Source organism: Zootoca vivipara, chromosome 2 (assembly GCF_963506605.1).
Source record: "Zootoca vivipara chromosome 2, rZooViv1.1, whole genome shotgun sequence".
Lineage (NCBI taxonomy): Eukaryota > Metazoa > Chordata > Lepidosauria > Squamata > Lacertidae > Zootoca > Zootoca vivipara.
The window spans coordinates 35843758-35907396 of NC_083277.1; the positions used below are offsets into that span (position 1 = coordinate 35843758).

The following is a 63639-nucleotide window of genomic DNA, read 5'->3' on the forward strand; positions in this document are numbered from 1 at the left end:
GCATCCAGTGATCTACTGGTAGATCACGATCTACCTGTTGGACGTGCCTGGTTTAGATCAATGTCTAATTCATTTCTGCCAAAGGGAGCCTGACACTCTCCTAGTTAAAGGAATTTTCACAGGTGATGAATAAAGTCAAAAAGGCACTTTTAACCACCCAGAAAGGCACTTTCGAGCTGTCATTAAAAAATACAAACAAAACAATACTATAATTATAATAAATGTGATTTAACATTGAATGTGATTTAGGCTACCTCCAGACAGGGATTCAGCATTGAAATCTACTTGCTCGACTATCTCAAACAGATTGTTGGAAACAGGTTTGTTCTTCAAGTTAGAAAAGGTAAATCCTGGTTAAATGGGGGAAATAGGGCCTGGTATTTTGATGCCAACAATGTCATGTAGATGCTGCTAAAAGAAATGCACAAAGAGCACCCTGTTCGCAGTGGTGGCTGGTACCCATTGGGAGCCCGACAGTAGGTGGCGCTAGCGGCAACGGCTGGCAGAGTTAATGGATTCTAGCTGTCTCCGCCCTTCTGAGTTCAACTAGTGCAATACTGAGGCTAACAGGGTTGCCATACGTCTGGAATTTCCCAGACATTTTCTGGGAAAATCCAGGTGTGTGGCAGCCCATGTCAGCAGTGCCATTTCCCCATAAAAATAGCTCAAAAACTGCAGTTCTTTTGTGATTTTGCTATTAAAAGCTCAACAACCTTGCCCAAAAGGCTCAACAACTTTTCTGTCCAGATTTTCACTGTTTGAAAGATGGTGGAGTGGGAACACTGTAGGAGAGGACACTTGCCCACCTACAACGCTTTGGCCCACCAAGGGTTAAGAGATAAGGATCTGGCCTTCTGGGGTCTGCCTCTGGGGAGGTGGGCTCAGGTTGGTGGGCTCAGGTTGGTGGGCTCAGGAGGTGGGCTCAGTGCCTCCTCGTGGCCCTCTTCAGCCCACCTCTCCCCTCACTCAGCTATCCTTGTGCGGCGGCAGGGCAACAGGGAAGGGGTGTCAGCTTACTTGGGTGTCTCTTCTCTCTTCCCGGGGTGGCGGCGAGGTGGTGGCGGTGGCAGCAGCGAGGTCGGGGTTGGGGTTCTTCTCTCTCCTCCAAGGGCCCCCTCCTCTCCCTTGAGGCGGGGGCGATGGGGACGGCAACGGAGCGACCAGACTCCTGTTCTCCTTTGCCTTGTTTTTCCTTCTTTTCTCTCTCCTTTCCACGTGGGCTGCAGCAACGGCAGTGGGGCCGGGGCTTCCTTTTTCCTCCTCCGGTCTCCAGAGTGCCTAAGGCCATCCATCAGGTTTATGGGGTGGGGGTGGGGTCCGGCAGCTCCCCAGTTGCTGGCCCCCAGTGCCCGGGCAGTGGCAGTGGCGGTTTCGGTGGCTCAGGAGCCCATCCAGAAGCTCCTGCAGCGCCGTTCACTTTCAGGAGCTCCGCGGCTCCGTGCTGACCGCCATCTTGCCTCACCGGAAGTCCACAAGGCCCCCAGAGATGCGTCGCCTGCGGCATCCCACCACCAGCCGGAAGTGAGGTCTCGGCATGCAGCCGCGTGTCACCGAAAATGGCTATGCGTGTCAGTGCTGACACGCATGTCATAGGTTCGCCATCAATGCCTAGTCTACAGTTCAGTTTCTCCACCCTTTCCCATGTAGGCATAATGTGGACAAAGCAAGTGATCTGTAAATCTGCATGAATCAGTCCAAGAAAAAGTGTTCCCTGTCTGGTATGTTTCAGTTATACCTGTGGGTGCTCAAGCAACATTTGGTTTCAGTTTGGGATCATCTTCTCTTCGTTAAGGCAGGCTTATTCTGCTAAGACACGAGAAACCAAAAAATTATGTGCAAGAGTCAATAAATTAAACCCAACCACCACACAAGAATTTATAAAAAGTTGTGGAAATTAGAACTCTAAACTGGCTTGCTAATGGCAGTAAATTTAAACTGGCAAAAGGAGATGCAATTTCTCATGCTGAAATTGCACCAGGAAAATCACAACAGCCTCCAGCGCACGCAGAGCATTTCAGTAAATAACAGCATCTGGTGCTCGTTGCAGTAGCACTTTGCAGCAGCGTAGCCTAAACTATTCATCACTATTAATATGCATGACTAATATAGTGCTCACAGGGGAGTGATTTGACACTACAATTCATTTTGGTGTTTAGCAGATACGAGTCATGAAACGCCCCCCCCCCCCGCCTCCCCGTAAATTCTCCCCTACAGAACTGTGATTAACATCTGTTGGAGAAAATTATATAAAATTGGCACACTTTGGAGCTATGCATTAAAATGATTTGGCACTCTGGTTATAGATCCTACACTTGCTTGCTGTTGCAACGAAAAGTCACCACCTGGGTGTGCTGCTTTGAGTAGGTTGTGCAGAAATGTTGTAAGGGCTCAGGTGTGGGCAATTTGAGTCTGTCTGTTGGACAGAGTGAGTCTGCGCGGCGTCATGGAACCTGACAAAAAGAAAGCAGTTTTTCACACAGCACATAGTTCATCTACGGTATTTGCTTCTGCAGTTGAAGATGATTGAATTTATGGAACTGGCCGAGCTGACCGGGAGACTTCGTGACCAGAGGGAAGAGTCGGTGGAAGAAGATTGGAAGAAATTTAAAATTTATTTAAGAAATAACTGTAATATTAGAAATGTTTAAGATAAGATTTGGAAGTTTAGGGAGGCTGTAGAGGTAGTTTTGTAGAGGTAGAGTAGAATATTAAGATTCAGATATAAAGGTATAATAAGTCTTGTTGTTAAATAATTAATATGAAAAAATAGACGAATGAAGTATAATATAGAAACTTGTTAGTTAAGGTAATAATAAGATAATTGAAGCATGATATAGAAATTACTAAGGATGATATATAATGAAAATCAGAAAGGAGGGACTTGAGGAAGTCAACAATGTTAAGAAATATGAGTAATTTAATATGGTTCTTTTTTCTTTTTGTAAGGTGCATCTTGTATTTTTATGATTTGTGATTTATGTGATTCTTTATTGTATTTTTATATTTTTGTGTTCTTTATGTTTGCTTTTTTCTTGTTTCAGTTGTATAAAATTAATAAATATATTTGAGAGAGGAAAAAGAGGTAACGATGGGCACCATGTTGGGTGGCCTTAAAAGAGGTTTAGACAAATTCATGGAGGATAAGGCCTTGAAGGGCTACTAACCATGGCTAGTGTTCCGATGAAGTGTGCATGCACATGAAAGCTCATACCAAAATAAAAACTTAGTTGGTCTTTAAGGTGCTACTGAAGGAATTTTTTTATTTTGTTTTGACTCAGACCAACACGGCTACCTACCTGTAACTATAACCATGGCTAGGTTCTGCTTCCACTGTTGAAGGTAGTATGCTTCTGAATACAGTTGAACTTCTGTTTTTGAGCGTCTCGGAAGCCGGACATTTCGGTTTTTGAACGCTGAAAACCCACAATTAATTGTTTCCGTTTTTGAACGTACCTCAGAAGTCAAACAGCTTCTGAGGCATGTTTCTAAATTTTTTCCATTGACATTGCCAACCACCCATTGCGCCTCGGTTGTCAGACGTTTCGGAAGTTGCCCGGTCTTCCAGAACGGATTATGTTCGACAACTGAGGTTCCACTGTACCAGTTGTTGCAAACTGCAGGAGGGGTGTCTGTTGTGCTCGTTGTGCTCATTGTGTTGTGCTTGCAGGCTTTCCCCAAACATCTGGTTGGCCACTGTGAGAACAGGGGGGCCAGATTAGATGGGCCCTTGGTCTCATCCTGCAGGTTCTCCCTAGATTCTTATTCCAAATTGTTAGCTTGTTCATAGAGCTTTCTAGTAGTAATGCCTATCGTCTCAGTTGCACCGTCCTTTCAAATCCTGACTACCCAGTTATGCTCACATCCTTAAATGCGTACTAATAATGTCATATACACAGAACAAAACAGCCTGTAATACTCTGATAACATTGTTATCAATTTATCAGAGCCCAAGGGGGAAGAACATATTACAATATTTAATACTTGCAAAGGGAAACACTACAGTTGCACAAAAAATAACATAGCAAAAAATAAAAAATAGCTAGGGAAAGAACCCTGCGTCTTGGAAACATTGGATTGAGAGCTTTATCAAGACAGTGTTGCAATATTTCCTTCTGGAGTGAACTGAGATAACAGTGACAAATGACAGGCTTGGTACCAGTAAATGGTCTGGTATATATGATTGTTGTTTGTACACGTTGTTTTGATATATGGACTGCATGTCTAAAGTTTTCGAGTCATGAGGTTCAGGTAAAATGATGCCCCAACAGTTTTTATTATGTCTTTTGTGTTCTCATTTTGTATTTTTATGTTGTGAGCCACCCTCTGATCTTTGCAGTAAGCAAATATAATAACAATAACAATAACAATATCATTCCTGTTGGTTGATGAAGTTGTTTATGTCCATTACTTCCATTTAGAACTGTGTCCTGCCTGTTACATAAGCCAATTCCAACTACAATGTCGAGAGAATATCATTGTTTGTGATCTACTGACCTTTAACATTGGCAGTCATCCATTATACCTGTCTACTACTTTTAACTACTTATCTTATGCAGGAGCAGTTCTAGCGACCCAAAATCTTGTTAAGAGACTTCTTATTGTTCTAAACTCTCATATGTAAGGCTTGGTCTGCTCAGTGACGTAAGTACAATGCCCCAAGGAGCTGTTCGTTTTCTGTAATTTTGCTCAAGCAAAATTCCTTGTGGAACTTGGCATCTGGCATTGGAGCTTGGTTTTCAAGTTTCAATTTCAGCATGTTTACCTCTTATGACTGTGTGTGTGTGCGTGTGTGTGTGCGCGCGCATGCATGTATACCAGTATACCAGCCTGAGCTTATTTACTCATCGTAGGGTCATAGTACAGCCAATTATTTGCATCACCACAGCTACAATATTATTCTGCCCCTCCTAATGCAACTTCCCACTTCTGCATCCATTTCTCCCTGTCGACCTTTGCTGGAAAAGCAGCTGAGGAGTCCTATGTAGTTTACACAAGTAATTTGTGATCCAGCTTCATTCCTGTCCCTGAAGTCTGGTACACTTATTCACAGTGTGGTACCACTGTGACAGGACACAACGATGCTGCAGAACTGACTAGTGACCTTTATTTGTTTAAGACAGGATTAAGTGGTCCTAGGGCAAGGCAGGACTCCGAAGTATTTCATCGGCACTGGTATTTATTATCAAATCCCATTGAGCTACAATTAAATAAACACATTTTTTTATTTTGGTCTGGCTTCTATGCCATTAACAGATTAAGAAATTAAGCAGGCAGAACTTTTATTTATGTTATTTATTACAAATATATATACATATATATACATATACTGCCTCTGACAGAAACTATTCAAAGGCAACTCAACAAGTTAACATGGTAATTGCAAATAAGACAAAACAGTGAAATTATTAAAATAGCAGCAGTTAAAAACATGGTAAGAGAGGTGGTAGAGTGCACACTTTGCATGCAAAAAGTCCCGGGTTCAGTTCCTGGCGTCTCCAGGTAGGGCTACGAAAGACTCCTGTCTGGCATCCTGGCCATCAGGGAAGAGACAATATGGAGCTAAAAGCATCAATGGCTGGCCTGAATGGGCTTTCTATGAGATCAGATGTCACGTTATTTAACTCACAGACAATCTGGATGGCTCTAGGTGATTATGTAAGCTAATTTAAAAACAGCAAAAAAAAAACCAAAGGGCTGCTTAAATGTATTCCACCACTTGAGACATGTTCTTAAATTTAAAAAAGTTTCACAATGAGAGAATTAACTCATCCTGCAGACTCACACTAATTCTTCTCTGGGGTGATCCTGATATTTCTTCAGGTAGAATTACATAATATTGTAGATGCTAGTTGCCTTAATACTGGTACTTAAACCTGTTGAGCACCAGGTACTGGGGTATTGGTCACAGCTTAAACTCAGTTTTCAAAACATTTTCTCGTTGAATTCTTTGAATAATAATAATAATAATAATAAATTATTATTATTATTATTATTATTTATACCCCTCCCATCTGGCTGGGTTCCAACAAAACATTAAAATACAGAAATCCATCAAACATTAAAAGCTTCCCTAAACAGGGTTGCCTGTTCTAAAGGTCTGGTAATTGTTGTTCTCTTTGACCTCTGGTGGGAGGGCGTTCCACAGGGTGGGTGCCACTACCGAGAAGGCCCTCTGCCTGATTCCCTGTAACTTGGCTTCTCGTAGTGAGGGAACCGCCAGAAGGCCCTCAGCACTGGACCTCGGTGTCCGGGTAGAACAATGGGGGTGGAGACGCTCCTTTAGGTATACTGGACCGAGGCCGTTTAGAGCTTTAAAGGTCAGCACCAACACTTTGAATTGTCCTCAGAAACTTACTGGGAGCCAATGTAGGTCTTTCAGGACCGGTGTTATGTGGTCTCGGCGGCCGCTCCCAGTCACCAGTCTAGCAGCCGCATTCTGGATTAATTGTAGTTTCCGGGTTACCTTCAAAGGTAGCCCAACATAGAGTGCATTGCAGTAGTCCAAGCGAGAGATAACTAGAGCATGCACCACTCTGGCGAGACAGTCCTCGGGCAGGTAGGGTCTCAGCCTGCGTACCAGATGAAGCTGATAAACAGCTGCCCTGGACACAGAATTGACCTTTGCCTCCATGGATGGCTGTGAGTCCAAAATGACTCCCAGGCTGCGCACCTGGTCCTTCAGGGGCACAGTTACCCCATTCAGGACCAGGGAGTCCTCCACACCTGCCCACCTCCTGTCCCCCACAAACAGTACTTCTGTCTTGTCAGGATTCAATCTCAATCTGTTAGCCGCCATCCAACCGCCTCCAGACACTCACACAGGACCTTCACCGCCTTCACTGGTTCTGATTTAAAAGAGAGGTAGAGCTGGGTATCATCCACATACTGATGACCGCATACTGACCGCACCCAGCCCAAACCCCCTGATGATCTCTCCCAGCGGCTGCATGTAGATGTTAAAAAGCATGGGGGAGAGGACAGAACCCTGAGGCACCCCACAAGTGAGAGCCCAGGGGTCTGAACACTCATCCCCCACCACCACTTTCTGAACATGGTCCAGGAGGAAGGGTGAAACCACTGTATGACAGTGCCCCCAGCTCCCAAGCCCTCTAGACGGTCCAGAAGGATGTCATGGTCGATGGCGTCAAAAGCCGCTGAGAGATCCAGCAGAACAAGGAAACAATAACATCAGAGCAAGCTTTATGGCGGCTACAGCTATGATCCTTCAGATCAGGCATGAAGAATCTGTGGTCCTTGAGGAGCTTGTGGACCACCCCAAAGCAAGCAATGGCCAATGGTAAGGGATAATGGGAGTTGTAATCTAGAAATGCCTGGTGGGCCATAGCTTCTCTGACCTTGCTATAGATGAAAGCTGCTAAATGTGGCACTTGTACAATCAGATGCTGAAATGGCAAGGGAGAGGGGATCTGTTCTAGTATAGGAGACATATGAAAAATCTGTCCATCAACCCCTCACTTACCTTACCTTCTCACTTAAGAGGAGGAATGCAAATCACTGCAGAGATTCGTACAATATTATGCCCAGTGTTGGAATATATTTCATCCTGAACTGCTTATACTTCCAAAAGAAGTTTACAGGATACTTAGTTTGATGTATCCTAATGCACAACCACAAGAAAGCAAATGCATTGAATCCTCTTTGGTATAATGTCTCAAGGAGCATTAGAGCAAATAGTTTCCTTCATCTCCCTAATTGAAAAGCACAGCCAATGCAGCCATGTATTAGAGACAAACGTCCGGTGTACAGGAATAGCACCCACAAACAACTTCGACCGTGCTGAACTATGGCTGAATCCCTAAATACCATACAGAAAATGTCCTTCAGCAAATAAAAGATTTAAAAAATCTGCAAGTTGCCGTGAAGAACAAATAACAGGGAGCAGCTGTGTTGCTGAATTCCGCCAAAACTGACCTCGTGTCACATGATGGAGCAGCAGCACTTTGCTGGATAATCTTTGGTATATACTTTATTCTCATTGCCAAAGATGTAGAAGGAATAGACTCTCTCTTTCCATTCATAGTCAACCTTTGTGAGTGGCACCAACTCAACTGTTTGTTTCTGGAAAAAAAGAGACATAGAATTTACTCAAATACCTGTTCCAAAGAAGAAACAGGACCGGCCCTACCATTAAACTCCCTCAGGTGGCAGTGGTGGTAGCAGCCCTGTGGCTGCTCCTTCTAAGCACCCCTGTACACCAGACATTCCCCTGTGTTGGAAGCCACAGCTTTGTATGCCACATGGCCTGTTCTCAGCCTCCTAAATTAGCTTGCTACTTCAAATGATGTGGAAGATGCCATCCCATTTCTGGTTTTGTAGTAAGATTCAGCTGCCAGTACAATTGGCTTCAACACATTGAATAGGGAGAATGTTCCATCTTCTCCTTTGCTTCAGGCAGCAAAATGTCTTTGCCAGACCTGAGCTCAACTCAGTTTCTATAGAAGAACTTTTATGCCCTTCCTTTCTGTCTTTAAAGAAGAGCTCCCACAAGGCACCAATGTGCTGACCCACAAATAGTTCCCCTTTGTTAGCTAAAGGAAGAAAATACTTGATCTCTCTTGTGCCAGGTAAGAGATTACTCATCTGGTTCACTTTAGCATCCTGTATCTCAAAATACATGTAGCCAAGAGTTGAGCATTCCACTCAGACACCAAAACCCATGGTGAACTATCTGATATTCAGCTCCTGTGTTCGATTCAGTTTGGAGGGTCATTATTTGTGTAACACTGTAATACCCATAGTTCCAGTATGCTGTGGAATAGTTACTGAATGACTCCATTGTTCATCCCCCAACTTGTGGTGATGAGTTAAAACTCATATGACTTCACATGAAATTACATTCACTGACAAGCCCATTGTGCAACAGTTCATGGCCGTGACAATTTTGATCTTATTGACACATGCATCACAAGGAAGGAATTTCAGAAAAGCATTATGTGAAAAACTATTTCCTTTTGTTTTGGAACATCTGCCTATTGGTTCTCACAGGTCCCTTCCCCCTTTTTGTTTTACAAAGGCAGAGGATTAAAAAAAACGAAAACACTTCCCTGTTTGCGGTCACCATACAATTCGCCAGCATACAACTTCCCTTTTAACTTTCCTAAAAAGTATTGGGCCCTGGTATAGCCAGCAAAAATATTGTTGAGAGGCTGCCTCTCTAAGAAGTTACCTCACATCTCTCCCTCAGAAGTTCAGTGAGGGTGTGTGACCTGGGAGAGGGCATTCTGTGTGACAGCTCCTAGGTTGTGGAATTCCCTCCTCACAGAGGTGTATCTCACACCTTCATTGCATAGCTTCTGATACATGCTGAATATGCTCCTCTTCACCCTGGCCTTTGACACGTGATACATGTGTTTTCAAGACCCACTCTATTCCTACGACTGTAATTTATTTTAACCATTTCTTATTCTGATTTTTAAATTGTTGTATCCCCTCCCTGGGACCTGCTGGTGAAGGGTGGGTAAGATATTTAATAAATAATAATGACATGGTAGAAGAAAAAGAATAAGATGGAGTTACATCAAGTTATTGACAAGAAACAAACCCTAATCCTTTATTACAGGTATCCATTGATTCCATTTTCCACCTACCTGCCTCAGGACTCTGTGCAATCCTTCTGAGATAAACTGCATATTGTGTTGCGCAATGAATGCTCGGGAATAGTCCTCAACTAGTGGCTCTGGGAAATCAACTATGGGAAATACCTAGAGAACAAAAAAATACACTGCTATTTTCACATTTGCAAAATATTGTTAAACTCCCGAGAGCAACCCAAAAGTGGTGGCGTTGTTGTTTTGGGACAGAGATGGGGAACCTCGGGTCCAGGGGTCAAAAGTCAGCCCTCAGGGCCTCCACGTCTGACCCATGGGGCTCTTCCCAGTGCCACACCCCTCACAGGCCCTGCTTTGCACCTTCCTTGAATTTTTATGATTGGCCCAAGTATGTCCTTGGGCTCTTCAATGCTCCTTGCTTGCCTGCATGAAATACAGTATAGAAGCAGGGTGGATTTAGGGCTGTGCTAGCAGTACACAGACACTGGGTGCTGAGCTGAGAGGGCACTATCTCAAAGCCCGAGTCACTTGGCTTTGGGAAGGTGGTGTTGGGCTCTGATAGGGTCCTAGAATCTTCCTGTCTCCTTCCCAGGAGCCTAGTTAGTGCTTTCCCAGCTTTGGGAAGGAGTTAGGAGGGCTCTAGGACCCAGCCAAACCCTCATGCTTCCTTCTCAAAGCCCAGTGACTTGTTTCCCTGCCTTTGGGAAGGCAGCCCGAGAATGGAGGGGGACAAATTTCGGTGTTGTACAGGGCTCCTTGATCACTGCAGATGGTGACAGCAGTCACGAAATTAAAAGACGCCTGCTTCTTGGGAGAAAAGCAATGACAAACCTAGACAGCATCTTAAAAAGCAGAGACATCACTTTGACGACAAAGGTCCGTATAGTTAAAGCTATGGTTTTCCCAGTAGTGATGTATGGAAGTGAGAGCTGGACCATAAAGAAGGCTGATCGCCGAAGAATTGATGCTTTTGAATTATGGTGCTGGAGGAGACTCTTGAGAGTCCCATGGACTGCTAGAAGATCAAACCTATCCATTCTTAAGGAAATCAGCCCTGAGTGCTCCCTGGAAGGACAGATCGTGAAGCTGAGGCTCCAATACTTTGGCCACCTCATGAGAAGAGAAGAATCCTTGGAAAAGACCCTGATGTTGGGAAAGATGGAGGGCACTAGGAGAAGGGGACGACAGAGGACGAGATGGTTGGACAGTGTTCTCGAAGCTACGAACATGAGTTTGACCAAACTGCGGGAGGCAGTGCAAGACAGGAGTGCCTGGCGTGCTATGGTCCATGGGGTCACGAAGAGTCGGACACGACTAAACGACTAAACAACAACAACAGGGCACCATCATACCCAAATCCACCACTGATAGAAGACAGGGTTTTTCTGCACCAAATACAATAAATGCAAATATAATTAAATTAAAAATATGAGTGGGAAATTTAACAGATGCTGTTTCTCCTGCCATTGTGAGCCAAGGAAAACGCACATTGAAAATTCCCTTTCAATATAGCACTCAAATTCACAGTCAGTTGTTCTTTCTGGCAGTATCCTGTGAATGCCTTCATCAATCTTTTTAGGCCCACTTTTGTTTGGGATAGGAGTACCATGTCATCTGCATACATGTATAGTAGAACTAAGATGGCCATGAACACCTCATTTGTTCTTTTAGAATGGCAATGGCACCCACATGAGAGGTGCCAGAATCCACCTGAGAGGTGTTGGAACTGAGTTCTGGCAAGTTTTGGCTGCAGGGGGGGGGGGGGCTGAGTATAGCAGGGGTCAGCAAACTTTTTCAGCCGTGGGCCGGTCTACCATCCCTCAGATCATGTTGTGGGCCAGACTATTTGGGGGGGGGGGTTAACAAATTCCTATGCCCCACAAATAACCCAGAGATGCATTTGAAATAAAAGCACACATTCTACTCATGTAAAAACACGCTGATTCCCGGACCATCTGCAGGCCAGATTTAGAAGCTGATTGGGCCGGATCCGGCCCCCGGGTGTTAGTTTGCCTACCTATGGTATAGGGCATATAAACACCAAAACCATCCTGAATACTCTTCCTTTGCACATGGGATAACAAAAAAATATTGACATAGGTAATTCCCATCAATATTTCCTATTAAAAACTACCTTATAGTTTTGATAAACAGACATTTAACTGCTTACCTGGAGCTTGTATTTAAGCTCTTATTTAAAGTGTTTCCTTACCTTGAATGACCTAACCTCCAAAAATTGTTTAGTATATGTATTATGTTTGGTATGGTAAAAAGATAAAGGCAAAGGACCCCTGGACGGTTAAGTCCAGTTAAAGGCGACTCCGGGGTTGCAGCACTCATCTCGCTTTCAGGCTGAGGGAGCTGGCGTTTGCCACAGACAGCTTTCTGGGTCATGTGGCCAGCATGACTAAACCGCTACTGGCACACGAAGGACCGTAACGAGTGCCAGAGCGCACAGAAACGCCATTTACCTTCTCGCCACAGCGGTACCTATTTATCTACTTGCACTGGCACGCTTTCAAACATTGCAGGGATTTAAACTGCCAACCTTCCGATCAGCAAGCCCAAGAAGCTCAGTAGGCCACAGCGCCACCCGCATCCCTATGTTTAGTATCACTATAGCACATCCATTATGTGGCTATGCACCTGCACTGCAACATTTAGAGAAGTGAAGGTTTTGAAGGAGGGCTGTGTTTTGGTTCACAGATTGTTTCAGAAAGTATGAATTAGGTAAGTTTAAATGTGAACTGAATGGAATTTGTCCCCCATCCCGAGTATATCCACACCCCACAAAAGAAAAACAGCACACATGTCCCCAGGCTATTTGATTGAATGTGGTTTACCAAGGAACCTTCATCACTAACAATTTCTTTCCCAGTCACTTCTTGCAAATGGTGAATTGGGAAGCCAGAATTCTTGTCTGCTACATGTTCTAAAACATTGTTCTTCCTGTTGAGAAAACAGAAATGAAGAAGACAAAGTTGCTTTCTTTTTCAGGCACACATTCAAGGACAAAGTAAGCTGGGCAAAGTGTAACAGTGCTGACCTCACAACATCCAGCACTGAAAAGACAAATTAATACTGCAAACCTTACCAAATTAAGCCTGACTGATTTCAGTGAAACTTAAGGTAAAGTTAAAGGTACCCCTGACCATTAGGTCCAGTCGTGGACGACTCTGGGGTTGTGGCGCTCATCTCATAGGCTGAGGGAACCGGTGTTTGTCCACAGACAGCTTCCAGGTCATGTGGCCAGCATGACTAAGCCGCTTCTGGCGAACCAGAGCAGCGCACCGAAACGCCATTTACCTACTTGCACTTTGACGTGCTTTCGAACTGCTAGGCAGGAGCTGGGACAGAACAACGGGAGCTCACCCTGTCACAGGGATTCGAACCGCCAACCTTCTGATCAGCAAGCCCTAGGCTCTGTGGTTTAGACCACAGTGCCACCCACATATAACTGCAATCTGAATGAAGGCTTCGCTTGTATCCTGATACCACAATTTCTCACATTGCTTTTGGATGACTCGGGAAATGTGTTTTGCTTAGCAAGGAATTTTGGCTCCAGTGATTTATGATGAGGTGAGATGAGAGTAGCATGGGGGAGAGAATGGTCTGTGTGTGACTTGGTTGCTCAGTCATTTGGAGGTCTAGCATTGCTATGAGAAAAAATCATGGACCACTAGAATAGCCTCGTATTTAACTATTTGTCTGGTCTCGAGACAAGAAATTAGATGCAAGTGAGCAGGGCCAATCAGAAGATGGTAACATGAGGGCCATTTTCCCTGGGCCTTAAACACAAAAAGAGCCTCAGATTTAGACCTCGCAAGACAAATGCCCTGCAAGACGAATTTTTCGCAAGACGAATGCGTCTTGCGATCTGATGGTGAGACGAATTCGTTTTGCGAAAAATTCATCTTGCAAATCACGGTTTCCCATAGGAATACAATGAAATTTAATTAATGCGTTCCTATGGGCAAAAAACGAAATTTCAATGCATTCCTATGGGAAACCGCGATTCGCAAGACGAATTTTTCGCAGAACAAATTGACTCGCGGAACGAATTAAATTTGTCTTGCGAGGCACCACTGTAGTTAATTTTTTGGTAGGGCTGCCTTACATCCAGAAATTCCCATACATCGGGGGGGGGGGAGCTCAACAATTTTGGCAACCCTGACCCTGTTTTTTAGCATTTGATGCACAACTTGTTTTTAAGAGCCTCAGACCATAATGTGGCACACTCAAAGCTCAGAGCTGCAAATATAAGCAAATATGAATTGTGATTTGGAAAAAGACAAAAAATATTAACTGATATAGATTTTGTGATATTTAAGAGCTTAATAAAATCAATTATAAAATTATTATTTTCCTTTTAGTTATTACATATATATTGCTTCTCATAGTACAAGATTTGACCACTGATAAACATGTCCCCTCAGCTCAGCTGTTTATTTGAACAAACCACAATTAAAAGCTAGTGTTTTTATTATGGTTTGGGGCAGGGTGGATTTGTTTTAAATCAAATCGATTTAAATCACTAGTCAATAAGACTTGGTTTAAGTCATTTCTTTTACAGAAAGTCTCATTCTTGCTGGTATAATCTTAATATTTACAACCAGATGAAGGTTTCGTTTTTGGAATAATAAATTTTCAGAGTAGTTTTTACAGTTATATCAAGAATTACTGATTTGGTTATACTATTAGAAATAGACAGATAACTATGAAATTATTGTGAAATTATTGGACAACTTTTCTGCTATAATAAACATTTCCTTAATAACAATTTAAACAATTTATTTAACTAAAGCAGTAACATTATAGCATATGTATCCATGTTTGTTAACTGATGTGGGGGTTTTTTAAAACAACAACAACAACAACAACAACAACAACAACTTAGACTGAGTTTTAGCACACATGAAAAACTTAAAACAAATCCTTATTTCCTGATGAATAGCCTTTGGGCTATAATGTAACTTAAATAGAAAAATATCTTTAGAAAGATTTTTCCTCCAAAAGCATTTTATTTAAAGAATCCAATTTAAATTTTAAAAAATTAAAAAAAATTAAAATCTGATTTTATTATTATTATTTTTAAAGAAAAACCATTGATTTTTATCCACCCTGCTTTGGGGCCCTGAAAGTGACCTGGGCCTCTCTGGAATTCTGACAGGGCCTGCAGATGAGTGATCTGAAGTAGGGATAGATTATCTGGACTCTCCAGCCCACTTGGTTTTAACACTGGCTGAGGATAAAGTGAAGCATCTTGCTCCATGGCCAACAAGGAAATATTGTGGGTCCTGCAGAAGACGGATGGAGCTCCCTGTTCCTCATCTACCAGCCCACTTTCCTTCCCTGCTGGTTGTAGAGGAAGACCAGTTGGGAAACCAAGTGGGCCGGTGAGCAAGCGATGGAGAGATCCATCCCTTCTATGCAAGCCCACTCGGCAATTTTAAAAAGCCTAGTAAGAGGCCAATAAAAACAAGCACAACAAAACAGTCTAGTAACTTTCTTGGATTTCATGTCCAGCAGTCTGCATGGTGAAAAAAGGAAAGAAGTGTCAATTGATGTTCTCTATTGATGTACACTGGGCATTCCTAGCATAATATAGCAAAAGCTGCAGAAATTACGGATGGGCCATGGCTCTGTGGTAGTGCAGCTGCCTTGCATGCAGAAGGCATCAGGGTCAATCTCTGGCATCTCAAGGAGAGACCTCTGTTTGAAACCCTGGAGAGCCACTGCCAGTCAATACAGACGAGACTGAACTAGATAGAGTAATTGCCAGATTCCATATAAAGCCACTGTCTAGATTCCTATTACTCAGTAATGATCTCAGCTAATACCATGCCAAGAGATCACTCGAAAATGTTCAAGGATTGTACCAAGAGCACACGGTCATGGAACTCTTCTTCCTTTGGCTTTTCAGCTTACCAAGTTATCGTAAGTTCGGTATGAAATAGCAAGACACCGCTCCCATTGCAACGGTAACACTTCAGCCAGCCATTGCCACGGCAATTGAAGCAACTGTGGAAGAGGAAGGTGGGAAGGTGGGAAAACAGACGCGGGGGAAAAATGTGAAATGTGCACATTCTTAACATTTAGAAGCAATATAATTCTTTACTCTGCACGTGGCTAGATTTTTCTAAGTTGAATAGTTTTTAACAATTTCATTGTTACTATGGACCAACGCAAAGATTTTCAGTATGGTTTTCTGGCTTCAGTGCCGCTGCTGTAAAATGGGCATGTTGATATTACAGATGATCACAGGGGAGGTGAATGAGGAAGAGAGTGCCGAGAACACTGTATGCCCCCCCCAAAAAAATCAGAACTGATGACAAATTTCCCTTGCTGAAACATCCGGGGGTGGGGGTGGGGGTGAGGGTGAGCCAACTCAATAATCTCCTGCCATGCAACTTACTACAAGTCGTGTAACTTACCACTTATTCACTTACCGATTCTTTCCTGAACCTGCGCACCATGAGCAGATATTGCTGTCCTCCTGTGAACTCTGCCCAGTCCCACCACAAGCCGAACACTTTTTCTACATTAAAGGGCAAAATAATAATAATCAGGCATGCTTGTGTGTATATCTTTGAAACTTGCTCTTTCCATTTGGAGAGTTGAGTGCACATTTGCTATGTTAAGTAGGTTGTGATTTTACCTACAAACAGAATCCAACAAGTGTGCCTGCAACCAAATGTTGCAGTGTATCCTCCAGTGAGTGCTCCTGTTCAGGGTTCCACTATCTCTAAGCTGGGCATGTTGCATAAGAAGAGCAGGCCAGTGGTCCATCTAATTCAGCATCCTGTTCTCAGAGTGGAAAACCAGATGCCTTTGGGAAGCCCAAAGCAGGACGTGAGCACAGAAAACTCTCCTTTCCCATGGTTTCCAGCAAACACATTATTCATATAATTTAAATAAAAAACAGTTCTTTTAAGTTTTGAATCGGAAGTAAATATTAATTGCAAAAAAACCCCAGAAATTTCAGAAAAGAATGTTTCCATCATACAATACCTTGCCAGTTCCTTTACAAGGCTGACACATAGTTTCACCACGTCCTTTGCAGTTTGGACAGTTCTGAAATCAAAACAAGGAATGAAGCATAACTGAACTGTTTGAAAATGATTTGGGAAACTTAGTCATTCATTCATTGAAGCTGCCCTTCATAATATGATCTCAGGGTCGTTCACAGAATAAAACACAGGATAAAATCATAAGTAAAACAAAACAGCAAAATAAAACGTCTGCAATGCAGAAGTGTGGGAAAAGCAAACAGGGAGGAGTCATCTCCCTCTATAACCATATATATATATTCTACTATCTATGAAAAAGTCTATGTTTGAATCAACCCAAAATCTTTTCTCTTTTTATGATTGTTGTTGTTTAGTCATTCAGTCATGTCCGACTCTTCATGACCCCATGGACCAGAGCACGCCAGGCACTCCTGTCTTCCACTGCCTCCCACAATTTGGTCAAACTCATTTTAGTAGCTTCGAGAACACTGTCCAACCATCTCGTCCTCTGTCGTCCCCTTCTCCTAGTGCCCTCCATCTTTCCCAACATCAGGGTCTTTTCCAGGGAGTCTTCTCTTCTCATGAGGTGGCCAAAGTATTGGAGCCTCAGCTTCAGGATCTGTCCTTCCAGTGAGCACTCAGGGCTGATTTCCTTCAGGATGGAGAGGTTTGATCTTCTTGCAGTCCATGAGACTCTTTTTATGATAGAAATCCCTAAACTACAGTCAACTTGTTCAATGTTATGATATCATTTTAGCAAGACATTCTATAGGTGACTTTCTTTAAAGGGGGGGGGGACAAATCCTTCCCCCAAAGCAGGTTGCAGTAGTCTGTTTTCACTTAAAATTGGCACTTCTGGTTCTTGATATCAACCTTTGGTTTCCACTTTCCACATTAAAAGAAATGACATGGACCACCAATGCTATAATAAAAGCAATTGTTAGGAGCAATGAGAGTGGCAGGACATGGTTCAGATTGAATCAAGTGCTCAAAGATTTCCAGTTTCCTCAGCATGGAGAAACTGGTGTCATTCACATAATGTTATTAAGCACTCACTTACTTTCCATTGAAATTAAATGGTAGATTTGCACTTCAGCACCAACTTAAGATACTGTACATTGATTTCAGTTGGACTTACAGCCCACATAGAGGATTTACCCAGAATATTGGATTTTAGCATGGAGAGACCACCTAGTTTTTTGTTTTTGTTTTTTTGCACCCGCTTTAAAAGAAACCACACACCCTGTGTAAAAAAAAATATCCATGCTTTGTTCTTCAGGGTGGATACAAATCAGTTTTTCATGGCAACTTGCCCGTTTGAAATGAAATAAACACACCAGACTATATAAACCGAAGGGGAAAAAATACTCCCTGCCAAATACCCATACGTTAAAAAACCCCCACAAAAAATACTTTCTCCACTAATATATTATCTTGCAGTAAAAACAATGCTCTCTGCCAAGAACATAAACTGCAGGAAGAAGCAATTAATACCAGGCTGGGGGACACTGTTTGTTTCAGAGTATTTAAAGTAACTAGTTTCAGAAGGGGTGCAACATGTGCTAAGTTAAGCCAAAAACACTTTGAATTTCAATAGGAGCAACAGCAACACATTGCTTCAAGATGGGATGGTGCCCTAGAGCCGGCATCCCCAACCTTTGGCCCTCCAGATGTTTTGGACTACAATTCCCATCATCCCTGACCACTGGTCCTGTTAGCTAGGGATCATGGGAGCTGTAGGCCAAAACAACTGGAGGGCCGCAGTTTGGGGATGCCTGCCCTACAGGATGCTCTTTCCTTCACATGCTGCTTAACCAAGGATAGGAACTACTCCATTCACCAAAGTGTCGTTTTGTAGAATAACCATTACCAGGACTCACTTAGATCCAAACAAACATTTGCAAACCTACTTCTCAATTCTATTCTATTTTACTTTTTTATGATATATTTTCTATGGTGCTGCTGTAATTTCAGTAAGTTCTGACCCAGTAGTGGGCTCTGACCCATCAGTTCAAGGTGAATAGACCAGGAAACCTGAGTTCAGTTCAACCACTGATTACATACACGGCTTTAGTCTTGAAGAACCAGCAAGGCAGAAAGCAGAGCCCATGAGGCAGGGTGAGGCGGCCACCTCAGGCGTCACCCCGCAAGGGGAAACCTCCCCTGTTCCACTGCTCAGCTTCGCTGCTGGTTTCCCCAGCCTCTAGGGGCAGAGAGAAGTGGTAAAGCTCTGTGGAACACCTCCCCTCCTGTCTCCTGAAGGGAGGAGCTGATGGGAAGCACCAGTGCTTGGGTGGGAGTCGGGATCTGAAAAGGATGCCCCCTGCCCAGCAGGGGAGACACTACAAGCACTCAGGGAGAATTTGCACCCTCACATCGCAGAGGCGACAGCAGGACTTTTCACCTCTGGTGCAGAAACGCCTCAGGTCTCCCCTGGTGGAATATGTCAACAAGGCCGTAATACCATGTCTTCTCCATCTTGTTCTATCTGCTGCCTGCCTTTTAGGGAGGCTCACAGAAATAAGCCCTATTGAACACAGTGGGTCTTACTTCGGAGGAAACATGCACAGGGTTGCATTGTTAAACCCTTGTTGAACTCCTGTGTAGAGCAGCCAATGGCTTGTTGTTTTCTTACCTCTACTGAGTACGAATGGGGCACTGGAATATGCATTTCACAGTCCGTATACAAAGGAGGTTCATCCACTGTTATATCCCATGGGGCAGGTGGTGTTCCAACAGCAAAGGAGTCTACAAATCCACCTGGAAGAACAGAAGCCACCATAAAATTAGTAAGAATGATGTACCCCACCTTCAATGGCAAAATGACATGTCTCAAAGTGGGTAGATATTCTGGGATTCTTCAACCAGAACAGCAGCTTCCCCTGAATCATCGGTGCTGGCTAAAAGTTTTTCAGCAGAACAATACAGTAGGACAAGTAAATATTATGGTTTTCTCCCTTGAGGGGGCCCTAGAGCAGGAGAAACCAACATGGTGCCCTCCAGATGTTGATGAACTACAATGCCAATCATCCTTGACCACTGTCAAAGCTTGCTGGGGCCAATGGATGTCATAGCTGAACAACACCTTTAAACCCATTTTTCATGTATACTAGCGTCTCCCAACCTTGTACCCTCCAGATCTTGTTGGACTCCAGTTCCTATCAACCCCAGCTAGCACAGCCGATGGTGAGGGATGATGGAAGTTGGAATCCAAAATATCTGGAGGGCAACAAAGAGGGGAAGGCTGATCTATACAGATACCATAATGGTATACAGAGGCATAAAACAAAACAAGACAGTACAATAAAACAAATACAATATAAACATATTCTGGCAAAAGCAATAGCAGAGCAGGCTAATAACCACCAGTGCAAAACATTAAAAAGCATAGGTTTTAATCTGGCACCTGAAGGATTGCAATATCGACACCAGTGGTACTCCTATGGGGAGGGTGGTACTACCACAAAAAGGCACTCTCTCTCATTGCCACATAACAAACTTCCACTGAGGAACTTCCTTCTCTGAAGAAATTAAGGCAGAGGAATTTAGCGAAGGGACTGAGTTGCCTTCAGGTATTTGAGTCAACAGCTCCAAATAAGAGAGCTATATTAAAGGTAACCCAAAAGTCCCTATTCTCTTGTCCCAATACGATTTTTTTAAAATGCTCTTTTTATTATGCATTTGATGTTTAGTGTTGACTGCTTTCACACTTGATTGGTTTTATCAGCTTTTTATAAAAAAAAATACAGTTGTTGGTCTTTATATCATATCCTTACTATCATTGTTGTAACAACACGCTGCCTATGTGTAGAAAAGCAGGATTTAAATTAAAATGATAAACAAATAATTAAATAAATATTTTGAGAAGTGTGGGAGGCCTTTGGACTGCACAGTCAGGTACGGTTTCCTTCTCTGACTTTAGAGAGCAGAGAATGGCTGAATCGGAAGGCCCGTTCTGTGGGAAACCTATGAAGAGTTCAAGAATCACCATGGGAACTAAGGAGCCTGTACTTTTCAGTCTCCTCTGAATAGCGTGAGATAGTACAATGTTAATTATTCTTCCGCTGCATTAAATAATTTGCTCCCCTCCAAAGAGGAATATGACAGGAAGGATGTCTAAATCTCTCACACCCTGAGCTCAAAGTAAGCTAATTTCATTCTAACTAGCTGTATATATGAGGAAATATGACTCCTGTCAGCAGCTGCCCACCACCTCACAACTGTTGCTGGAAATAGAAAGAAAAGAGGAACCTGCTTTCTAAATTGGGACATGTGTAGTAATTATATTAGTTTTACTTAATTGCAGACCTCCCTCTAGGAGCTCAGGACCAAAATATAAAACAACCTTCAAATTTGGACAAAAGAAATAACAATGGGCCCAAGTTCACCCAGTTCACCTACATTGCTGAGGAGAATTTGAGCACAGGTCTTTCCAGAAACTTCGATATGCTAATCACGATGCCCCTCTTTATTTGGAAGCTGGAAAGGTACACAGTAGCAAACTATCAGAGAAGGAAGCTTAATTTGGAAACTGGAAAAGTATGAGGTGCCAGTCTCTCTGAGAGAAGAGAACTCGATCTGGCCCTGTTTGGTAGCTGGAAAGATATGAGGTGGCAATCGCTCTGAGGGGAGAAAGCTTGGCCTGGATATCCTCTCTTTCATGTGCTACTCACCATCATAAAGCTCACTGGCCACGTGGGTGTCTCTCATTTCAGTGAAAGTCTCCAGACGATACTGAGGACAGGAGGGGGGAAAAAACCTATCAAAATTATAATGTAAGGGTATGTGGAAGTGGACTTGAAATGGTTATTTTTAAGAAACAAAACCTGCAAATGAGAAGTGCCGCATGGAGAGGTGGCTTCTCAATTGATCTTAGCCAGAGTTCAACAGGGTGCAGCTCTGTTTTTCATATATTTAAAGACTCAGCCTTAGAGTACGTGAAGAGATCAGACCATCTTCTGAGTTTGTGCAAATACTTTCCTTCGCCGTTAAATAACTACAACCACCCCTCACACATCTGGAATTAAGAGCAGCGGTGTAAATTATTGAGCTTTGCCTTGCCAACCCACAGCTCATCCTTTAACCACAACCATTTTGTATGAGAAGTAATTTGAAAAAGAAAAGGGAAAAAATGTTTATAGAAGCAGAATACTAATTCTGCATCGGATTCCCAGAAAACAATACTGGTAGTATGGAGAGCCTCAAATTCCTGAGTTTTCTCCAGTCTAGCACACTTCAGCTTCAAACTCTCACCTCTTCTTTTTGAATTCAAATAGCAACAAGTGTTTCTCTTCATTAGCTGAAGGGTGTCACCTTCTCAAGGCAGCATGGAGAGATTTCCAACCATGCATGAACATTAATGTTCTTTTGTTAAATTCTCTCACCACCCATTCAGTTATCTGGTTGAAAGCCCACACGCAGCAGTTCACACAGCTAAACTCGTGAGAATTTTATATTTTGGCAAAAGGGGGAAAGGTCTATAGATGGTGCTTGCCCTGCACAGTGGTACCTCAGTTTATGAACACAATTGGTTCTGGAAGTCTGTTCATAAACTGAAGCATTCATAAACTGAAGTGAACTTTCCCATTGAAAGTAATGGAAAGTGAATTAATCCGTTCCAGATGGGTCCGCGGCGTTCGTAAACCGAAAATTCGTAAACCGACATGTTCGTAAACCGAGGTTCCACTGTACTTAAATTGCACAAGTGCTCACAGCCAGAATCTATTTTCAGCACTGAGCCTAAGCCCCAGACTTTGTGAAATAACACCTCTAAGCATGCAAAGACTGAAAGAGGCCTATTGTCCACCTATTCCTAGCCCAAGCTGTCTACTTGCAGCTAGGAATGGATGAAGCTATCTATTTCTGGTACCTATCACCTTTTATCCATGATCCTCTTCTATTCCACTTCTGCATTAATTAATTAATTTATTATTATTAACATTATTATTATTAAGAATTTCCCCCAAATATGAATTTTTTTTCTCGGTATATATAGATATATTTAAATGCATACTGCATTTCAAAATAATTACCTCTTCAAAAAAAACTATGCATTTAAATAATATATTTTGATACATTTAATGCTGCAATCTTATACATCGTGACTTGCAAGTGTCTTGCAGAAGTCAGTGGGAGTTAATTCTGTATACATGCATACTAAGCTGGCAAGAATTGTGCTACAACATTTGAAGAATAGATAAGAGAAATTCCATTCCACACAAAAGGTGCAATCAGATCATATTCTATAGGGATTTGCAAATATTGAATTCTACCTGCTACTTGATTTTTTTTTTTTTTTTACTGGAGATGCCAGGGATTAATCTTGGGACCTTTTGCTGCTAAACTGTTGTCCCTCTCCAGTCCCTCCCTAGAGATAGAAATAAATGTGATCTTCTTCGGTTCTCATTTTAACACAACCTACCCAACTTCTGCACTCCCAGAAACGAAAATGGAACTATTCTTTGAAATTCTCCAACTTTTGCAATGCAGTTCTCCAACACAAAAAATGTGTACAAAAAATACATACGCTGCAAGAAAGTGTGCATTCAAATATATATATATATATATATATATGTGTGTGTGTGTGTGTGTGTGTGTGTGTGTGTGTGTGTGTGTGTGAAAATAACCTACATTTAAAAAGCATTGTTTTAGGCAAAATGGCTTACAGAAATAGGTATAATTAGGTGAAATGCTGGTGGATTTCCATGAGGGAATTCTTTTAAAAATAAATAAACTGCAAACAAATATGGGAACGCGGCAAACTGAATTTAAGTTTGGAAAAATGAGAAACGGACAGAAATAAAAACTGACAGAATTCATCCATGCCAAGTCCCATCTCAAACTGGCATGCCAAACTTGGGTCCCTACACCAGAAAGCAAACCATTAATATACTGTGCAACTGTAGCTTGTACCCACAGAATTAAGGAGAAGGGATTTCAAAAAACGTGCCTTGGCTCTCCTGAGTTGCCACTCTGACACCTCTCTAGATTTAGATACTACTTACATCAGGCTTCCCCAAACTAAGGCCCGGGGGCCGGATGCGGCCTGCGACACTCTTTTATGCGGCCCCCGACACCCCCTGCCGCCCACTGCTTCCGCCTGCTCTTAACAGCACGGCTTCCCACTTCTGGGTCGCCGGAACATCGGAAATAGCTTGTGCGCATGTACAAGCATCATTTCTGGCATGCTTCTGGGTTGGAGGAGGCCCATGTGCATGCACACAAGCTATTTCTGGTGTTCCGGTGACCCAGAAGTGCACTGGAAATCGCATGTGCACACGCGTATGGGTGCACGCTCCCGCGTGCTCCGGCCCATAGTGCAATTGGTGCTGGCGGCACCGGCCCTCGGCAACGTAAGTTTGAGGACCCCTGACTTACATCTTCGTTCTCAGAATTAGGTACAATTTCAACACAGTCAAAAGTGTGGCTCTGTTTTTTTATTTTTATTTTTAAGTAATAACCACATCTTTTGAAAATAACTCTCGCACCACCACAGACTCTTATATGCGTACTCTGGCATTTTCACAATGAAGAGTAAAGGTTTTTAAGATTGCATAAGAACATAAGAAGAGACCTGCCAGATTAGGCTAACGCCCCACCTAGTCTTGTTCTGATAATGGTGAGCCAGGTGCCTATAGGAAGCCCCCAAACAGGACCTGAGTGCAACAGCTCTCTTCTCCCCACTTGTTCCAAGGAACTGGCGTTCAGAGACAAACTGCCTCCAACAGGTAGCTAGGACCCAGTCATTGCATAGACTTCTCATGCCAGCAAATCCCTCTTTAAGAATTAACTATTGGTTCCCAACTGAAAAGATACCTGGTTTTCCCCAAGAACATTTCCTATGCCTAGTTACAGGTAGGTAGCCATGTTGGTCTGAGTCGAAACATAATAAAAAAATTCCTTCAGTAGCACCTTAAAGACCAACTAAGTTTTTATTTTGGTATGAGCTTTCGTGTGCATGCACACTTCTTCAGATACCTGTATCTGATGAAGTGTGCATGCACACCAATTTCATACCAAAATAAAAACTTAGTTGGTCTTTAAGGTGCTACTGAAGGAATTTTTTTTTATTTCCTATACCTGACAGTTATGGGGCATACTGAAAACACAAGGAAATGCAAAGTGGTGTGATGTTGGGGAACCTGATCGTTCAGTTATCTTGACCTGAGTGGCTCCTAGGGAAAAAGCCTGAGAGCAGCTGAGCTAAACCTCTGGCTCAAAGCTCACGAAGCCTGATTTTCAGGAACTGTCACTTTGCTTTATACTATTATGGTACATACTCTGTATATGTTGAGAGGAGTGAGATTCTGGACTTTCATTTGCTTTGCAGGGGCAGTGCTATAGCAACGCTTACTGGCTGCGTACTGTAGGAAGGCTTCTTTAACATCTTGCTCAGAAGCAAAGAGGACACTGGGAAAGGAAATCAAGACATGTTTCAGTTTGTAGTACTTGCTAGATAACTTTATACCCTTGGAATTTATAGCCTTAAAAACGTTGTGTGTTAACAAAATTGGGACAACTTTGAGGGCTGCTTTGGATACTTAGGATGTGTATTTTGGGGCCCACCTTATTTCTGCAATTGTAAGCTGTGTTTATAATATTGTGTTTTAATATTGTGAACCCACCCTCAGACCTTAGGGTGAAGGGGAGGTAAAAATAATAGCAACATCAAGGTGGTAACACACAGTCAACCCTTTTCAATAGTGATTGCTGTGAGGCCATTGGTCTATCTAGCTCTGTATTGTCCCTCTTGGGCTTGCCGATCAGAAGGTTGGCAGTTCGAATCCCCGTGATGGGGTGAGCTTCCATTGCTCTGTCCCAGCTCCTGCCAACCTAGCAGTTCAAAAGCACACCAGTGCAAATAGATAAATAGGTACTGCTGTAGCGGGAAGGTAAACAGCGTCTCTGTGTGCTCTGGCTTCCATCACAGTGTCCTGTTGTGCCAGAAGCAGTTTAGTCATGCTGGCCACATGACCCAGAAAGCTGTCTGTGGACAAACACTGGATCCCTCGGCCTGAAAGCGAGATAAGCGCCGCAACCCCATAGTTGCCTTTGACTGGACTTAACTGTCCAGGGGTCCTTTACACCAGAGGTGCCTTTCAGGTGTTGTTAAACTACAACTCCCATCAGCACCAATCAGTATGGGCTAATGGACAGAGTTGTAGTCCGACAAAATCTAGAAGCACCTTATTGGCTATTTCTGGTCTACACTGGTTGGCTGAAGTTCTCCAGGTCTTTTCCAGTCAAGAGTCCACCTGATAGTTTTAACAATCACTAGTAACTTTATCTTCTTGGTACAATAAAAAATAACACCCAGAAACAATGATTAAATAAATGTCTTACTTTCCCTCCCTTAGATATGGAGGCAGCCCCTCATATTCTTCACAGGACATCTGAGCAGGTATATCAGAATTGGACCTGTTTTCTGCAATGAAATAAAAAAGATATATTTGTCATGTCTGTCCTTTCCAATTAATTTGTTTCCTAGGTGCAACTTGAGGTGCTGGTTATTACCTTAAACGTTTGAAGCAGCTTGGGCCAAACTACTTCAAAGACTGTATTATTTTTTCATGAGAATTTCCCTGTCCAGTAAGATCAGTGCCTGCCAGGGCCGGCTCTAGGTAGACCCCCGGTGGCGCGGTGTGCCAGGGCGCCGGGCCAGTAGGCCGGGCGCCGCATGGCAAAGCTGTGCAGAAACCATGCTGCACCCTGCGAGGGCGGGGGCGCCAGAGCGATCTCCGCCCCTTAGCACCAGGGTGCGCGACCTGCTCGAGACTGCCCTGGTGCCTGCTCCCCAGCCTGGCATGTGCCATTGCTTTCCAAGACACAGTTGGTGGGAGTGCTTTTTCCCTGGTGGCTTCCAATAAAGCAACTTCAGGAGTAGGGTGGTGTTAAGGAGATAATGACTAAAGATGGACCACAGAACACTGGAGCAGACAGTGCCCTGAGAGGATGTCACCATCCCCTTTGTCTTCTGTCAGCAATTGTAAACAATCTTTTTAAAACCCAGCTTTTGGTTGTTTTGCTCCTAAATATATTGATTGTGAGTGCAGACCTGGTGATTTGTCAGTTCTTATTTTGTTTATTAGGCCTAGAACTTCCTCTCTCATCACCGTTATCAGCCTCAGTTCCTCAGACTCCTCTCCTGCAAAAGTTAGTTCAGACACTGGGATTTGCCCTATATCTTCCATTGTGAAAACAGGTGCAAATACTTAATTCAGCTTCTTCGCAATCTCCTTATTCTCCTTTGGCATTCATTTGATTCCCTTGCCATCCAAGGATCTAACCGTCTCCCAGATGGTTTCTTGCTACTAATATATTTAAATAATTACATTTTTGTCTGCCTTAATATTTTTTTAGCAATATAGTCCTCTTTTTTAGTATCTCTTACTATCCGCTTGCACTTTTCTTTTCTTTGGCCAAAGTTTTTGTTCCTTTTTGTTCTCTTCATTTGGACAAGACTTCCATTTTTTGAAGGAAGCCTCTAATAGCTTGGACTCATGTAAATGTCAACTCACCCGCATCTGCAGCAGTTTCCTTTTCATCCACAGGGCTGTTGTCCATCATCTCACAAGGAGGGGCAGAAGCTCCTTCCCAGAGAGATGAATTACAAGATGCACCTACAACACAGAAAGATGATACAGAACTGGGTAATTCACAGAAGGTTCCTACAGATGGGTTTCTTTTTGCAAGTGTATGCATCAACAAGATGTTGTTGTTGTTGTTATTTACTTATTTATTTATACCCTGGCTTTTTCTGTGACGGGACTCGAGCCACCTTAGAGATAAAAATAAGAACTGCCGAAAACATAGGGAAAAACCATCATTAAAACTACAGTGATACCTCTACTTATGAATTTAATGTGTTCCGAACGCACATTCATAAGTCGAAAAAAAATGTAAGTCGAATCCCATAGGAATGCATTGGGAGAAAAAAATTGTAAGTCGAAGCAACCCTACCTAAAAATCCGTAGAAAATTCGTAGAAAAAATCCTATCTAAACCACATCCAAGATGGCGGACGGAGCTCCGTTTGCAAGTAGAAACAATCGTAAGTAGAGTTATTCGTAAGTAGAGGTACCACTGTATTAAACATTGTGCACTCTCTCTCTCTCTCTCTATATATATATATATATACCGGTATATATCTCCAATACAAATAATTACAGTAAAAACAGCACGGCACCAGCCCATTCATTAAAAGCAGTCAGTTCCCAAAAGCCCGTTAGCATTTTCAGCAAGGAGGGTGCCAGTCTAGCTTCTCTGGGGAAGGTGTTCCAAAGTCTGGGTTTGTGATGGTTTGGTACTGGCCATCTCCTCCTCCTCCCCATTACATAAATGTTCTTCAGTACTTCCGCTTCATGGAGTGTGCACCAGCTTACTTTGGTTCCTTTTCAAATTGTTATTGCCATCCCGATGACATCCACATTCCTTCCTTTTATTTTCAACCATAGAGGTTAGTTGTGCTGTGATGGCATGCCACCCTGCTCTTTTGCACAGTCCACCATCGGTGGCAGGTGTGCTGTTGCTCTTCTCTCTCTTTTGCCCGCAGCAAGAAATCCAGTTTTTGATGCCTTCCTCGCTGCACCTGGCAGCTGGACAAAAATGCTGGAGGGTACGGAGGAGGGAGAGATGGAGGGAAAGATCTACCTGTTCCCCACTCCTCAGTTGTTTCTGTTCCCCCGCTAATACACACACACACACACACACACACACACACACACCCCTGCCTGCCTGCCCTTACTGCAAAACAAAACCCTGACAGGCTCAGCCAGCCACAAAGCTTCTCCTTTACGCTCCTGGTGCAAGCCAAGCATCAAAGGAGAGTAGGGATGGAGCAGCAATGTTCATCTCCCTCTTTTTTTAAAAAAATCTAAGTGTAAGCTATTTACACTAGGGCGCCATGCCAGCACCACACTATTGCTCTTGCATTTTTAATGCTCAGGCTCTGATGGCCATGCTTAACCTGTGTTCAGTTCCACCCACACACAAAAAGAGCATCAACAGGAAGTATGTGGGAATGGCTGCATCATGAAGAAGCAACTTCAGCTTGGCACGTTGCCATGAAATATTTCTGGTGTTAAACGTTTTGGGATCTTTGCTGGAAGCTACTGACCATGCGTGGATTGCTATTCATACCATGAGACTGTCCTGAAAATTTTGAAGGCAAAAATCAGCTTGACTACAGGACTGTGTGTGTGACCACCCCAATAGCATCATGAGCACAAATCACCCTGAATGCACCTGTAAAATATCATCTGTAGGGCCCAACATTTCAAGTGCATATGTTAGACCAGGCATCCCCAAACTGCGGCCCTCCAGATGTTTTGGCCTACAATTCCCATGATCCCTAACTAACAGGACCAGTGGTTGGGGAAGATGGGAATTGTAGTCCAAAACATCTGGAGGGCCGAAGTTTGGGGATGCCTGTGTTAGACAGTGCAAAGATGATTAATGCTGGCTTTGCAAGTCCAGTGTTTTCCAACAGGTGATATGTTGGACTTGGATCTCGAAAACAGACTGTCAAATCAACTAGCTACAAAAAAAAAAATCCCTTTTTATCTGTAAATTCCCAGTTTGTAAAATGGGGAAGAATAATCACCTAACTTGTGAGGATGAAAAGGTTCAGGGGGGGGGAAACCCCTATTAGAATTATTTTAAATGGACAGTGCTATTGAAATGGAACAATGAAAAAAAAATAGAGCCTGCCAAGTCAATTACTAAGCTTTATTCAACACCATAAAGGTAAAGGTAAAGGGACCCCTGACCATTAGGTCCAGCCGTGACCGACTCTGGGGTTGTGCGCTCATCTCGCATTATTGGCCGAGGGAGCCGGCGTATAGCTTCCAGGTCATGTGGCCAGCATGACAAAGCCGCTTCTGGCAAACCAGAGCAGCACATGGAAATGCCATTTACCTTCCCGCTGTAGCGGTTCCTATTTAGCTACTTGCATTTTGACGTGCTTTTGAACTGCTAGGTTGGCAGGAGCTGGGACCAAGCAACGTAAACGTTCAACACCATACACTTTCTTAAATCATGCAGTCTTGGAAAAGCCTGCAATCCCTTTGAACACCAACCACAGATAACAACAGTGCAATTTTTCAAGAAAAAGAGGTGCTGGAATTCACCATGAACACCTCCCTCGTTCTCTTAGAATGGCAATAGCACCCACCTGAAAGGTGCCAGAACTGAGTTCCTGTGAGTTCCTGCTGAAAAAAGTCCTGTGTAACAATATACTGGATTGATCCTGACTGTGAATACAGTTATTAAATTCCTGTGCTGGACAATCAAGAGATTGATAGGAAGATAGATACTGATTAGATAGTCCATAGAACACACTGGAGCAGAATGGGAGAGGCTAAAATGAAGTCAAGGGCAGTTGTTTCATTAGATGTTGTTTCATTAGTCCAAACGCCACTCATTTTTGGAAAATAATACAGTATACAGATATTGGTGTGATGTGAAGATTTTCTGTTTCAGTCAAATGGAACATACTGTCAGCTCCCTGAATCAAAGTCATCTACTTGAAATGAGCATGATTCCATTTTAGTCAGACAGCTTATGTCGAGCCCTAATTTGTTAGGCTGCAATCATATGCACACTTACTTGGCATCAAGCCCCACTGAACTGAATGGGACTTATTCCTGAGTAGACATACAGTAAAGGATTGTGTTGTTAGTAAATAAAATATCTCCCTCCCCTCTCTCACACACAGAGACAGTTTACATACAGAAACACCAGGTTTGTCTTACTTTTTCAAGGCCTCTGTAGGGTGGAGGGGGGACTTATTTGTGAACCTCAAAACATACAGAAGAAAAGGAAGCATGCTAGAGAATGTTATTCTTACTTACATAAGCTTCTGGCTGTGTTATGGAATTGATGCTTCCTTCCTTTATTTCAGTGCCTGTCTAGTTCACACCAGTTAGTACGTTCCTTTTTTGGTTTTGCACAGGCTGCTTTTGCTTGAAGGAGTGCTGAGTGAATATCCCCAGCTCTCTCGGTTTTGTTTTCGTTTCCTTACTTTGATTTCAGATGGAAGGTCCAGTCTTAATCAGTTCTGAGTCTCCCACCCTATTTGTGCAGAACCATTTACCAGCGGCACTCCAGAACAACTCTGAAAGTCTAGCTCCAGCAAGCTAGATACCACTGCTGAATTTTGCTCTAAACAATTCCTAAGGGAAAGAAGATGTTTGGATTTAAGCTCCTCTGTCTCACATACCAGGCATGCCTTTTCTGTTCCAGCTGCCTCTCAAATGCTCTGTTCTGCGCATGGAAGATTCCTCAAACAAAACTCTGTTTCCAAAGAAGCCTAAGGCATTAGCCCAGAGAGTGTGAATAGGCCAATTGCTGCCATGGCCAAAGTATTTTTCGTAGCGTCATCGAAGATGAGTAAATATTTGAGCAGCACTCCTTTTAACAGCTTTGTAAGTTACAACACTTGAGGAGAAATGTGTCAGTGGAACTTTCTGAAGGAGAACCGATTAAGTATGTGGCATTTCACAACGCACGTGGTTAGAGCATTAGAGGATGTGCTTGAGCAAATCTAGGTGGAGCTTTCTGTTCACCATCCACGGCAAACAGGGGGCATTTCTGCAATAGCACATGCATCCAAGTATTTTGTTCTGAGAGCAGACAGACAAAATGGTGAGAATCTCATTTTGAAGGTATGAATGTATTTCAACACTCAAGAGGGAATGGGGTTAAATTGTCAGTTTTTCCCAGGAAAAGTCTGTCCCGATTCACATATGACTAGAAACTATGGTTTTCTGCTGCCAGAATGTGCCGTAATGAACCTCGCCCCCCCCCCCCCCCGTGCATTAGGGAGCAAGATTGAAAAGGTATACTTTCCATTTTGAATATACTGCTGTTTCTTGTTGGCGGCATGCACACTATACATTTAAAGCAGATTTAAATCACACGCACACACCCCAAAAATATTGAGAACTGTAGTTTGTTAAGAGTGCTAAGAGTTTTAGCTCCATGAGGGGCAAACTACATTTTCTAGGATCCTTGAGGTCATGTATTTTAAATGTATGGTGTATATTCACGCATTATATCCTAACTCAGAAAAGCGTAGCATATTCTAGCTGTAGTTAGTCCAACAAACAAACCAAGTTGCACTAATATGCTCAGCGCATATGGTAGTATATGGATTCAATGTTTTTGTATTCTTAGAAAATAATATTTGGCAGCAACAGTACAAAAAAAAAGAAGCAAAATCTAATTAAGAAATATTGGAGCTTTTGTGTTTGTTGGGGTGCCATTTCTATCACTGATATTTTGTGACGGTCTGTGGATGAGGAAAACAAAATCTAGGAGAGAGGCATAGAAATCAATTGGGGGGGGGAATGCTGGAAGGAGGAAGTTGTTCTGAAAAGTGCCGACTAACATTATAGAACAATCATGTTAAAAATATATAATGGAGCTACTGAGATATAAATGAATTTAATACAGTGGTACCTCGGTTTATCAACACAATTGGTTCCGGAAGTCTGTTCATAAACTGAAGTGTTCATAAACTGAAGCGAACTTTCCCATTGAAAGTAATGGAAAGTGGATTAATCTGTTACAGACGGGTCCGTGGAGTACTCAACCTGAAGCGTATTTAACCCGAAGCATGGGTGTAATTGGTTCCGGAAGTCTGTTCATAAACTGAAGCGTTCATAAACTGAAGCGAACTTTCCCATTGAAAGTAATGGAAAGTGGATTAATCCGTTCCAGATGGGTCCGCGGCGTTCGTAAACCGAAAATTCGTAAACCGAGGTGTTCATAAACCGAGGTTCCACTGTAATATGATTTTTTAAAAAATGATATATTTGGGCTATAACTCTGTGGAAGATTTCGTATGAAGGTTCCAGATTCAGTCCCAGGCATCTCCAGTGAAGGAAGGGAATTTGCCCCATCTGAAATACTGGGGAAATTAAACAAGCACCAGCAGCCATTCACGGCCACTCGTGCCCCAGGTCAAAGAAAGTTCAGTGATTTTCCTATACAATGTTTACGTGTATGTCAGCTGCACTGCCGCCAGGCTCTTCTCTCATCTATTTTCCACAACAAGCAACCCGGAGACTGTAAATTCCCCGCCTGCCTTGCAGATTTTGCTTGGTAACTGTGTTCAGATCTTATCGCAGCCTAGGGCTGGCTAACTCTAGGTTCGCCTTACCTTGTGCAATCTTTGGGGAGAGGACACTGTCACTTCCATAACTTGCACAATTTCCGTCTCTGTTTGAAAGAAGGAAAACAAAGGAACTTCTTTTGAAAGAGTCGGATCTTTCTGACTCAACGGGATAGTCAGCTGTTCCCCAAGGCTATAAGGTAGGGCAGTTAAGCATGCCAGACTGACAAGGCACCTTTGGGATATTCCTGTCCTGTGACTGATGGCGCTGTACGCCTTGAATGTACAGATAAGGAGGCATGGATTTTTCCATAGTGAAGAAACACAATTGCTTATTGTACCAAAAAACCATTACCGACTTCCTGAGCCTGTGCAGATGGTCAACCTGGGTAGAAAGCTGGGGAGGGCTGGGGGGGGGGAGACAGAGTTTCATCTGTAGCCCTATCCCCACACCCAGCCCAACCTTCTCACGGAGATTACAACTTCTACCCAGAAGCTTGTGCACCTGCACCCTAAAGATAGTCTCCGAAGGTGTGATCTGGATCCTGCAGGAGCCAATATGCTTTCAGGTACAGTCAAACTTTGGTTCCCAAACACCTCCGTTATCTTATGTTTCGGCTCCCGGACGCCGAAAACCTGGAAGTAAGTGTTCTGGTTTTTGAACGTTTTTTTTTTTAGAAGCCGGACGTCCGACACAGCTGCCATTTGAGTGCAAGAAGCTCTTGCAGCCAATCGGAAGCCACGCCTCGGCTGTTGAATGTTTTGGAAGCCTAATGGGCTTCCGGAACGGATTACGTTCGACAACTGAGGTTTGACTGTATATGAATACACAGAGTGTCTCCCGGACAGATGTTACAATCAAGGGCAGAGGCTAGGGGTTAGGGCTACCAGGCAGAACTACAATTCCCAGGGCAGTTTAACAGCCGACCCCACTTTTCAGGGAACTCAGGGAATCGTAGCATGGTGAGGGGAATAGGGGGGTCTCCTAACAACTCTCAACTCCCAACAACCTGTAGCAAACTACAGTTCCCAGGATTATTTGCGGGGAGCCATGGCTGCTTAAAGTACTATGATACTGTTTTCTATATCTAGTGCAGTTGGGGCCTAAGAGAGAAGGCTAGGCTAGAACCCTTCTGTCTAACATCTAGTTCTCTTCATGCAGGTGGTCTGGTTTTTTTTTTCCTATGGAGGGTCATTCAGCCACAACATTCCCCCACCTGCCATCTAAGTATGGGAGCATATTGCCCAATTCACCTGCTGGTTATCTGACCCACTGCTGAATATTTGAGTTAACTAAAAAAATTCCCTTAATAAAAAGAGAAACCGAAACCAAAATCACACCATCTACACATATGAGGGAGAGGTATCAGCTGGCTGAACGTACAAAAAAAACCTTCAGCGAGGAAACACCCTCCCAGTCCAGTTAGGACTGAACATGCTCAGTGGCCACAGAATGCTGACTTCGGGGGGGGGGGGGTTGGAAGGGACAGAAAAAAAGGAAAGGGGTGTCTGGGGTGTTTGGATTCCTGAACAGGAGAACTCCAGACTGTAGCATTTTGTTTCAGCTCCCACATATTTGCTCTGTCCTTTGTAACGGATGATGAAAAAACAAAACAAATCGACAGAAAATAGAACAGAACAGACTGTTATACCGGGCAACAAAAGCATTTCCAGCATATGGGGTGTGTGAAAAATCTGGCATAGGGTTCCACTTGCAACTCTATTAAGAAATACACTGTGAATTGTATTTTATCAGTGCCAACTAATGTACTGGAAATGACGAGTCCTCTTTACCTCCTCATCTGTTGCCGTTACTGTCAGATTTGTCTTCAACATATTTTTTTTATTTTTAAAAAATGTATCACATATGGCTTTATTTAGTAGAAGAAAATTGTTTGTGTTAAATAACAACTCACCCCATAAGCAGGTCTTTCTCCATTGCTACTGAAAGGCAGCTGTTGTTGTTTTGCTGGGTGAGAGAGAGAGAGAGAGAGAGAAAGAGAGAGAGAGAGAGTTCCTGCTTCCCAGAAGGCCTCTCTTTCTGCAGAAGTTGGTATGTTTGTCGGAAGTTTACAAGGACACATGTGCACAACCTCTGTCAAATGGCAGCTTGCTGCTCGATTGCTACATAACGCTGAGGAAGAAGCGGGAGGGGGGGGTCTGGATTGCAATTTCTTTAAGCAGGATGTTGATTGTGTAATGGCAGTTCCTCTTTTTCACTGGCATTAGCAAACCCTAGAAGATTCAGGATCAAGTTAACTGGCCTTGCAGTTAATTCCATGTTGTTGCTGGCTCTGAAAAAAAAAACCAATAGTACACAGAGTACTCCCCCACATAGAAATCCACTGACATCATTATTGACCAAATACTTTTAGGAAGAACACACATAGAGAGTCTTGAGAGCAAGAGGGGCTCTTTTAGTTTTGCAATGCCTATTTATTTCTTGAAATCTTTGTTGTTTTAAATGTTATATGCATCAGTCAAACGTCAGTCATGCTTTATGAAGTATTTTATTCAAAGCTGTGCTAGAATATGGGCTGGGTTGTCATTTCACATGTACTTCTGAAAGTACATCCTTTGAGTTGGATCCAGAGGAGTCTCCTCCAGCCATGGGAGATGGCTGCCAGTCGAGAAGTAAGTGCTGTGGTCCCAAACACACAGGTGTTGAATTCCAGAGCAGCAAAATAGGATCAGAGGGTCCGGATGCAGGTGAGTAGTTAAAGGAAGCCCCTCTGGATTCACCCCACTGAAAGCAAAATGCATGGACAGGTGGTGTCCTGTGTACATTCCAGTGCACATTAGATCTGAGCCAGATTTATTTTGTGGCTGTTCCAAACCTTAGAGGCACAAGAGCTACTGTCAGGCACAAGTTAGCCAGACTGGTAGTAACGGACTGTCAGTCAACATGAGCCAGAACGTATAGTAAACAAATATCAGAGAGCCAGAAGCAAATGCCTGGCACAGACAGGGGTCAAGGTTCACAGAAGCAAGCAGGGATTTGGGCCATACCTGCCAAGTTGCTGTCGGAGAAATAAGGGCCGGAGAAATAAGGCCGGAAGTAGCAGACCGGAAGTAGCGCTGCCGCCATTTTGGAACTGGGTGGAGCATGCTCAGAAGTGACTTTTGATACTGCTTTGCCCAGTTCCAAAATGGCCGCCACGCCAGAAGTCGCACTGCAACAATTTTGGAACTGGGCAGAGCAGCATCAAAAGTCGCTTCTGAGCATGCTCCGCCCAGTTCCAAAATGGCCACAGCAGCAGAATAAACCGGGGGGAAACAAAAAAAATCTGTTTTTTTCAGCTAGGGACAGCTGGAAAAACGGGGATTTCCCGGGGAATACGGGAGACTTGGCAGCTATGATTTGGGCAGTGTCTTCACACTAGGAACAAGTTGGTCAGACTGAGCAACAATTTCTGATAGGTGGAGCTTTACTGAGCCTAGAAGAAAAGGAAAAACCCTGGGAGTCAGCTGACTGTATACCCATGCACAGTGATGCTGTGGCCTAGGCAGCACCATCAAAACAAAGAGTTTAATGGTTCAAAATCTAATGGTTCAAAATTCAAAGGAAGCCTTATTCCCTATTGTTGACCGACTAAATGCATTTCATAAAGTTGCAGTGTTACAAATTAACAATCCTTTTCTCTAATATAGACATAGCAGGAAAAACAATAACAACAAAGAGTTTAGTTTGCCAGGCTTGCAAACAGGGATATCTCTGTGCACGTGAAAGATTTGAGTTACAAGCCTAAAAATGGCATTTGCTGATTTATATGTATAGATGCAGATTTAGGCTGACTTAGGTGGGAGGAACAAAATTCTGGCTCTCACTGTCAGGGATTTCTCTGAACGATGGCTTTTCTAGCCCCCATCCACTGTATGTTGATTGGGTCCTCTGCAAATTAAGAAGGAAGCTACTATAGCTAGGTTCTCATGGCACTGTGATTTGCAGTGTGCCCAGCTGCCGTGTAGGCAAATTAAAAATAAAATAAAATGGGGGGGAGTGGGAGATCCAAGACGTCCTGCAAAAGCCGCACAGCGTCCCCCTTTCCCCAGGGTGCACTCCTTGCTTGCAATGGAAACAGAGCTTTTGTCTTTCAGCTAGCAAGTCACTGGGTCTAAATGCCAGGAGCCATGGGCTGCTCAGTGCCCTATAACCATCTGCCTATATGCATATCTATGCTTATGCAGATGTGTTCATATACAACAGTGGGGGAGATTTTGTGTGTAGCTCGTGAAATGGAAGCCCCCATTGCCACCAGCTTTTGCCCAATTCAACCAAACTGTCAGAAACACAAAGAACCCTTTCCCCCTAGAATTCAAAAAGACAGCTTTGGGTTCTTTGAGAACAGCGGAAAAATTACTAGTATTACTGTACTGTACTGTTAAAGAAAGAGAAACATTTTTATATTTTGACCACAGGGTGGCACTGCAGAACTGAAAAGAAGTACGGCAAAAGCTGTACAAGAACAAGGACCGCATTGAATGGGAGCCCAACTCATGTCTGCCCAGTTTTAGGATGCTTAAGATCATCTGGCAGCCTTTTAAGCATTCCAAAATGTTTAAGTGTTGTATGGTTCCCCATAGCTTTCAATATCAGATGGCTAACAGCTGAATCAGTGACACCTTCCCACCTTTCCCAGGATACCAGAGGGTTTTTTTTTGCGGAGGATGCTAAGGGTGCAAAGCTATATATGTCTAGTTAGATAAAAGTCCTGCTCAGTTCAGTGGAGCTCACTCCCAGAGAAGTGTGTACAGTATAACACTGTAGTCTCTCCTGCCAGTACTGCTGGCATCTCATGCAGAACACCAACAGCCTGTACAATTCTAGTACTAAGTCTCTCACACGAGAGAGGGATAGAGGACAGCCACACGAGAAAAAAAGCCTTTTAAGAGGTCCCCCAATCTGTGGCTGCTCTCCCCAGAAGAACACACCTGGCACTATCGTCACCAGGGGAGGCAGATGGGGCAAGCATTTAGGGCAGCCTTATTCAACCTGGCATTCTTGATTGATTGAATTCATGCAACTGAACATGTGACCAAGCTAATGTAGCAAGCTACCATGTGGTGTAGCAAATGGCAGAGTGGCTGACCAAGTGATGGAGTGACTGGCCAGACAATGGAATGATCAAATGTCCAAATGAGAAGCAGAGTGACTGACCAACTGAGGTCCATCTCACCAAGTGGCTGACCAAGCTGCAAAACAAGTGAGCAAATAGTGGAGGGGCTGACTGTGTTATATGTAGGGCTGCCTCTGAAGTCTGTTCGGAAACTTCAGCTGGTGCACAATTCAGCTTCCAGATTGCTCACTGGGGCAATAAAGTAGTAGTAGTAGTAGTAATAATAATAATAATAATAATAATAATAATAATAATAATAATAGTACTCCGCTCATCTGGCTGGGTTGCCCCAGCCACTCTAGGTGGCTTTCAACAGAATATAAAAGAACACAGCAAAATATCAAACATCAGCTTCCCTGTACAGGGCTGCCTTCAGATGTCTTCGAAGGGTTATATAGTCATCTCATTGACATCTGATGAGAGGGTGTCCCACAGGGCAGACGCACCTACCAAGAAGGCCCTCTGCCTGCTTTCCTGTAACTTCACTTCTCACAATGAGGGAACTGCCAGAAGGCCCTTGGAGCTGGATGCGATCGTGATCTGAGACTCTTCTTCGTGTGCCTCCTCCACGTGAGGTCCGGAAGGTGGCAACATTAGAACAGGCCTTTCTGCACTGGCTCCCCAGCTGTGGAATGCTCTCCCCAGGGAGGTTCGCCTGGCGCCTTCATTGCATATCTTTTAAGTCCCAGGCGATGACATTTCTCTATAACCAGGTCTTTGACATTCTATGGACATTTTAATGTGTTTGTGGGAGTGGGGTTCTTGGTTTGCTTTTGCTTTACAGTCATACCTCGACATCCAAACGCTTCGACTTCCGAATGTTTCGACTCCCGAAGTCGACAACCCCGGAAGTGTTTTCGCCACGCGCGCCGGGCGCACGCAGTCTGCGCACGCACAGAAACGTGAACACAAGCGGCGCTTCGGCATCCAAAAAACTCAACTTATGAAGATGGTTGCGGAACGGATCGTCTTTGTAAGTCAAGGTACCACTGTATATGCATTTTGTGTTCCCCCTTTTTGTATGATGTGAACCACCCTGTGATCTTCGGCTGAAGGGCTGTATACACATTTAATAGCAATAATAATATTAATAGCAGACTCACTGGGCAAGAATACTAATCACAAAGAATTGGAAAGGAGAGAAAATCCCAATAAAACTGGAATGGCAAAGTAAACTGATGGAGTTCGCCAAGCTGGCAAAAATGACAGACAAATTGAGAGGCAATACTGAACAAACATTTATTCAGAAATGGGACATGTATAAAAAAACATCTTAAAGATTATTGTAATAGTACAAAGTCTGTGGCAGGATTTGAATGGCTTCTGTGTTACGATAGATATTTATAAGAGAATATATTATTGACGATTAAAAAGAAAACAGAGATGAATAGTGCACTAGATAAAACAAGAAGTGATGGGGTGGCGGGAAGTCGTAGGGAACTCAAGAATGTACAGTGGACAAATAATGTGATTTTCTTTTTTTATTTCTATTTTGATTATATGTGTGTGTGTGTGTGTGTGTGTGTGTGTTCGTTATATCTTTTTAATCTTAATAAAGCATTAAAAAAAGAACATATCCAAGAGACGTGCTGGGGGGGGCAGGAATGTTCTGTTGTGCATGAGACATCCTTGGACCGATTGCTCTTCTTTCTCCTTCTAATATGTAATCCTGGAGTTTGGCAAACTTTAGTCCTTTATGTCCAATTTATAAGCATCTTCCACAATTCTTATGAAGTGGGTCAATAAACTTCATTTAAATAATAATAATGGGAGGAGGAGGGACTGCAAATATTCCACAAGTTTTAATCAACAGTGCTTCCTTTACACCGGTTGAAACAGCCCATAATAATCACAGGATGGTACAGCAACACTTCTGTGGATAATCCTCCGCATACACCTTCCGTTCCTTGCCATAAACGTAGAAGGAGTAAGGTTTTCCATGCCATGAATATTGTACCCTGGTGAGAAGGATCAGCTCAATTGTTTGCCTCTGTAAAATTGCAAAGAAGATACTTTTAGGGTCTAAACATGAGCGTATCGTTTACAAAAATGTTCAAATCTTTCTTTTATACATTGCAAGAATTAGGCACATTCTGAACACAGACGTGCTGCAGCCCTGTTTGGCAGGTATGGGGAATCTGTGACCCTCCTGATGCTCTTGTCCCAAACCGTTGGGCATGCCTGCTGGGCTTACTTAAGCTGGAGTGCAGCAACACCTGAAAAGCCAGAAGTTCCCATCCCTATTCTCTGACCCAACTATCCCTTAGCCTAGGATGCTGCCAATGTGGAAACTCAGCCACACAATGTGAGAAAAGCCTACAAAGCTTAGAATGTTTGCAAGGGCACAGGCCGATGGAGGCCAGCAGGTGTATAAATTTCACTATGACCCTGCATGGGGGAAGGGAGTGCTCCAGGCAATTCTCTTGGACCACAGCACCGAGAACCATCGCCTCGGTGGTGATTCTGTTAATACATATTCACAGCACTTGCCTGCCTCAGTATCCGCTTTGTAGGTGCAAACTGAGCCAGGTGTTGTTCAACGGCATTCCTGGAGGCTTGACTGATGCCAAAATCAGGGAAACTAATCACTGGATATACCTGTGGAAACGCAAATTTCAAAGACAGACAAATAGTAAACTGAAGTCCTGACCGAGGAGCAAGAGCGGGCTAGTCATTGCCTTATCACATTATGTAGACATGAACCATAGCTGATCTCTAAAATGCAACTGCATATCACTCAAGAAGAACCTCTTGCCTGCACTGCGGAGAGGTAAGTAAAATTGGAGAGCAAACTACTGTTGCCAATACGGGATGATGAAGCCAGGCTGTTTCTGGGCAACCCGGTATGTCCCTGTCCAGCCCTCTCTCTTTTACACAAAACTATCAGGAGAGTTCCCTGGGAAGAGGGATTATTAAACTGCTCTGGGAACTGCAGCCCTAAGAACTGTGAGCATCCTTAACCAAAGACAGTTCCCAGGATTCCTTGGGGGAAAGCCATGACTATTTAATGTGGTATGATGCTGTTTTATACGTCTAGTGGAAATGGGAGCCAGAGATAGGTTGGGTTGGGGTTCCCACTTTGGCACTTCTAATGCTCTGGCAGCCCAGTGCCGAAACAAGCCCTAGCGTGGGCCTCCGCAAAAAAATGTGTTGCCATTTGACAACTGAAGTGGGCCAAGCACCACTGTCACCCAACACCAAAACTTCTCCAGTTCCATGACTGGAAGGAGGAGCACAGGGATTGCTCTCCCCCGCATCCTCCCCAGCTGGGAAGAAAGTGGGGGGGGGATTGTCCCTGACTTTGTGCAGAGTGATAGGTCCACAAGGTTTGCCTTGGCTATCAAGGCCAGCAATAGTTTGGGAGCTATGAGGGTGCTTCAGAAAATGTATACCCCAGCCTCACACAAACTATATGCATGTTTTCTGGAAATGCCATTAAGATGCAAAATCTTCAAATCATGTCTTAACAGTATCAAACAAATCACTGGGTATGAAAAAAAACTTTTTTTAATCCATTAAAATGTATTATTAAACTATTTAGAAGATTACGTTTAAACCATCATTCCTGTCTAAAACTATTTTCTGACTGCCACTGTTGGGGTTGGGGTCAGGAAGCCCTGGTCAGGAGGGTTTCTTAGGATCGAGGATGCAGCAACGATATATAAGATAACTTGTTATGTCTGAGCTAGAACACAAATCTGTTAAAAATGGGCATATGGCTAGTTCTAAAATAGTAGGATTGCTGCACAATTTGGCTGTAAGCTACCCAGAGGGCAGGGGCATAGTGTGGGGGGACAATTTTGAGAGGAGGCGCAAAGAGGCACCCCCACAGCAGGCTCCTTCATGGGAGCCTGGCTCCACGCCAGAAGGAGCTACACCTTGGCTACGGCGCTTGTGCCGGGCGCAGCTCCACCCTGAACCAGGGGAGGAGAGCAGGCTGCCCACCCTCGACCGCAGCACACCTCGCACCCGGAGGCAGCAGCTCTTTCGCCAGGTCACGTCTGACTTGGTGGCAGAGAGTGGCCCTCCCTGGTTGTGGCGAGGCATGCCCAGTCGCAGCGGTTCCGTCGCCGGGTCTCAGAGAGCAGGAGAGCCGGCAGCAATGTCTCCTTGGCTGCGAGGCGCCTCGTGCCCGGATGCAGTAGCTCTGCCACCGGGTCACTACTGACCTGGCGGTGAAGAGCATCCCATCTCAGTCGCAGTGAGATGCGCCCGGCCTCAGCAGTTTCACCTCCGCTACCAGGTCAGGCCTGAGAGCAGGGGGAGAAAGGACATACGTTCCACTGCTGCCAGTGGGTTTCCTGAAAGATTCAATTGAACTAGTATCAATTTATGAATGAATGAAAATTTGTTTGCAGCCATAGGCCTCTGGATGACTTTACAAACATGCCGCATTCGTACCTGTGTGTTTTTGAATGGCTACAATTGCTTTTATTATTGCTTGTGTGTTGTGGCCCAGGGTGAGGGAGAGGTAGCAGAGGTTGGAGTGGGGTAGGGGGAGATTTATGTACTGATCATCTGGGGGGCATTATATGGTGAGATATGGTCCACCAATTAATTAACTGCCAACACTTAAGTTGGTTCCTTTTCAAGTCCTGCCTCTCTTTGCATTACTGCTTTTGCTGAAAGCATTTCATTACCATAGGGCTGTCATCAACAAACAATGTCTCTCCAGTAACAGTTTTGAAGAGTTCGATGGGAAATCCAGATCTTTCATCTGCCACATATTCATAAACATTGTTCTTCCTATGAAGGCAAAAGGCAGGAGAGTTGCAACGACAACATGCAGCCTTTCTTGTTTCACAGCACAACAGCCTTCTCAAACCAAACACTCTCAAAATGACTCCCCCTGCTATGTAAACTTTTTAGGTGGGGTCAAAGAGCCGGCCTGATCAAACACAGTGCAGTCCCATCTAGCCCCATACAGCTAACCTAAATGACAAGAGGTCCCACCCAGATCAGCTGAGTAACCATTTCTAGCATCTATACTGGATCCTTTCACTCATGATGCTGAATGTGAAACAGGCGGCTCTGGGAGGCAGAGCCAATTTTCCACGCAGTTAGAAGTGGCCTCCCCTTTCTACCCACAGTCTACTTTGACAAGACTTGCCATTCAACTTGCAGCTCAATGAACGACAGCAGTTGTCCTTTTCCTCCACAATCATTGCAGGCTATTTTCCCCATACCGGAACACTCCTGGCAACTGTAAATAAAATGTAATAAAACACAAGGTGTGATAAAATGTAATGAAACTACTCGGCATAAAGCTTGGTACTTTGTGAGCCCGGCTGAAACACACACACACAAACAAAAAGGGAAGGAGAATCCGGCAAAACAATTGGAATAGAGGTTTCTCAGCTCTAGAGCTGTCTTCTTGTTTTGTTTTTCTGTTGGGAAATTTCGCCATCTCCTGGACCTCAGGATGCATAACAAGCAGAGCTTCTTTTTCAGTTAGCAACATTTTCCAGTATGGCCAATACTAGCCAGGAGAATGCAACCCTATTTCTGATCTCTTGAATGCACTTAGCCAACACAGGCACACAGAGACATGCAGTACGACATGCCCCATAGTTTGGGATAACTGCTGGTAATTTGCTTCATTTGCTTTCTTCGGATCCTTCTGTTTCATACATATCCCTAAGCCTTTCTTTCATATGTATTTTCCCACCATGGAACTCCCACAGGCTTCCATCTGTCCCCCAACTAGGCACAGACCAGCTTTAGCTTCAGAGAGGCTGCTGAATCATCATCATCATCATCATAGCAGTTATATGTACTCAGCAAAACTCATAAAGATTAAAAGATTAAAATGACAGGTCACCATCTTCTTAACTGTCTACATGTGCTTGGGACCAATGGGGAGATGAAGGGTAAGACCTACAGGATATTTTCTCCATTCACTTGAGGGCTGTCTAACTTTTCACGCTAATCTGAATTTTGCAAAACAACAGCACACATCTTTGAAAGTGAAAAATCATGAAACAGAAGAGACTTCCATTTATATTTCTAGTTTCTCAGACAGTTACACCAAAGCCCTCATTTCAGGGTGCTGCAATTAGGCAGGTCACGTCTGACTTGGTGTCAGAGAGCGGCCCTCCCTGGTTGCAATTAGGCAACGCCTTTTGCTTTATTTTACATTTGGGAACAAATTCCTTCCCAAGTGCAAAATCCATTTGAATCACTTCACTTCTTGTATTCTCCCCCCCCCCCAAAAAAAAAATTAACTCAGGGTCTTTAAAGTCCTTCACATGCAGTATTTCAAACATCTGCACACCTCTGGGAGGAAAGCTAAGTCTTATTATTCCCATACTGCAAGTGTGTCTTTCATCCTGCAGCATTCCCAAGGCCAATGAGCGAGGCTGGGCACCCATGATACCTATAAAACACATTCCAAACATACTATTTTCATCAAATAATTATGGGTGCTGTAGTTTGTTGGGCGTTGTTGGGAATTTTAATTCTGAGAGGAGAAAACCACAGTGCCCAGAATTCTTTGAGGGAAAGAATGTGCTTTGAATGTGCTTTAAAGGTATATAGTGTGCATACAGCCTGAGTTCACAGCAAAGGCAAGATTTGAATCAAATATTTCCTGGTCTCTGAGCAACTGTGATAGTAACTAGAGAAAAGTAGATATTTACACATGCATGCATTGGCACAGTATACATGTGAACATATAATCTGTTCAACATGAACAGATTGAAGCACCACTGTAAGATTGTCCATGGTATCTCACATATAGAGGACCAGGAAGGAGTGCAATTGTCACACATAGTGCAACACTCAAACCCCACAGCGAAAATAAAAATGAGCATCTTCTTCATATATTTGCATATTGACTCACGCACTTTTCCATTCCACTTCCCGAACATTGGTCACATGTCTCATCCACAAACCGGACTCCTCTTCCATGACATCTCCCACACTGTTGCTGTTGGGATTTAATTTTAGACAAAAGAGCCAGAAATAAGCAGGGTATCTCCAAACAAAACACTCATTGGGCAAAAACAGATCTCCACCAGTCATTAAGGTGCTATCTGCTGAAGCAAAGATGTCCATTTTGAAACCCACTGTGGAAGTAGATGGAGAGGTCCAAGGTACCACCTTTGCACATATCCCCAGTGAGGACATTGTTGCGAAGACATGTCCCTATGGGCAAATGGGCCACAGAGTCAGCTGTAACTGCAGACCTGTCAGAAATGTTGGCTATATCCAAGCCTTCTCAGTTCTACCTGCTTCTGGTGGTTCTCAAGACAAGACAATATTGTGGGAAACAAGGAGGACTATTCCTCCCCACCCCTGGAATTTCCACTCTCCACCAAGTGTATTTTTTTTAATGCCCTATGAACCTCAAACTACTGCCATCGGAGACAAAAAAAAATAGAAGACCTGTTTCCTGCAACTCATGAAACGTGGTATGAGGGGGAAGGGTCAATCGTGAAGACCACTTTGTCTTGGTCAAAAATCCAAAGGTCTTCCCTCTGTGACAGAGGACTTCCCTGTCTCATTGACCCAACCTGGCTGATTCCATCCAAGTGAGAGGCGCTGACCTTCCCCTGCTTTCTTAACACTGCCTAGATGCAGCTGGATATTTCTTGCCTCTTAACAAGAGAAGCTGCCCAGTTCCATCAATCTGTGAACTATAGTGGCATGGAGCAGGCTGCTCTCAGCAATGCCTTTGATACTCTATTCAGTTCCACCATACTTCATCCCTTTCTATTTTCATGAAGCATGTAAAAATGTACTTTTTAAAAAATAAAAATAAACTTTTTTCTGAATTAACAGATTGAAAAATGATGAAAGGGTTGTTAGTTGTGGCTTTTATCAATTTTGGGTGGTATTGCAGTGTTTACTTTAATTAATATTTGTCACATCCATGATTGTATAGTCAGTCGTTTTAATTGTTCTCTGTTCTGAACTTCCAAATATGGAAGAAAAACCAGTATAGAAAACGGATACTCCCGACATCCAGTACAATTGCTATATCAAATATTTACTGACTTTCTGGTTTGTATCTCTGGAGTTCCAATTTGGTCCTACTAGTCAACATCCCACCAGCTGTTTAAACAATAGCAGGATAGGCTACTCCACAAAAGAAATGTTGCTTCTTCCTTCTCCTCCACCACCACCTTTTATTTTCTCATCTGTGTCCTCACCTTTCTACAAAACAAAACTCCACACTAAGCAAAACGTACTCGCAACTACTTACCTTGCTGTTGCCATTGCATTTACTACAGTGACGTCTACCAGTTGATCCACATGTCGGGCAAGCCTTCAAAATCAAAGAAAGGAGAGCGTTAAAACGGAGTCAACTGCTTTTATTTGGACCTGGGTTGTCCGGAAATACTATCCTGCTCATATGCAGAGAAGGCAATGTTAAGAGGATCTGGTGAGTTTCCATTTAATTTGCATTAAACTCTGGCCACATTCATACCATACATTCAAAGTGTTATGATGATACTTTAAACAGCCATGGCTCCCCCCCTACCCCAAGAATTCTAGAAACCGCAGTTTGTTCAGGGTGCTGAACTGCAACAAGATCTAGAAGATTCCCACCCAGGTCTTCTACTGTCAGAAGGTTCGGAATTTCAATCTCAGCCACAGCCTTATGATTTCTATGCCAGCAGACATTGGGCGAGGGCAGAACCTAGCTGTTACAGCCAACAAGATGGAGAACCTCTCAACAGAGCTCTTCCAGTGCACAAACCTTGGGACTGAGTCACAATGTCTTCCATTCCCAGAGCTACCATTTCCAGAGTGAATTAATAAGAATTTCCTCTTCAGGGGGAACTCTGGACATAGTACAGTTGGATCCCGAACGCCTTGGTACTTGGACATTTCAGCTCCCAAACACTGCAAACCCGGAAGTGAGTGTTCCAGTGTGCTGACGTTCTTTGGAACCCGAACGTCCGACAGGGTTTCTGCGGCTTCTGAATGGCTGCAGGAGCTTCCTGCAGCCAATCAGAAGCAGCGCTTTAGTTTCCGAACATTTTGGAAGTTGAACGGACTTCGAAATCTGATTCCGTTTGACTTCCAAGGTACGACTGTAGTTCTGTGAAGGGAACATGCAGCTCCTAACAATGCTCAGCACCATTAACAAGCCACAGCTCCCATAATTCTTTGAGGGAATCTATGAGCGTTTAAATTAGTATGACAGTGCTTTAAATGTATGGTATAACTTTCCTTTCCTGCTTGACTTTCCTTCAGTCATCTCATTTGAATACAAAACTCTTTTACCTCCAAAAATTACGCAACCCTCTTGTTACTCAGGTCACCTAATGATCCACCTAAATGCCTATAAAGTACATACATTTCTGCCCAAACTCTTCATTCTTACCAGTAAACCTGTGTACAATTTGCAAGAACATTCCTCTGCCCTTTCTTTCTGCTCTTATATCCCATTATAAATCTGATCATGAACTTTGCTCCTTCAATTCTGCTGCCTGAGAAACTCCAAAGAGCTGCTTCCCTCTTACGTGACTCTAGCCCACAGTCACTGGCTGCTTATCATAAATCTCTCCCACAACAGGAACAACTCAGAGATCTTAACCACCTTGACCTTAAGGACAACAGTGCCAAAGAGGAGGGGAAGGGTGCTGGCCAGACAAAATGCATGGGCCTACGTATAACACCATATTCATTGATACATTAGCTTTGTACCGTTAATGCTGATGTATGAGGCACTCTGATTCTCTGGGTTTTCTCTCGGAACATGCCGGGAGCGTCTGCTCTCACATCCCAAGGCAAAGGAGCTGTCCCACGCAGGTAGGAATCTACTGCTCCACCTGGTATAAGAAAGCTGGATTGGACTATTTTCTGACAGCTGCACTTACACTACCATGTGGCTTGGCCTCGGAGAAGCTTATGTTTTCCAATGCATAATACAAGCAAAATAAGAGCATGTATAATAGCCGCTACAGCAAAATGACAGTTTTGTATTGGGAGCCAGCTTTCATCATCATGATTGTCACCAGCATTTCAACAATTTATTTAATGCTTGATCAGTCATCTCTAAGCAGTGTACTTCCTCCCCTCACAAGAGAGTGACGTCCTCATCCATTCTTCCCCATGTTTTATCCTTGTATGGATTGCAGTGCAAACTATGCTTTAAAATCAATAGTGATTGACTTTCCATTTTCAAACTATCATTTTCCAGGAGCCAGTGTTGCAAAAGTGCCCTGGACTTTAACGCTACCTCTTTTGTTTAACAAACACAAACAACATTATTTATTTTAAATTACACCAATTATAAATTTACCTCATTTTTGCTTCCCCAATTTTTGCTTCCCCAATTTTTGTTTCATTTAAAGTCAGGATGGGTGTCTTTAAGGAACTCTCCAATTCTACCAAAACTGTGAAGGGCATCCATCTTTAGCTATACAGTGGTACCTTGGATCCCAAACGCCTTGCAAGTCGAACATTTTGGCTCCTGAACGCCACAAACCCAGAAGTGAGTGTTCCAGTTTGTGAACGTTCTTTGGAACCACAATGTCCAATGCGACTTCCGTGGCTTCTGATTTGCTGCAGGAGCTTCCTATGGCCAATCGGAAGCCGCGCTTTGGTTTCCAAATGTTTTAGAAGTTGAACGGACTTCCGAAAAAGATTCCGTTCGACTTCCAAGGTACTACTGTACCTTGTTTTCAGGACATACAGAAATGGAGAGATAAGGTGGCCTAAACTAAAGCCCAGTTTCATCTGATGCTTTCAGGTGTATTAGAACAGTGGTTCCCAACAGATGGTCCAGGGACCCCCAGGGGTCTGCGAGCTATGCCAGAGGGGTCCGCAAGATGCTATTAGAATAAAAAATATATTAAATATATTTTGTATGATAACAGATTTTTTGTTTTGGCCGCTTCCTGCATGAGCAGAGTCTAGCGCAAAACTAGAATTAGATAGAGGCAGTAGTTCTGCTGTATGCAGTTAGGTGGCGCTTTACAGACACTACTGTTTTGCAAAGAGGCAGCGCGCGCATTCTACTAATGCTCACCTCCTCAAGATGCTTTGCGCGCGTCGGCTTAATTTGTGCCCTACTGCGCAGGTACCCTGTCTTCTCCATTCCCCTCCCTCCTCCCTGGCGTGCGCTGCCTCTTTGCAAAACAGTAGTGTTTGTAAACAAAGCGTTGTTTTTCGCGGAAGCTACAGTTCGCGTAGTTAAAAATGGACCGTTGGTTAAAAAGTGGTTCGTTAAAACGACAAAGGCCTACAGATGAAGAGGAAGATAATGCATTTGATGTTCAAACAAGTAAGTCAGTGACTCTCGAACCGATCTTGTCAGTGTCCATTGAACCTAAATCGTAACTGTAAAAAACGTATAAATATAAAATATAAAAAGACTCTTAATTTGGCTCTCACTTTTTAATTTTAGGATTAGGAATTAATGGGGGTCCTTGTCACAATAGCGGCTCGATGAGGGGTCCTCGAGAAAATTTTGTTGGGAACCCCTGTATTAGAACAAAGGCTCACAAATATGCAGGCCTTGTTCTATATTATTATACTGAGTCCTTTACATAATGCATTGAGAAAGCGATAAAAGCTGGTTCCTGTAAAAGTCCTCTCAGGTTGCTACCAAAAATTCCCACCACCTGCTGACACAGCCTTTTGTGGAATGGCCATCACAACATCCTCAGCTGCTCAGTGGCCATGGAATTGGGGAGGGGGCAGGAAAAGCTGGCGTAATGTCACCTGATGCCTGCTGTTAGACCAGCTCATGGTCTATTGCATCCCAGGCCAGCTCAGCCCCATTCCCACCCTTGGAAACCCATTTCATGGCCCTCTGCTGGGTATCCACTGGGATAATGTCAACGGGACTCCTGCCTGCCCAACTGGTGACTGTCAAGAGGCCAGCTCAGCTGGCAGAAGTCAAAGGAGAGGCACCACACTGTGAAGGGCTTGGATGAATCAGTCTGGCCTAAGTGGGGCTGGATTGTAGTGTAGTATACCAGTACTTACCCCCATAAGGTTCCGCCTTCCATTCAGAGGATCTTGATTCAGTGAAGGTCTCCAGTTTATACTAAGAAACAACTTTCAAGAATTAAACACTTCACTTAAGAAATAGTCAGATTTTTAAAATTGCCTTAGGGCAATTACATAGGGAAGCAACACCTTAAAACTGTTAAGAGATTCATTCCCTGTGTTTGCATTCATGGGATTGTTGTCTATCACATGATGGTGTATGTTTTCATTCCACAGAGTCGGAAGTGACGAAGACAGGATGTTTGTTTTACTGTGTTTCCTGAAGTGGGACTATTGTCATTTGTTCATTCTCTTTGTTTTGCTGCCTGATGCTAGAGAGAGAGGGAACCATGTTGCAGTGCTCCGTGTGTGTTTATATGTAAATAAAAGTCGATTAGCCAAAATGCTGAGTTGCCGAGTTCTGTTACGCAACTGTGCAAATTCTATGGATCCGTAGGTGTGCTGATGTCAGTTGGCATCTGTCGGTGTGATGTTTGGGCTGAAGAAACCTTTAAACTCCTGAACAATCGACCAGGAGGGAGGGAACATACCAGTCGGGCATTTGTCTCTGCCAGGGTCCGACTTATGAGTAAGACATACTAACAAAAATGTCTCCGGTAAAGCCAACACAAAGCAACCACCAGAAAACTACAAAACAGTACAAGTAACATGCATCTCTTATGCATTAATTCAAAATGTTTATATATACTTAAAAAAAATAGAACCAGAAATGTGAGTTATCCTTCAGAATCACTGGCCAGCTCCAATATGTCTCTGGGGAAAGAACTTGACTCCATGCCTAGTCAACTTTGTAAAAGTTCTGCCTTTTCAGACAGGTTAGGCCAGGGATGGGAAACTTGCAGCCCTCCAGATGTTTATGAATTCCAATTCAGCTCCAGCCAACACAGCTTATAGTCAAGGATGTGGATGGAAGCTGGAGTCCAACAACACCTTGAGGACAACAGGTTGAAGCCATGACCCAAAGGAAAATTCAATTTGCAAAATTCTTTCTCTTTTTTTCGTTTCCTTTATGTACCTTAAACAAACACAACCTTCTGTTGCACAACAGCACCACAGAATAACTTCAAGCGCTCTATTACCTCCTCGGTCCAAGTGGGCCCCTCATAATTTAGGCAAAAGGGGAACTGCCATCAGTTTGCATTGGTAGTTAAATGCCCTGTATGAACTATTCCTAATTTTCACAAAGATACTATGCCATTGCGATGGGACGGTACGATCTGGGGTTAGGAATGAACGATACCATTTATTGTTTGTTTATTCTTTGAAAGGACCTTCCACACTCAAGCCAGCTAACCATTAAGAATATAAACATAGTAATCAAAATATGGCGGGTGTGCTGTAGTTGTAGTTGGGAAGAACCGCAGAACCACCTTCCCAACACCAGCGTCACTGCGGCTTACCTGGATGGCACTGGGGCAAGGTGGTGGTGTGGTTGGGGCAGGTCTGTCGGATTGGCAATGCCAGTGTTGAGAGGGCATCTCTGCCTCCACTGTACCAGCTGCTCCTGCATAGCTATACTATTACCAGCATATATACTGCTTACTCTGTAGGTATTGAATAACTGTAGGTCATCAAACACCATCTCTTTGGCTGGGTCTGTGCTGTAGCAGCACTTGCTGGAAGCGTACTGGATAAAAGCTTCTTGGGCTTCATCTTTTGAAATGGCAGGAACGCTGTAGGAAAGGACCAAAAGAAGGGATAAGCAAAATTGACCGCCAAAACTTCCCATGGTCCTCTAAGTCAGAGGTGGGGGACCTCAGGGTCAAAAACCAAATACGCACGCCATATCTCTTTTTTCTGGCCCTCACAATTCTCCCCAGGCCTGACTGGAATATGTCTTCAAACTCTGAAAACGCTTCATGAATTTCTGAGAGCTGGGGAGAGATATGTGAGTGTCTGTGGAAACTAGCCTACTGAACAAAGGTGAAATCTGCATGCCCGGCTTGGCCCATTTTTGCCCCTGGCCCCACCCACACCACTGTCATGTGACCCTCAAAAGGATGTCCACCACAGAATGCGTAGCAGTATCCACTTACTTCCACATTCTCTGGGGCGGCTGTTGCCCACCTCCATGTCCAGGAAACAAGTTAGGTGGAGGCAGGCAATGTTTTCCTCCTGTAAAGGAATGGCGTTCAGGTAAGAACAGCAGGATAAGCAGTTGTGAATGTCTCATGAGCAACATGCTAGAAGAAAGTTCTCCTTGGCAATAGCGGAAAGGAACATTCATGCAGTGGGCACATGTGGGTAAACAGGTCCCAAATGGTTAAGGGCTTTATATACTAATAGCAACACGTTGAACTTGGCCAGGTAGCGAATCAGCAACCAGTGCAGATCACGGAGCGCAAGTGTGACATGCTGACAAGACCTTACTCCTGTTAGCAATCTGCACTAACTTCAGTTTCTGGATCAAGCACAAGGGAACTAACTTCAGTTTCTGGATCAAGCACAAGGGAAGCACCTTAAAAACTAGCACTTGTATTACAGCATACACTAGGGATAGGCAAGGTTTACCTTGCCTGGGTCGGTTCACTCCAGCGGAGATCCTTCCGTGGGCCAGAGCGTGTGAGCATGCACGGCCACAATTTCTGGCGTCTGCATTGGCGCAGACACGATTTTTGGCATCTGCATCTGTGCAGACACGATTTTCGGCGTCTGAGCATGCGCAGACGCTATTTCCAGCACCGCAGAAGTGAGTCCCCGCACCGCGCCTGTTTAGCGCAGCAGGCGGGAACTCGCCGAGCGGGTGGCTTGGGAGCCGGTTAAACGAGCCCCGTGGGCTGCTTGTGGGCCATGGGCCTTAGGTTGCTACCCCTGGCATACACTTTAGGGAACTAGAGTCCACACCAACAAGTCCTTGCCTGCAGCGCTTGTGCCTTCATAGCCAGATATGTTGCCTGTGTTATACGTAGGAGGAGCATAAGGTCCTGGGATCTGAGCCATATCTCTAGGAAGGGCGACACCTACAAGCAAGTTAAGGAAAAGAAAGATGTTGAACGTTGTCATCTCTCAAACATATAATGAATCATACGGAACACTGAAACCTACATATAGGATTTCATCTTTATTACGCAAGTGATAGGTCAAGGGTTTGGGGCCAGTGGGTACCTTTGGGATTTTGAGAAAGTGCCACGGGCACTGAAATATACTCGGAGTCGAGAGTGAATTTCATGCTCTTTATTCAGCTCATAGTCATCAAGGAGAAGAAGAGAAGACGAATGGCTCTTTTCCCAAAACCATCTGCTTATATACATTATTTACACAATGGGCCTTGCGTGATTGGCTACTTCAGGGCTACACCTGTTGGCCAATTATATTGTGGATTGACTTCTGCCTGCAGCCTGATTGGCTGCTCCTACAGGCCAATCAGGTAGCAGATTCACTTCTGCCAGCCGCCTGATTGGCTGCTCCAGCAGGCCAATCAGGTTGCGGATTCACTTCCACCTGGAGTTGGATTGGGTAGCTCCCGCTGATTCTGAATCCTATTGTTCTAGGATTTAGCTCAGTACATAACACCCCTCCCCTCTAAGTTCCAGTCCTGCCCGGGAAGTTGCATTCGTAGTCCCCAAGGTCTGCTGGCCGCCTCCGTGTGCGTTGTGGCCTGGGGTGTTCCTTGGTCAGGGGTTCTTGTTCTGGCTCGTGTTCCGAGGCTGCTGGCTGTGCCGGGGCTGTCTGGTCTGGCGCCACTGAACCAGTAGGTTGTGGCTCTAGTTCCGGTGTCCTTCCAGCCTCGGGGCGCCCCTCTGTGCCTACTGCTTCTGCTTCCCCTGCCCACCCCTCTTGCTCTACAGGCCTCACTGCCCTGCTGTCCCCTTGGGACCCCTCTGTCCCGCTCTCCTCCCGGGTTCCTCCTGGGAACCGTCGCCGTAGCTGGTCGCAGTGGCGGCGCCAACATTGCCCCCCTTCCGTTAGTACCTCGTACGACACGGGACCGGTCACCTTGGTGACTGTGGCGGGTACCCATGCTGGGCCTGCCCCAAAATTCTTTGCATACACTGGGTCCTGGGCCACAAATGTCCGGGGGTTCCTGCCTTTCCCCACCACTACCTCATCCTGAGCTCTGTCGGGGTGAAGTCGGTCCAGTCTGGTTGCAAGGCGCCGGCCCATTAGTAGTTCAGCTGGGCTCCGGCCCGTCGTTGTGCTTGGGGTGCTGTGCTGTGCTAGAAGAAATGCGGCAAGGCGGTATTCCCAGTCCCCTTGTGTCATGCGGCGGAGGCTGTCCTTGGTGGTCCGCACCATGCGCTCCGCTTGGCCATTGGTGGCAGGGTGGAATGGTGCTGAGCGGATGTGGCGGATGGCGTTCTGCGCTGTGAAGGTCTGGAACTCCTCTGACGTGAATGCGGTTCCATTGTCCGAGACGAGGGTGTCAGGGAGCCCGTGGGTTGCAAACAGCTTACGTAGTACCCGGATGGCTGCCGCCGTAGAAGTGGACGGTACCAGTGCAACCTCCAGCCATTTGGTGTAGGAATCCACCACTATGAAGAATGTTTTTCCCTGGAAGGGGCCAGCGAAGTCCACGTGCAAGCGTGACCATGGATGTCGGGCGGACTCCCAGGGCTGGACTGGGGCCCTTGGGGGATCCGGGCGGGATTCTTGGCAGGTCTGGCAGTGTTGGACCCAGGCCTCTATCTCTCTGTCAATCCCCGGCCACCACACATAACTCCTGGCAAGGGCCTTCATCCTCACTACCCCTGGGTGTGTCTCGTGTAGGGCTGTGAGGACCCTTTTGCGGAGGGGCTGGGGAACAACAACCCTGCTTCCCCATAACAGGCACCCCTTGTGGGCCGACAGTTCATGTTTGCGGTTTGTGTAGCCAGCGAATTCTGGCCCGGGGCTGCTGCTGGGCCATCCTCGCCACACCCAGTCCAGGACCCGGGAGATGACCCTATCTTTTGTGGAATGGTGCGCAACTTCTTGTGCCTGAATGGGTCGGTCGGGAAGCAGCTCCAGGGTCATAACCTCTTGCGCAGGCGCTGGGTCGGGGCCTGTTTCTGGTAGTGGTAGCCTGCTGAGGGCGTCTGCGTGGCCCATCGCCTTCCCAGGGCGGTGGATTAGTGCATACTGGTAGCCGGCAAGGAAAATTGACCACCTGAGGACACGTGGAGACAACACTTGGGGGGTCTGCTTCTCGGGGGCAAACAGGCCAAGCAACGGCTTGGGCTCCAGCACTCCTTGCTCCACGAGCCGGTCCAATTCCTCGTCTATGCGGGGTTTCAGGGCGAACGGGACCCGGCGGGCCTTGTGCCTGATGGGTCGTACAGCGGGGTCTAGCTGTAGGGCAATGGGGGGTCCTGTATATCGTCCCAATGCCCCATCGAAAACCCCTGGAAACTCTTTGCATATGGCGTCCACGTCCACTTGTAAGCTAGTGCGGTTCACCCCGGTAACGGCTAGCCCCAGAGGTCCAAACCATGCCAGTCCCAGTAAGCTAACGTAGGGGCCCTTAACTACCAGCAAGTCCAATTGTTGCTTTCGCCCTCGATATTGCACCCTGAAGGTCCCCACCCCCATTGTAGGGACCTTACGTTTCTGGAAGTCCCGGAGGGTGAATGGGGCCGGCCTTAGTTTGGGACCCCCATTAGGGCACAGTTCCCTTAATGTTCGGGCCGAGATTATGGATAGAGTTGAACCTGTGTCCAGCTCCATGCGGCATGGGGCTCCCTCTATCTGTACCTCTATATAAATTTTCTCTGTGCTGGGATGGGGCAACTGGAATACCTGGTAGTCCGTGATCTCCGTCGAGTTGCCTTGGTGCATGGTGCCGTGTGACCTGGGGCTCCTGGGTCGGTCATCTGATGCTTGTCGACGGGTGAGTTGAGCCCGACACACCCGGGCGATGTGTCCCAATTTTCTGCACTGCCTGCACTCTGCGTTGCGGAAACGACAGGTCCTCCTCTCGTGGTTCTCCCCGCAGCTTGCACAGTTCCCTCCTTCTCGTCGAGGCTGCTGTGGTGTGTGTGCTGCTTGAGTGCGCCGCTGTACTCGGTGTACTTCCTCCCTGTCAGATTCGGATTCGTCGGTGAGGTCTTCGTGGTAGACCCTCGGTTGGGATGGCGGGGCCGGTCGTGCCTCTTGCGTTGACCTCTCGGCGGCTTCGGTTGCCAGGGCTTCCTCCAGAGCAATCTGGAACGTGAGGTCTTTTTTGGCGTAGAGGCGTCGTTGCAACATCTCGTCCCTCAGGCCACCGACGAGGCGGTCACGAAGCATGTTCTCCAACTCTGAGAAGTTGCATAACCGGGCGGCTTGGCGGAGGGAGGTCACAAACCCAGTTATGGTTTCCCCCGGGGCTTGCCGCTTTGCGTAGAAGGCATTTCGGCAAGCTACCACCGAGGGCTGTGGTGAGAAGTGCTCCTTCAGCCGTTCCATTATTGTTTTGTAAGAGATGGTAGCGACATCTCTAGGTGCAAGGAGAGCCCGGGCGATTTCAAACGTCTCCTCTCCACAGACGCTGAAGAATGTCGCCCTCTTCATGGCATCGTTGGTGACTTCTTTCGCTTGCAGGAGGAAGTTGAAACGGGCGGCGTACCCTTCCCAGTCTCCTGATGCTGGTTTGAATGGCGAGAAGCTGCTGTCGGTTGCCATTCTGGGTTCCTTGGGTCCTGGAGCTGAAGCCTGGATGCACGGTGCGATGCAGCGGTGCAGCAGGTGGTGGTGCTGCGGTGCAGTGCGTGGTGGCGGTCAGCTCAGCAGGATCCCATCCTCGTCGCCAGTGAAATATACTCGGAGTCGAGAGTGAATTTCATGCTCTTTATTCAGCTCATAGTCATCAAGGAGAAGAAGAGAAGACGAATGGCTCTTTTCCCAAAACCATCTGCTTATATACATTATTTACACAATGGGCCTTGCGTGATTGGCTACTTCAGGGCTACACCTGTTGGCCAATTATATTGTGGATTGACTTCTGCCTGCAGCCTGATTGGCTGCTCCTACAGGCCAATCAGGTAGCAGATTCACTTCTGCCAGCCGCCTGATTGGCTGCTCCAGCAGGCCAATCAGGTTGCGGATTCACTTCCACCTGGAGTTGGATTGGGTAGCTCCCGCTGATTCTGAATCCTATTGTTCTAGGATTTAGCTCAGTACATAACAGGCACCAATCACCAAATGTAGGGAGGACGGAGCAATGCTGAGCCAATGCAAACAAGAACTGAGGAGGAAGAGAAAAATTTCTCGTGCATCAAGGATATTTATCAAGACCTTACACATGTACCAGTGGTACCAGTGGGCATGCAAGCACCTGCAGCCACATTGGAAACCCCTGGTAAACTAGGATTTAGTGTGACATCTGAATGGAGCCAAGGTTAACAGGGATAAGAAATGCCCGTAATGACTTGCTTTTCATACCGAACGTCCACTGAGCAGATGTCTGACCAACAGTTCCGTATGTCTGAGTTGGTACTCTAGCAGGAGAAAGTGAAAAGGAGTGTAATGCACAATAACAAATATAAATGAGTGGCTTAGTGTACAAAAAGCAGAAATAGATGCAGTCAATTAAAAACCCTTAGAGAGTGCAGTTGTGGATGCAATTTTAACACTGTCAGATGAAGGTCTGAAGTAGTAAGTGCTTAACACTTTATATATAAAGTCAAGGCTGGCTTCATACGACCATTTTTTCAGCAACAAACTGATTGTTTACAAAAAGAAATTGCAGGCTGCCATTTTAGTTGATTTGAAAAGCCCTAAAGCCACAATATAATAATACCTTTATTGGCATAGTATTAGTATTGTGGTGCCCTTATTATGACTAACTGAATCGTCATAAAGTAGAGAACAATCTTTTGAGTTCTCCAGAACTCTTTCAACACACTTTGGGAGCGAGTCCCAATGTTTATCCATTGCCATATAACTTTATCACTTTTTCTCTAAACTAAAAAGTTTAGAGTTACTCCTTCCTGTGCAGAAAGTTTGCATTTTGATCACTTTGGTTGCCCTTTTAAAAAAATAAATAAATGATTCTTTATTATTTAAAATTACAATTTAACAAACACAAACAAACAAGCGCAAAAATAAACAATCACAATGTCAATAAATCATAGCGAATATACATTTCCCCTGTTACTTTAACTTTAAATACTTGTTCTTTTTTGAACCCCCCCCCCCCCCGTTTTTAATTTTTTTTTAGTGTTGTTAAGGTTTATAGAGAAAAATACAAAACAAAATATCAAGTTTTGTATTTTGGGGAGGAAATACAAAAAGATACTAAGTGTTGTATCCCCACCCCCACCTCTTTTCTGAAACTTTTCCAACTTGCAATATCCTGTTTGCAGTGGGGCTTTTACGTTCTCATGTCTGACATCCGGAGATCTGCACGTTCTCTTATCTCAGAGTTAAGGGAGCCTCGGCAGAAGTACGCATGCTCTGCATGTCAGAGGTTTGATCCCTGGTACCCCCAGGCAGGGCTAGGGAAGAGACTCTTGCCCTGTGTCCCAAGCTCTCTTCCAGTGGCTGAGCATCTGACTGGCATGACCAAGGCCCCAAGTTCAATTCCTGGCGTCTCCAGGAAGAGCTGGAAAGGAGCCCACCCTGAAACCCCGTGGAGAGCTAGATGGCCTCAGTATATGGCAACTTCCCTAGGTCTCCCCATCAGGGGTGGAGAACCCCGGGTCCCATGCCGTATGAGGAAACTTCCCATGTCCCTAAGAAAAGAAGCTAATTTCCTGAAGCTATTTGTTTTTGCTTTTGTGGGGGGTTGTGGTTTTTGTTTTTGTTTTGTTTTTTGGGGAAGGACTTGGCTTGGGGACGAATTCAAGCCCCGCTAGCAGTGGAGAAGAAAGCGGGCTGCCTCCACTGACATGGGCGCGGCACGGCGCGCTCAGCCCAGGGAGGAGAGACCCAAGGGGCGGCTTCTTTCCGCGGCTGCGTTCCCTTGCGCGCCTTCGCGCGCCTCTCCCGTTCGCCCGCAGCAAACACGCCTCTAGAAACAACTTTTTTCCTGCGCAAAAAAGAGCCCCTTTTGCAGCTTTCCGCTACACGTTGGCAGAAAGAATCAACACGAGGGCAACGGGGACTCTCCCCTTTACCTCGTTCCACAAAGGGTTAAAAGAAATGCGAAGGAGGGAGAGGGTGGGGAGGACTGGCAGGTTTCAAGGGAAGCGGGGAAGAGGGGGAAGCGGGTTCCGACGAGGGGGTTGTTGTTGTTGTTGTTGTTTAAAGGTTCTCACCGGATTCCCTGACGTCCGTCCGCCATTGCGTCTAGCAAACCATCTCGAAAACGCGAGCGAGCAACCTTTGCCCACTCTCTCTTTACTTTCTCTTTCGGGATCCCACTATCGCCTGCCTTGCGCAACTTTCTGATTTATATAAGCAGCGGAAATGTTGAGGGCGGAGCAGAAAAATGAGGACCCGAGAGGAAGCTGAAATGGACAGGAGTTTCCCCTATTCCTAGGCTCATTCTCATGTTATTTCAGACCCTCCAAGTGTCCCTTTCCCCCCCAGGAACGACATTGATTTAAGAGAAGCCGCCCTGGTTTCTGATTTGATGCCTCTTTGGATGTCCCTATTTTCATTGGCTCCAATACTTTGGCCACCTCATGAGAAGAGAAGAGAAGCACCTGCTAAACACATGCCAATTTTAATAAGAATTAACAAAGCGCTTTTAATTGTCAGTTTCATTTTGTAAATGGGAACTCTTCCTATACTATGAGCTGCAAAATCGGACCCGGCTATGATGTCTTCAGGCAACCTACCCCTACTCTGCACCATCTGCAGGTTAAAAGGCCTACCCAAGAAATCAAAGTGAAATTGTAGCATGAGCCCTGCAAAACTCTGAGATGGGTCCAGACTAGTTTCAAGATCTTCATTTTGGACCAGGGTCATGATATTCTGTAGGTGGTCTGTATATCTAAAACAAAAACAAAAATAGGCTGCTTCACATTGGAATTTCATCTTTGTCCCAAACAAAGAAATGCCTGGTCAGTTGCCCTTATGTCCTGCTATTGGGCTTCCCAGAGGTATTCATTGAAGCTTTTGCCAAAGGGCATGAAAACCATCTATCTAGTGTTTCTTATTGTCAGGTGACAATCCTCTATGTCACTATTCTTCCACTTGTGTCCATTAAGGTGAGTCACAAAAGCAGAACTATATTAACGTATGTTTAAAAATATATTTTTGGACTTAACGTGTGGGTTCCAAGTCCGAAAAGAGTAGTGCGAGACCGCAGCGACAAGTGCTTTGTGCCCTCAGCAGCTCACGAACTTGAAGAATAAAGTTTTTAAAATTCACTTTCTGTTCTCGGTGAACTTCCTCAAAAGGTTACTGGAAATGCTTGTGATACATGTTACACAATCTGTGCATGAATGATAAATAATGTTGTTTTCAAGGGAAGAGACCAAGAGTAGCACTGAACAACCATAAGGGGTCAAATGGTTCAAATCTGCATTTGATATTATCTGAAGAAGCAATTCTTTATTATTAACAAAGTTGACAAAAACTGGATGTTACCAGAGCAAGAGATGTTACATGGGCAGAAATTATGGGTTTAATACACTATCCATGTACTGATTAGTAATTACGAGTGTGGAAGTAATGGCAGAATCGCCCCCATGCTTGTTATTGATACAATTGAGTTGACACTCATTAGTGGCAGGTTTGGCACTACATAAAAGAATCATAGCTGCCAAGTTTTCCCTTTTCTCGCAAGGAAGCCTATTCAGCATAAGGGAAAATCCCTTTAAAAAAGGGATAACTTGGCAGCTATGAAAAGAATCCTGTCATGGGGGGAAAATAATCATTTTAGGTAAGAGACTTTTATAATAATAGTAACCCCATCTGTTTAGATAAAATTAAACTTGCTGTACATGATTTACAACTCACCTGGTTTCAAAATATTCATTTTAAATATCTGGCAGATTCAGCCCTTAAAATCCAAGCCACCAGATCGGTTAACCAAGCTTGAATCACTTCTATTAGATCAAGGTTGAAAAGGGAAAGGCCTAGTGTCAGCTACATATGCAATATTATATATTTCCAGTGGTCCATTACTAGGCCTTAAACTTATTATTGTTATTTAATTTATATCCCTCCCTCCCATCTGGCTGGCTTTCCCCAGCCACTCTGAGGAATATATCAAAACACAACAAAACATCCAACATTAAAAAACAAAATATCCTATACAAGCAACAAGCCAATAAATCACTAGAAACCAATGATGATGATGATGATGACGACGACGACGATAACAACAACAAAAATAGCAATAATAACGATAATAAGCAGTTTATGGTTATACCAAAATTAAAATGACCACCAACCCCAACTAAACATTTAACCAACACCAACCTGACAAAAACAAAACAGGGGAACCAAAATTAGAACCGTTTAAAACATTTTAAACCATTTTTGCCAGTTGCCCCAACCCAAGAGTTGTTCTAGCAATGTCCCATTGGCCTCCCAGGAGCCTCTCTTAGCTGTTCAGGATGAGTCTGGGCCCTGTACCTAGGCCAGATGGAAATGGGCCTTTGCAGCAGGGAGCAGGTCTTTCCTCCTGCACAAACTGATAAAGCATTCTAAATAGTATGTGCTATTGTCATCTAAACCATGTAGATCCGTCTCAGCTTATGTGAGAGAGTGTTCAATGAAAACCCTACCTAGATGTCCCCACACAGCAGTGCAAATTGCCTACATGATATTAACAATCTTCTCAGTACTTTTGGAGGTGCTGTGGAATATGAGGCACCTTTTCCCACCTATGATGGGACTGCCCACCGGTATTCAACTTTTCTCCTTGTGGTACATAACTTTCTAAACTTTTATGACTTTATCACTTTTTTCTAAACTAAAAAATCTCAAACACTGCAACCTTTCTGCACAGTCACAAACACTGCAACCTTTCATGTTCCCCCCCCCCAAATATAGTCCGGCCCACCACATGGTCTGAGGGACGGTGGACCGGCCCTCAGCTGAAAAAGGTTGCTGACCCCTGATCTAGTCCAAACCCCTACAATGCAAGAATATGCAGCTGTCCCTTATGAGCAGGGCCGGAATTAGGTTTGATGAGACCCTAAGCTACTGAAGGTAATGGGGCCCTTTATATGTCCAGCTGTCCTATGTTCAACAACCAATTGTCGCTGTTCTTTGTGTTGAATATACGCTAATTTATGGACCGAATAGGTATCTAAAGCCATTTGCATGTAACAAAATATGTATTTTATCAGTTATAATTGTTTAACTGAAATACAGTGGAACCTCGGTTTATGAACACCTCGGTTTACGAATTTTCGATTTACGACCGCCGTGGACCCATCTGGAACGGATTAATCTACTTTCCATTACTTTCAATGGGAACGTTCGCTTCAGTTTATGAACACTTCAGTTTACGAACAGACTTCCGGAACCAATTGTGTTCATAAACCGAGGTACCACTGTACAATTAAGAAGAAGGATATTGGGGGGGGGGCAAGAGAGTGAGGCCCTAAGCTATAGCTTGCTTAGTTTATACGTAAATCTGGCACTGCTTATGAGAATCAAACCTGCAGCCTTGGCATTATCAGAACCACCCTCTTAACTTAGCTAGTGATGTTAGGCTTAAGCCCTAAAAGTGGTCATGATAAATAATTTCGGAGGTGGGAGTTTATCGTGTTGCCAGCCCAACATGCAAAGACGCAGATTTCAGTAGAACATTTCTACTTCGAAATATTGTTCTTTCTCCATGTCATTTAGTATAAGGTCCCTCCTGCAGATGAAATTCTACTCCAGAAATCCTGGAAATCCAAGTTCTCCAGGCCTTTGGTGATAGAATAATAGCTGCAGCCTAGGAGTGGGGGACCTCTGGCCTTCCAGATATTGTCGGGCTCCACGTCCAATCTGCCCCAGTCAGCATGGCCAATGATCAGGGATCTAGAGCCTTACCATTCAACTTCTGTCATCAGTTCAGTCTGCCAATGTGAGTATTGTTCTTTGTGTGGATTTAAAGATAGAAGAAACCCAGAGCGACTTTTAGAAATTCCCTTGCAGAACACAGAAAAGAGGCGCAAGCGCTTTAGTCCTATGTAAATATGTGATTGCTCCCTGAAGAGCTGGTGAAATGGGTTTTCTTTGATTCAAAAGAGAGCCTTGATCAAAGCACCACCATGTGGCAAAAACCGTGTACTGTCGATGTCAGGAAACTTCGCCGCCTTCCTGATTGAGTGTTATGGTTCTAAATGCCAGCTAGCTGTCATCTCAGCATGTGTTGGAAAACTATTTTATAACTAGATGTTTGAGCTTCATTATTCTGCTCGCTCCGACTTGCTAAATATAGTCTGTCATTATTTGCCTTTATAGAATAAGCAGCCAGCTAATCAACTTCTGCCTGTATAAACAAATATGCCACCTGCAGTTAATTGTTGCCTCTGAAATGTGTCCTGATTCATGGACATTTGTGCAAATTCAGAGTCTACAGGAGGCTCTTGTGCTGGGTGTATTCTGTGGAATAATGAAGACGTCTTTAGAAAGATAGAAAAACCGAGATATAGGCTTATTTACCCTTACCCTTGGCAAATAGAAGGGGAAGAAATGGAGGCAGTGAGAGATTTTACTTTCTTGGGCTCCTTGATCACTGCAGATGGTGACAGCAGTCACGAAATTAAAAGACGCCTGCTTCTTGGGAGAAAAGCAATGACAAACCTAGACAGCATCTTAAAAAGCAGAGACATCACCTTGCCGACAAAGGTCCGTATAGTTAAAGCTATGGTTTTCCCAGTAGTGATGTATGGAAGTGAGAGCTGGACCATAAAGAAGGCTGATCGCCGAAGAATTGATGCTTTTGAATTATGGTGCTGGAGGAGACTCTTGAGAGTCCCATGGACTGCAAGAAGATCAAACCTATCCATTCTTAAGGAAATCAGCCCTGAGTGCTCCCTGGAAGGACAGATCGTGAAGCTGAGGCTC

The 63639-nt window shown here is 44.4% G+C and overlaps 2 protein-coding genes across 7 annotated transcripts; both read right to left on the minus strand.

The window, feature by feature from the left end:
* Positions 1–6024: 6024 nt before the first annotated feature.
* On the minus strand, positions 6025–34683 carry LOC118080798 (protein SSUH2 homolog). Of its 5 annotated transcripts, XM_060271370.1 has the most exons (14): positions 34609–34683; positions 32741–32799; positions 30429–30749; positions 27097–27198; positions 25922–26003; positions 24859–24988; positions 21253–21313; positions 19215–19339; positions 16581–16643; positions 16019–16107; positions 15498–15590; positions 12413–12518; positions 9609–9722; positions 6025–8079 (listed from the first exon to the last, which is right to left on the minus strand). In XM_060271370.1, exons 4-14 carry the CDS (start codon positions 27143–27145, stop codon positions 7939–7941), a joined length of 1053 nt encoding a protein of 350 aa, XP_060127353.1. In that variant the 5' UTR covers positions 27146–27198; positions 30429–30749; positions 32741–32799; positions 34609–34683; the 3' UTR covers positions 6025–7938. The 5 variants fall into 5 exon arrangements, with proteins under 5 accessions (XP_060127353.1, XP_034962474.2, XP_060127355.1 ...); XM_035106583.2 differs by lacking the exon at positions 30429–30749; XM_060271372.1 differs by lacking the exons at positions 30429–30749; positions 32741–32799.
* A 4325-nt stretch (positions 34684–39008) lies between these two features.
* On the minus strand, positions 39009–59075 carry LOC118080797 (protein SSUH2 homolog). 2 transcript variants are annotated; one of them, XM_035106579.2, is made up of 13 exons: positions 58935–59075; positions 57118–57173; positions 52638–52739; positions 51816–51894; positions 51323–51452; positions 49756–49816; positions 47467–47591; positions 46016–46078; positions 44655–44737; positions 42920–43012; positions 42450–42555; positions 40300–40407; positions 39010–39799 (listed from the first exon to the last, which is right to left on the minus strand). In XM_035106579.2, exons 1-13 carry the CDS (start codon positions 58958–58960, stop codon positions 39659–39661), a joined length of 1173 nt encoding a protein of 390 aa, XP_034962470.2. In that variant the 5' UTR covers positions 58961–59075; the 3' UTR covers positions 39010–39658. The 2 variants fall into 2 exon arrangements, with proteins under 2 accessions (XP_034962472.2, XP_034962470.2); XM_035106581.2 differs by lacking the exon at positions 57118–57173 and having other exon boundaries at positions 39009–39799; positions 58935–59056.
* Positions 59076–63639: the final 4564 nt, after the last annotated feature.

What these genes read in the sequence shown, in the direction of transcription:
- LOC118080798 (XM_035106583.2), bottom strand. Translation starts at nt 34,631, where the DNA reads ATGGAGAAAGACCTGCTTATGGG. An exon ending in TTAGTGATGAAGGTTCCTTG is followed by an intron (nt 9,723 to 12,412) that starts GTAAACCACATT and finishes TTTGTTCTCTAG; the next exon opens with GTATTTCCCATAGTTGATTT. An exon ending in TGCACAGAGTCCTGAGGCAG is followed by an intron (nt 8,080 to 9,608) that starts GTAGGTGGAAAA and finishes CTTTTTTTCCAG; the next exon opens with AAACAAACAGTTGAGTTGGT.
- LOC118080797 (XM_035106579.2), bottom strand. Translation starts at nt 58,960, where the DNA reads ATGGCGGACGGACGTCAGGGAATCCG. An exon ending in AGTTATTCAATACCTACAGA is followed by an intron (nt 49,817 to 51,322) that starts GTAAGCAGTATA and finishes GTTGTTTCTTAG; the next exon opens with TATAAACTGGAGACCTTCAC. An exon ending in ATTGAGCTGCAAGTTGAATG is followed by an intron (nt 42,556 to 42,919) that starts GCAAGTCTTGTC and finishes TTGCCTTCATAG; the next exon opens with GAAGAACAATGTTTATGAAT.